The following is a 72089-nucleotide window of genomic DNA, read 5'->3' as shown; positions in this document are numbered from 1 at the left end:
AACGACTTGCTCTTTGTTTGGAAGTTTTATTTGGTGAAGATGAAGCAGTTGAACTCTCTAACCGAGTTAAAAGAACTCTCGTTCAAATGTATGGGGAATACAAATCAATTTATTCTGCAGAAGAACGAACAAGTCGAAGTGATAATTTAGAAGTTACTACTAACATAGATGAAAGTACTCCATTAGTTGGATGGGACATGTTGAGAGCACTTCGGTGTAAAAGAAAGAAGGTGAGTGATGGTAGTGACAGTAAGACAGAAGTTTATCGTTACTTAATGGAGGAGTGCGAAGATCATGATGACCCCAAAGACACTAGTTTTGACATTTTATGTTGGTGGAAGGTAAATTCTTCGAAATACAAGATTTTATCTTACATTGCACGAGATGTTTTGGCTATTCCTATTTCTACTGTAGCATCTGAGTCTGCTTTTAGTAATGGTGGTCGTGCACTTGATCAATTTCGTAGTAGTTTATCTCCTACCACGGCAGAGGCACTTATTTGTGCTCAAAATTGGTTACGAAAAAACTCAAAGCTTGATCTTCAAGAATATATAAATAGAGTGGAAGATATTGAATCAGGTAAACTTACTTTTATGTTTCATATTATATTGCTATCTTTACATTTATCTTTGTTGTGAACTTGTAATTGGTGGCATTGTGTATTGAATTATCTTTTTAATTTCGTAGAATTATGAGAATGAATACTACTTCTTAGGTTATGATGATATAGGAGGGTAGAAGTTAACAAATCAGGTACGTTAGCTTATATGTATTTTTTTTTTGTATTGGTTGTTGGTATTTTGTTTCATAATAGTCTTGTTTATATGTGGTTAGGTTCTACAGAATATACATATTAAATTTGTGGGACCATTACTTGGAGCTGGAGATTCAAACAAGATATTTTGCTACATTTTTTGGGATACATACACTTCTTTTGAAGTTTTACATACTTGTCTGAACTATGTTTATGAAGTCTTATCTTTTTAAATTTATTATGTGTCTATGAAACTATGACAGTTACAAGACAATTGAACTTGAATATATGGTTGTTGAAAGATTTTAGTAATTTTTATGCGTAGTATGTTATCTCCTGACAATTTATTGATTGGAATTACATTGTTAAAAACTATCCTTTTGTTGTAAATTGTCGATCTATTTGCTTCAATGTGTATCGATATATGCATGCAACTTAATGGAAATAAAGGAAGGGAAGAGATAGAGGTAATGAGCTATACTAAAACAAAGAGATGCTCTTGAACCAAACTATATTAGAATAATTCTTTCCAAACCTTTTCCATACACTTTCTCATCTCTCTTACAAAACTTATACAAACAATACACCAAGTGCATCTATTTATAGGGTGGGAGAAGTAATAGGAAGTTGACACATACCCTATGTATTGTCACTTGCATGGTGTGTTGTCACCACCAAGATGACACTTTGCATATGGAGTTGTAGAATGGTGACACATAACCTCATGTGTTGTCACTTGCATGATGTGTTGTCGCTACCAAGATGACACAGTGCATATGGAGCTCCCATGCAATGACACATCTCATATGGAACTACCACAAGATGACACCACATCAAGGTCGCATTATAGGAATGGTGGGCTGCAATAGATATGAGTTTGGCAAGAGGAAGATAATCTGAAAGGCACTCAAAACATATACTAAACCAATAATCTTATGGGCATCCACATCCCTTTGCACAACCAATGATTATATGGGCAACCACATACCATATAACACTCCCCCTTCGATGACCATCACTTGGAATAATTGTCTCATTAAAAACCTTGTCAGAAAAACCCAGTGGGACAAAATCTGATGAAGGAAAAGAGTACAAATAATAGATTCCGAGTGACGTTGGATACGCTAAATACTGCCTCGTTAAAACCTTGCCAGAAAAAACCATTGGGATAAAAACTGGACGAAGGAAAAAGAGTACAGAGCGTAGATAGCGATACATGAACCTGCACATGATAATAACTCCCCCTGATGAATATCATATCTTGGACCGATGTAGTCTTACATCATCAGGCTATTCAAGCGTCGCATTCCGATGCCATCTACCAGTTTTCTGAACGCTGTAGTAGGCAGAGACTTCGTAAACAAGTCAGCATAATTCTCACATGATTGTATCTTCTGGATATCAATCTCATTATTCTTCTGGAGGTGATGTGAGTAAAACAATTTAGGGGATATGTGCTTAGTTCTATCGCCTTTGATGTATCCTTCTCTGATCTGAGAGATGCAAGCTGAATTATCTTCGTGAATGACTGTGGGAGAATTGGTGATTGAATATAGACCACTTGAGCTTCTAATGTGTTCAATAATGGGTCTAAGCCATACACATTCTCTTGTTGCTTCATGGAGAGCAATAATTTCTGCATGGTTAGATGAGGTAGCGGGCATACTTTGTTTACTAGATCGCCATGAGAAAGCTGTACCTCCGCTTGTAAATACATAACCTGTCTGAGAAATCCCTTTGTGCGGATCAGAAATATAACCGGCATCTGTGTATCCTTTTACTTGAGAATCACCGGATAAGATCTTTGAATAAAACAATCCCATGTCAGTTGTTCCTCTCAGATATCTTAGAATTTGCTTTACTCCAACCCAATGCCTCTTAGTTGGTGCAGAGTTATATCTGGCCAATAGATTTACTCCAAAAGAAATGTCCGGTCTAGTGCATTGAGCTAAGTATGATAATGCACCAATAGCACTCATATATGGTACTTCTGGACCAAGGAGTGTTTCGTCCTCTTCTTTAGGTCGAAATGGATCTTTCAGAGCATCGAGAGACCTAACAATCATGGGAGTACTAAGCGGATAAGAATTCTCCATGTTAAAGCGCTTCAGGACTTTTTCTGTGTATAATGTTTGATAAACAAGTATGTCACTTATGCTTCTTTCAATTTGTAAGCCAAGACAGAATTTTGTTTTCCCGAGATCTTTCATCTCGAATTCTTTCTTCAAATATTCTGCTGCTTTAGAGAGCTCTTCTGGAGTTCCTATAAGGTTGATATCATCAACATATACTGCAAGAATAGCGAATCCAACATCTCCTTTCTTGATAAATAAACATGGGCAAACGAGATCATTAACATAACCTTCTTTGATCAGATATTCACTAAGACGATTGTACCACATTCGTCCTGCTTGTTTCAATCCGTACAAAGCTCGATTAAGCTTTAGTGAATACATGGTACGTGGGTTGCCTCCAGGCAATTTAAATCCTTCAGGGATTTTTATATAAATGTCGGTATCTAACTTTCCATATAGATACACAGTGACCACGTCCATTAAATTCATCTCGAGTTGTTCTAGAACTGCTAAACTGATCAAATATCGAAAGGTTATTCCATCCATAACTGGAGAGTATGTTTCTTCACAATCGATCCCTAGTTTCTGCAGGAAACCTTGTGCCACAAGCCTTGCTTTATAGCGAATGACTTCATTATTCTCATTCCGTTTTCTAACGAATACCCATTTGAAACCTACAGGGTTTACATCATTGGGTGTCAGGACTACAGGTCCAAAAACATTACGTTTTGACAATGAATTCAGCTCTATCTGGATTGCTTCTTTCCATTTTACCCAATCAGTCCTTTTCCGACATTCCTCAATAGAATGTGATTCATAATCATCATTTTCAGTGATAATATCAGTGGCTACTGAAAGCGCAAATATATCATCGATGATTATGTTATCTCGATTCAACACTTTACCATTACAAGCATAATTTATAGACATCTCTTCATTTGGAGATAACTCATGCTCTTCAAGAGCTTCTGCCTCTTCTGGGGCTTTACCCACTTCTAGGGGTGTATTTGTCATTTCTTCTGGAACATTACTTGCTTGTGGTTGGTTTTTCCTCTTCCGGGGAACTATATCTTTAGAACCGATTGGTCGTCCACGTTTCAGACGTGCCTTGGACGATTCATTTGCTGCAATATTTTTATCGTGTCCTTCAGGGACATCTATCCTTGCTTGAACATTTGTAGCAGCTATATGTGATTTTGTCACTCTCGCTGCGTCATTAAATGCGTCAGGCATTTTATTAGCAATCTCTTGTAGATGTATTATCCTTTGTACTTCAACTTCAGATTGATTAGTACGAGGATCAAAATGAGACAAATTTAGTGTAACCCAAGAAAGTTCCTTTTTGGTAACATTTGCTTCAGGCAAATTTACTCCCCCTAATGGTGGGAAAACTGTCTCATCAAAGTGACAATCGACGAAGCGTGCAGTGAAAGTCTCACCCGTCAGGGGTTCGAGATATCGAATAATAGATGGTGTATTAAAACCAATATATATTCCCAGTCGGCGCTGAGGCCCAAACTTTGTGCGTTGTGGGGCTGTAATAGGAACATATACAGCACATCCAAAAATACGCAAATGAGATATGTTTGGCTGCTGGCCTTGAACATATTGCAAAGGTGAGAATTGATTATTCGAAGTAGGACGTAACCTTATCAAAGTTGCAGCATGAAGAACTGCAGGTCCCCATGCAGTAACCGGTAATTAGTCCTCATCAACATTGGTCTCGCAATCAGTTAGATATGCTTAATGAATGATTCAGCTAGACCATTCTGAGTATGAACATGAGCTACAGGATGTTCAACATTAATTCCAACTTAGAGACAATAGGAATCAAAAGTACTCGATGTATATTCTCCTGCTCCATCTAGACGAATTGACTTAATCGGATAATCAGGAAAGTGAGCTCGTAAACGAATTATCTGAGTTAATAACTTTGCAAACGCCAGATTCCGCGTCGAGAGCAGATTTACATGAGACCATCTAGTTGATGCATCTATTAATACCATAAAATATTTAAATGGTCCACACTGCGGGTGTATAGGGCCACATATATCACCTAGAATCCTTTCCAAAAATTTGGGAGATTCGATATGTACTTTCGTCAGGGATGGGCGAGTAATAAACTTCCCTAGTGAGCAACCAGTGCAAGTAAAATCCCTATCTATCAGAAACTTCTGGTTCTGAAGAGGGTGTCCCTGAGAGTTTTGTATTATTCTACTCATCATGGTAGATCCTGGGTGTCCTAGTCGATCATGCCAAATTTTATAAGTATTTGGATCGTGCAACTTCGGGTTGACAACGACATATGATTCAACTGTTTTAATCTCTGTAAGATATAACCCGGAAGAAAGAGCTTCAAGTCTTTCTAGAAGACGCTTCTGGCATGATATACTCGAGGTGATATATAAATATTCTTTATCATTCTCAGACCCGGTCTCGACGTGATACCCATTCAGACGAATGTCTTTGAAACTTAATAGATTCTTCAGGGATCTAGTCGAGTACAAAGCATCCTCAATAATTATTTTCGTACCACGGGGCAATATTATAGTAGCTCTTCCGGAGCCTTCTATAATGTTTGATAAGCCAGCGATAGTAATCGCATTTGCCTCAAATAATTTTAAGGTCGAGAAATATTTTGTATTTCGAAGTATCGAATTTGTGGTTCCACTGTCTGCTAGACAGCTATCTTCATCACCTTTAGATATGTTTCTTGTGGAATCCATACCTTTCATAATATAATATAAGATTCAAACCACAACTATTTATAACAGAAACAAAACTATTACAGATACATATAATATACTATCTAATATCTAACAGACAAAAGTTATTATAATATAGCATTATAATAGATAGAAAAGTTAATACACTAAATATTTAACATATCATCAGTTTGATTTTCTCCTTCAGGGAGATAATCTCCAACACACAATGGTGGATCAAGTTCCATGTGGTTCATCTCTGGTGCAGCTTTAGATTTCAGAGATGCTTGGTATAGGTCCACCAAATGTCTCACCGTACGACAGGTGATGTGACACGAAAATGTCACATTTGGAGAGCTTAACTAAGCCTAGTTAGTTCGTTTTGAGTGTTATAAATAATATTTTATTTGTTTTCCATGTTAGGTACCCATTTTGGAGTTTAGCATGTTATTTAGAATAAAACGAAGGATTAGTCGATATCATTTCATGTGCCCAAAAGAAGAGAAAAGAATTTCAAGCAAATCAAATGACAAGTGGAGTCAAGGACGAATCCGACGGTGAAAACGGAAGTCAATTCCGAGTTAGGACGGACAAGTTATCGAAGAAAGAAGTCAAAGGGCATTTTAGTCCTTTTCAGAAAATTAGAGATTAGAGACATAATATGGAGGCACCTCTTGGTTTCTAAATGACAACCAAAGCCCAAGCCCATGACAAACGAAATAAGAAAGAAGAGAAGATGATCTTGAAGGCACCCTCTTTAATTAAGCCCAAGGGCATTTTGGTAAAGTAACTTTTTGGATAGAGAAACAAAAGAGGCCAGCCATTCTATCATCTTCTCAATCAAGTTTCTAGGGTTTTGGAGAGTGTTCTTGGTGGGAGTTAGAGAGAGAGGCAAGAAGAGGAAGGGAAGAAGAGAAGGAAGGAAGAAAGGAGAAGAAGAAAGGAGTGAGAGAGGAGCTTGGCCGACCAAGCTATAGCTTGGCCGAGCTGCTATTCGGCCAGAGCTACTGTTGACCGGACAGTAGCTTTCCGGCCAGCAGCTTGGCCGGAAACAAGCAAGCTTGGTCCGGCCAAAGCAACCCCCTTCAACCCCTTTCTTCTACCCTCCTATTCCTTTGTTTTCTTCAACTTTTCTTCATCTTTCCACCACCATTTCTTCTTGAATCTTCTTGTTTTCTTTTAGATCTAGGTTTCTAGAGTGAGAAAGGATTGAATCTAATAGTTTTGGGTTGATTTCACTTGGTTTTGATTCTAATTCTTAGAAAGAGAAAGCTTCATTTAAGCTTTCATGGAGTTACACTATTTTGGGGAAGAAGATGAAGTGGATATGGGGCAAACAAGATTTCAGCTAGGGGAGCTAATATTTCACTGCTAAGGGGACCCATATTTCTGCTATAGGGAGATCGGCTGCAACTACATGGTTTATCTTTCCATCGACCATAGCTTTTGCGATCAAATCGAAAGGGGGATTCTCAAACTCTAGCTATTTAATTCTCTTCTTTCATTTGCTTTAATGTGAAATAACTCCATGGTTAGCTAATTATTTGTTGTCGAGGCTAAAAGATGATGTATTTCGATTAAGCGATGATGTATGTATGTTTGAATGTTTGATAATAAATCGATGCTCTTTTTATTTCGATTATCGTTTCCATCGTATTTTCATGTGTTTTGTCATGCACCTCACATAGTTAATAGCTGAAGCGAAGTATTCGATATCGATAGTAGTCTAAGTCAAAATTTCATGTGTCTTGTCATGCACTTCACATAGTTAGGCGACTAGACAACACCTTCGATGACTCGGGTTTAACCGATTAGGACGTTTGTGACTGCAGGACAATATCCGAGGCATGGAACGTACTCAATGTTTTATCTATCATCTGTTCATCAGTGATAATATCTCCTCCCACTTTTAGTCTTAAAACAATTTTACAAAGGATGGAATTATAAGCAGAAATGGAAGAAAAATCTTGTAGTCGAAGATTTATAAAATCATTTCGAGCTTTTGGAAGGATGACCATCTTCAGGTGATCATATCTATCTTTTAAGATATTCCATAAATCCAAGGGATCTTCCACATACAAATACTCTGACTTCAGGTCATCATGTATGTGACGTCTCAAAAAGCTTAAAGCATGAGCCCGTAACATTTCATCTGCATTATTCCCTTCTTCAATAATGTTCATGAGATTTTTGTATTTTAGATTCAGTCTAGTTTCGACTGCCCATTCCATGTAATTCTTACCTGTTATATCTAGTGCTGCAAATTCAAGCCTAGTAAGGTTAGACATTATGAAATATAAATTAAAAATATTATACCTTTCACTAGATGGAGTAGCGGCTTAGTTTGTTCGATATGTCACCGATGTTGACTTCGGCAAATGAGTAGAGTAACGACTTCTCTCAGTTGGTTAGAGCATCGTGCTGATAACGTGTTGTAAATTGTCGATCTATTTGCTTCAATGTGTATCGATATATGCATGCAACTTAATGGAAATAAAGGAAGGGAAGAGATAGAGGTAATGAGCTATACTAAAACAAAGAGATGCTCTTGAACCAAACTATATTAGAATAATTCTTTCCAAACCTTTTCCATACACTTTCTCATCTCTCTTACAAAACCTATACAAACAATACACCAAGTGCATCTATTTATAGGGTGGGAGAAGTAATAGGAAGTTGACACATACCCTATGTGTTGTCACTTGCATGGTGTGTTGTCACCACCAAGATGACACTTTGCATATGGAGTTGTAGAAGGGTGACACATAACCTCATGTGTTGTCACTTGCATGATGTGTTGTCACTACCAAGATGATACATTGCATATGGAGCTCCCATGCAATGACACATCTCATATGGAACTACCACAAGATGACACCACATCAAGGTCGCATTATAGGAATGGTGGGCTGCAATAGATATGAGTTTGGCAAGAGGAAGATAATCTTAAAGGCACCCAAAACATATACTAAACCAATAATCTTATGGGCATCCACATCCCTTTGCACAACCAATGATTATATGGGCAACCACATACCATATAACACCTTTTTATTATTTTCATTTTTCTCACGTTTTATTTGGTTGATTTAGTTCGGCCGGACCGACCAACCGAAGTCAATCGAACCAAACCGAACCGGACCGAACGAAGTCGGCTGGCGATTTAATCGGCTCGGCTTCGGCCGATGTTTTAGCCAAACCGCCATTGATTGGTTCGGCTTCGGTCAGACTCTAAATGGTCGGCAGCCGACCGCTGCTCACCCCTAATAGAGAGGGACAGAGAGTTTAGCTAACTCATCCCCAAAATCGTTAGAGGAAGAGTTTAGAAAACTAATAAAAAAATAACTTTATAGAACTAATCATAAACCCATATAGATTGTTAGGTTTTCTTTTTTAGGGTTTCCATGTTCATAGGGCTATGATGGACCGGAACGTGATGTGCGCGAGACAGAAAGGGTTGCCATCTTCATCAGGTCACCAAGCTAGGGTTCTTACTGATTTTTTTCTCTGGCGACAATTTGGTTCGTCCACAAGTGCCCTCTTTCTTCGTATCTACATTTTAAAAGACACCCATAAATTGTTTAATAAAATACCTCAAAAACATCTTTCTCTATATGTTTTGATTGGAACTTTTATTCTCATGTGTTTTATTTCTGTATCAAATCTAGGTTAACTTCTTAACGAAATTGTAGGAGAAAGCACTGGCGGATCTAGGTTAACTTCTTAACGAAATTGTAGGAGAAAGCACTGGCGGATCTAGGATTTTTAGCCAACGTAAGCTAAAATCAAACTACTTTCTCTTCTCATTACTTTCATTAGTTTTAGGTAACATTTATTCACTCACTAGGTAAAATCATAGTTTTGTTTCATTCATACCTCTGATCGTAAGTTTTGTCCTTCTTTTTCTTTTTCTTTTTCTTTTTCTTTTTTCTCCATTCTCTCTCCATTGTTTTCTTTTTCCATTGTAGTAGATTCCCGTAACACTTTCAAGAGGTGCCTTCAGGTGTGTGTATACAGAATTAAGTTTTATCTTTTTACAATTTGGAGGTGTATCATGTTGTTATTCTGGGATTGGAAGTGCGCTGCTTGGGTTTTCATTTTAGGCCAGCGCTTTGGGAAAATCAAAATAGTTTTCGGGGTGTGAAGACTTTTTCAAAAACTGGTCAACATTAGTTGACCAGTATATTTTCTAATTGTTAGGGGGAAAACAAATTTGTTGACCATTTTTTCTCCATCCCGGCAAATTTCGCCGTAATCCGGCCACCACTATCATCACCAAAATTTGACCACCATCATCATCACCAAAGTCCGGGCACAACCATCATCACCAATATCTCTCTCTCTCTCTCTCTCTCTCTCTAGATCTCTCTGGTCTCTTTTGCTTACATTTCACTACTTGCCATGAGAGATTGAATCAACAAGTAATGTTAGGGTTTAATAATTTCATCTTCTCTCGTTATTAATTGCAGATTTGGATTAAAGATAACAGCAGTGGAAATCTAGTGAGAGAAATATGGAGTGGACAGTCGTCCATCATTTGGATCTCTGGCATGTTGACCGTGGCCTTAAGCCATTACAACCTCATGCCGCTGCATTTCATCCTAATCAGGCACTAGTTGCTGCATTCCAAACCCTAATTTTAGAATTTGGATTCTTAGTTCGTGAGCAAAACGATCATATCTCTAGTGCTAGATTGAAACTTTTCTTAAATCTATTTAACAAATTGTGAGATTAAGAGAGAAACTATTTGAGAGAGAGAGAGAGAGTGAGGAGAGGAGGAAGAAACAAAAAGAGAAAATGGTGGTGGTGTTGGCTGGAGTTGGTGGTAGGAGTTGAAGATGATGAAGAAGAAGAAGAGGAAAAAGAATGTGTTGTTTCTCCTTAAAATTTGTTTCTCCAGAAAATCTCTAAAATTTTCCATATTCTCTTTATAAATTTTCAACCCGGATACTATTTTGATTTCCCCAAAGCCTTCATTTTATTGGTAATGAAAAATCTAAAAAGGAAGTCAAAATTTAGTAAGAGGGGAATTAAACTCTAGCCACAAAGTATACCAATCCGTCCTTCTACCATTTGGAGTACTTGTGCATTATTTTATGAAAATAGATGGTTGATTATTAATATTTTTCAAGGTGGTCTAAAATTTCGGTTTTAGGCAATTGTTCGAAAGTGAGGGTAGGTTATAGCCTACTCTACCCCTATACTAGATCCGCCACTGGCAGAAAGTAATTGTTTTTTCTTGTTGAAGCTTGCTGTCAAATCTAGGTTGACATCTTTTTCCTTATCCAGAAAAAAAACATCTTTCTGTGTAACTTTCTAGTTCATGGAAGCAATCTGTGCACATGAGAGAGCGAGACAGAGATGAGAAATGGAATTTTTGCTTGAATCGGTGAGGGAGAGAGCTTAGGAGGCACAATTAGAGATAGAAAGTGTTTGAGAAAGATAGAGACGCTTGAGAGAATGGAAGTAGAGAAAGAGGGATCACGCTAATTTTGAGGGTAGGAAATCCGTTTGCTCACCTTTTTTGTAGGAAAAATATTTGAACCTAATTTCCAATCTTTTGTTCCAATAGAAAATGACTTTCTCCAGCTTGTCTACAGTGGAAAAGATCCCACATGACTTTCTCAAGTAACAAACGGACTTTACACGAAGTTACTAATTATAGAGAGATGAAAGTAATTGGAGAGAAACTTTTTTTCAAAATGTAGTAAATTTCGACAACTCATGAAAAGGTAAATCACGAAAGATAAAAGTCAATTCAATGAGAAAACAAAACGTATCGGAAAAGAAAACTAATTTGACGAAAGGTTTAAGAGAACATTTGAGAATTGACCATTTAATAATATATCAAACTCTCAAAGAGAATATATAATTTGATGACATAGAACTCACCAAGCAGGATGTTCCTTTTAACAAAAAAAAGAAATACAAATTACAAAGGTGAAAGCCACTATTTTAAGAATATACCCATAGGATCATCCACCATTTCAAAAGGGAATATGATTATATTCTTCACTAAATAGGCATCCCACTTAGGCACTTGTCCACTGTATACAGGTATTAATAATTATTCTATTTATAACTTTATTTTGGCGTACACCGTCCTTTCATGTAGTGATTGAATATCCATTCGGTAACATACAGGTTTTAGGTTTGATCTCGTAAAAGTGTAATTCCATAATTTATTGAATTTGAGAATAAATAAAGTAGATGTGCATTAGATGGGCTTTAGGCCACTAAGGTTGGTTGAGAAACAAATTCAGATAGATTTCAAAGCATTCTCGAAGTTGTATTAGGAATTTTGTTTGACATTTCAATGAATCTTAGTCTTTGGTTTTTTATGGTTCTCTTTATGGTATTGACTAAGCTAGAAATCTCTTGTGTGGGTATTGTTGTTGGTTGGATTACAACATGAATTTTGACTTTCTCTCTCTAGAAATCATAGATTATTCAACACAAATAGACCTAAGATTTTCATACATGTAATATTTTATTGTTTTAGTTTTTTTTTTTTTTTGTTGTTGAAAGGATTACATTAACATTAAAGAGTCTATTACAATATACTAAGAAGAAAAACACAAATACAATAATTAAAGTAATACAACAAAATATCAGAACTGAAGAGGTGCATAGTATAACTTCGGTTTGTAGAGCAGTCTTCATTCTGTAGCTTGCAAGGCTGGCAACTCTTCTTGAGTAAGATACTATATTTAATCTTGAGAGTCCGTCCGGTATCTATAAAGATGAAGCTCGTATCTAACTTCTTGTAACACTTAAGATGGATTAAACACACACCCAAAATTTCCAGAAGAAACGAGGGTGTCTGCAAGATGGAATCATAGGATGATTCCGGGTTATCCCGCCAGTATTCTCCATATACAGAGACCATATCCGATCGAATTCTACAATGTAGAAACAGTTCAGATACCTGGAAAATGGGATCGCCGTCATAGCCCGAGTATGAATACCCTGCTAATCCGGCAAAGGATCGCAATAAAATTGCGTAAAGGGGTGGAAGTGAACATGTTACAGAACTTGGATTCAGAGTTAAATCTATAAGATCACCAAATACACATGTACTCAACAAAAAGTGAGTTGGAACATAGGTAACATAAACTGCACGACGAAGATGGAGATTAATATACAAAGTAGAGTGCCGACCGGGGTCGAAAGGTAAGTTAATACTTATACTAAATCTCTTATAGGATAATCGGTATGAACTCATGAGCCATAAGGTTAATCGATGGATCCAACTAAACCTAATTTGATTCCAGGAGTTGAAAGATTTTTGGGTGCAGTAATAGAAGGTGGTAGGATGAGATCGAAGGTTGAAGTTATATTCAGTTGGGATCGAAGAGATGTGTGAACCTATGGTAAGTTCATCCGTTACCATGATAGGGATGAAAAAAACCACCATTTGATGAGCTCTAAGCTCATGCTCTAATGATGCAATGCTAATCACCAAAAGAGGAAATAAAATCCACATGCAAGACTGATATTAATGGGTATTTATGAGTCAAGATAGAGGTGTTAAGAGATTGTAAGAGAAAGACTGGAAATTGATAACTAGATGTGGTGTTTGGTTTCTATTGGCTAAAGTTGTTCGACAATCTGATCTGGGAACAGTGTATCTATGGTTCGTATAGATTAAGCAGAAGAAGATAGAGATTAAAAAGAACAATCAAAATTAAAAGAGTTAAGATCAGATAGACTTCCCTCCGGCTGAAATACGAGTATCTGAAGAGGGTAGCCAGGTGATTCTATTTAATGATTATTCACTGCGTCTTTCGATCTTTCCATGCTTAGCATCTTCTCTAGTTGTTAGGATTTGTCTTTGCTGATGTGTTCCTAGGGTTACTGAGAGTTTCACCTGAACCTAGTTACTAATTTTCGGTGACTGCAAATGGGAAAGAGTCAACTTACACAAAAGGTAAGATCATCAGTAACTGGATCCCCAATCTATCCCGAAGTAACCCTAAAGCTAACTAGTAGCTTGTTTGGTTGATTGAGGTGGGGAGAGAAAGTACAAATCTATTGTGGTTACTGTGATGGTTCTATTAAGGTCAGTTCTAGTAGAGAAAGGTAGTGATTTGGCTGGTTGAGAGGTTGATTTCGTGATTTGGATTTCACGTATTAGGGCTATCTTTGGGTTGCTGATTTATGGTGGTTGAGAGAGAGTAATGGATGAAAAGGTATTGATTAGTTATTTGCGCGTAGGTTAGATCAGAATATGGGATTGCATGTAGGATTGAAATGAAGGATTAGGTGGATTTGATTGATCTTGGAGTGGTTTAGGGTTTGCTTTGGGGAAAAAAGAGAGAGAAGAACCGATCTCCTGCTTACGTCATGCGGGACATTCTCTCTCTTCAAAAACCCTTGTCTTATTGTTTTAGTTATGTTCTATAAGTTATTTTAATTATTTGAAGTTAAAAACAGGACGATGATGAAAAATTACTTGAGGATGACGGTGCTTTTCGTTAGATTCACAAAGTGGAAGATGAGATTTTTCGGCATATATTGCCAAAAATTAATCGTTTTTTTCTTGCCGAAATTAATCGTTTTTGTGTTGTCATTTATTTTCCATCTTTTTCTTTGTCGTTATTTGTGACCGATTTTATTTATTTCTTTGTAGCAAAATTTCAAGCAATTTCTTGTGTGCTTTTGTCATGTAATTTGTAGGTATACATATGAGTTGTACGTGTTTCATATTCTTTCCCAAAATCTGAAATCAACTACATATAAATATTGCAAAAAGAAATGGTGGCTTGCACCGAAAATATATGTGAAAAAATTATTGGCCGAAAATTTGGGTCGTTGACAAAATTGAAGAAATTGATTTCACCCAAGAAATCTGAATTTTCTTCAGAAGGATCACATATTATTTTGCTCTCACCTCTAAAAACATGTTTTCACTCAAAATGTTGGAAATAAAAAATGGCTTAGAGAAGAAGGAGATTTAACAAAAACTAAACTTGAAGATGTACGGGTTGGACGCCCGTACAGAGCTCCTTGAAAGCACTTACTTTCACAAGTTTTCTTTTACTTATTGGTTTGTTATTTGGATAATTTCTTATATCTTATTGTTTTTTTGACCAACATCTTCATGTGTATACGTCTTCTCATTAAATGCGAACTCAAATGTCTCTCTAGACCATTAATTATGACTCTTTAGATTAGTAACGTACGACTCTCTAAATTATTAAATAATGACTAATAATTCTAATAACTCCTTACTCTCCAAATTCTCCATCACTCCAATCCATAATTATCTATAATTTAAATTAGTATTTCCAACACAAAATATTATTTTCATGAGTAAGTGATTCTTGATAGCTATTAGCTAATGATTGTTAACCTCTTCCATTAATAAGGATGCTTTGAACTTCAAACTCTTCCTACAACGAAGCTTCTTGAAATATTAAACTTCTCCATTAATGAAGTTTTATCAAGGCACTTTCCTCCATTAGTAGTGTTTGTGTTGGATGATTGTAGGAATAGTTGTTGGGGGTTGTGGTGGGTGATGATAGGGTTTGAAGATGAACAAGAATGAACTTTATTTTCAGTTTAGTCCTTGAAACTTTTCATTTTAACTCTTATTTCTTTTGTAACTACGAAAAGTATATTTGGAGATAAATAGTACAAGGTAAAACTTTTGAGCTCTGTAAAGAGCTTTTCATGCTCTCTAAATCCCAACCCCTCTTTCTCTCTCCTCAAAAACTCTCTCGAGACACCATTAAAGTTGTGTTTGATATCAGGGAAATAATTCGATGGAAATAAAAGAGTTCCATGGAAAGTCTTCCACGGAATTTTTTCCGTGGAAATAATAGTTCTTTCGTTTGATAGTCATTTATTATTTCGTAAAATTATGAACTCTGTTATTTGGTTGACAACTAACTTCTCCGAATATAATATTCAATTAAGAATTTTTATTTACTCCTTATGTAGTCAAAATGAATTTTTTTCTTTCATGTTACTAAAATTAAATTTTCGTCCTTTTGTTGTCTAAATTACATTTTTACCCTTATGTTTTCAAAATTATATTTTTACCCTTATGTTGTAAAATTATTTAACCTTGTGGCATTTCAATGTAAAAGCGTAGACATGCCATTTTTACAAGATAAAAGTAAGAATGTCATTCAGACCACATAAGGGTAAAAATGTCACTTTGATTTATACGAGGGTAAAAATGTCATTTTGACAACATAAGGATAAGATGTCAATTTGATATTATAAAAGGGCAAAAATGTAATTTTTAGCTATATGAAGCCAAAATGTCATTAACAATTTTGTAAACATGTCATTTGGTAAGAAGGGCAAAACTGTCATTTGCTCAATGTATAAGTAAAAGTTTATTTTGCTAAATTTTATGGATGAGTGTCATTTAGTACATATATGGAGATAAATATTAGGTTTCAAGTATCCGAATATATTAAAATATTTTTATTTTGAATTTTGACTTTCCATAGAAACTAATTCCTAGGGTGGAGCAAGGAATTAAAAGTGGGTTATTTCATGAAAATGGATTCCATAGGGAATTAAAGCCATGAAATTATACTTCGTACCAAACGGTGGAAATACCTAATTCCATGAAAATTCTTTTATTTACATGGAAATAGGAGTTATCAAACACACCCTAACATATAAATATAGATGGAGGGACTATTATTAAATGTTTGTTAGATTTATACCTATATTGAATACTAGTTTGACTCTAATAAAACTCTTTTTCATTCTCTGACAGCTAAAAGGGCCTCCCCTTTTAAACAACCCAGTACATGAATGAGATAGGGTTATTCCCAAATGGCCCCCAACTTTGTGACCAGCTTCCTGCCTGGCCCCCTACTTTAGCAATAATTCTCGTATGGCTCCCTTTTTCTGTTATCTTTAACATTTCGTTACTCTCTCTCTCCTCCATCTCATTTTCTCTCTCTGCCACATCATTTGAGCACGCCACATCATCGTCTTCACCGGCAGAGTCGCCGGACGGTCAAATTTCCGGCCAGCGACCTTCAAACTTTTTTTTTCTCTCTCTCTCTAATTTTTTTTTAAAAATTCTCTCCTCTCTCTCTCTCTCTCTAAACACTCCGGCGAAGGAAAACCCTTAGCCGGAGTTCGATCTGTTCTTGAACAGACTCGATCTGACCAAGAACAGACCTTCACGATCTGTTCAAGAACAGACCTTCACGATCTGTTCAAGAACAGACCTTCAGATCGAACTCCGGCGAAGGTGTCCCTTCGCCGGAGTGTTTAGAGAGAGAGAGAGAGAGGAGAGAATTTAAAATATATATTTTTTTTATAGAGAGAGAAAAAAAAAGTTTGAAGGTCGCCTGCTAGAAATTTGGCCGGTCGGCGACCCTGCCGGTGAAGACGATGATGTAGCGTGCTCAAATGATGTGGCAAAGAGAGAAAATAAAATGGAGGAGAGAGAGTAACAGAATGTTAAAGATACCGGAAAAAGGGAGCCATACGGAAATTATTGAGAAAGTAGGGGGCCAGGCAGGAAGCTGGTCACAAAGTTGGGGGTCATTTAAGGAAATAACCCAATCATATTCCCCGGATCAAGTTCCCCAATGAAAGTGGGACTCTCTCACTTCCAATAAAAAAGGCCTAAAAAAGTGGGTCTCTCTCTCTCTATATATACAAGTGGGTCTCTGACTCTATATATTTGGAACTTGGAGTTTTGTGTCTATTAAACACCAATTTCCCTCCCCTAAGAAACTAGTCGTTCGCAACTCTCTCTCTCTCTCTCTACTCTCAAACTCTGAAATACAATGAGTTGTTGCAAGAATGGGTGTAAACCCATTGCTGATGAAACACCCATACTGGCTGTTCTCTTGGATTTAGATGGAACACTTTTGAACACAGGTAGGTACCCTTTTCTTTTTCTTATTTGTTGGGTTTTTCTTTTATTTGGTTTGCTACTAACATTTACATCTCAATGATCCCTTCTTTTTTGGTGTGTATGTGTGTGTGTGGTGGCTTATGAGATTGAATCTTATTTGAAACTTGATTGTTTTTTTTTTCAATTAAAACAGAGAAAGCTACAAAGAATATCCTGAAGGATTTTCTGAAAAGTTTTGGGAAGGTTTTGGACAGGGAGAAAGAAAATAATAGGTTGGGTATGATGCATAAGGAATCAACTACCTCCATTGTTAAGGACTATGATCTCCCTATGAGTCCTGAACAGTTTTCTAAACAAATCATGCCCTTCTATTTTCAGAGGCAAGTCCCCCCTCCCTCTCTCTCTCTATACATATATATGTCTACAAGGAAATAAATGTCAAAATTTCAATTTTCATGTCTACCGAAATTTCCACGGAAACCGAAACTTACTTCAATTCTTTTTTGTATGTAATAATGTTTTTTCTCTCTTCTAGGTAGCAATATTTATATGAACATTTTTCTAGAAGTACATTTATTCTACTATTAACTAATGATAGATACCATCTCATAAAAAAAAAAACGATAAAAACCCTTATTCCTTAGCACTCCCTCTCATAGTTTAACTAAATCTTGTAATTACCTACTCAACTAGTAATTTTCATTGATTTTTACAAAACAATTGGGTTTAATATATATTTATATTCAAGAACTGGGTATGCCAAATTTAGATTACATTTTTTTTTTTGAGAAATCGACTACGATCTACGTTAGCTGTTACAAGGCATTGATACATCATGAAGATGTGATAAACACGATACCCGCCTAAGTTAAACCATTAATGAAAGAGGTCTAAATCCCAACAACATGAAAGAGGCCTAAAGTCCGACAAATTTATTACGTTATTTATACCTCTAATAACCCAAGTTCAATTCCACCTCCTTTGGGAATCAAACATGGATCTCCAGAGTTTTTAGAGTTTATGTCAACACTTTCAACCGCTTCGGCAAGCAAGTGCTGACGCCAAATTTAGATTACTAGGTCAACAAAATACCCAATATGTACGTGAAATCTTGTTCGTGGTTCGCAAAACAGGGTAGCGTATCTGGCTAAATATATGTTTTATTTGTTGTTCACCCCTAATTGCCTTTTTTAGTGTTTCCTTTCAACATTGATATTTAAACATGTCATTTGCTTTTCTCTTTATCTAATACTACTGGTTTACATTTACGATTCCGCACCAAATTTTCAGAAGTCTCTTTTGATTTAAATTTTCTAGATGGCCATTGGCGAAACCCCTTCCCGGAGTTAATCGCTTAATCAAACATCTGCATAAGCATGGGATTCCATCTGCAGTTGCTTCAAACTCTAGAACAGAAAGTATAGAGAATAAAGTTTCTCACCAAAAAGGTCTTGTTTCCCTTAACATATTGAATTACTTGTTCCAATCCATTCTCTTCACATATATTTCGCACCTACTAATAAGTCTAAAAAAGTATACAAAGTTGGGTTTGTCTCAGTTTTGGGTTTCTTAATATAGGATGGAAGGAATCATTTTCGGCAATTCTTGGAAGTGATCAGGTTAATGCTGGGAAACCTGCTCCTGATATGTAAGAAACAAAGCTCAAATTAACTTAAGACTTTAAACAATAACCTAATAGTTTATTTCTTTCATCATAATTCTTTACTGTTTCCTGTTTTGATTAGATTTCTAGAGGCAGCAAAAAGAATAGGTGTAGATGCAGCAAACTGTCTGGTGATTGAAGATTCCTTGTAAGTCGAACCAATACATAACTAGTTCCAAATAGATAACTGGGAAATGGATATCGATCCCAATTAGCTCAAGCATTTACTTTTCCATCGTACTGAGTCGGAAGTTATTGTACAATCCAACTCAAAACCAACTGGTAATGAGTGCATGAGACGCCCGAGATATCCTACTCCTGGGTCACGACCTTCTCTTTGTCTAATTGTCTATGTTGAACTATTCTCATGGTTGTTAATTGTTCTAATGTGAAAAATATATGAGCCAGGGTTGGTGTTATGGCTGGCAAGGCTGCTGGAATGAAAGTAGTGGCAGTTCCATCTCTTCCGTCTCAAGCTGACCGATATACCATAGCAGACTCTGTGCTCCATTCACTTTTAGAGTTTCGTCCTGAATCTTGGGGTCTTCCTCCATTCGAAGATTGTACTTATCTTATCCCATTTCTCATGCATATCCTGTTTTAAGATTCTCCATCTCCTCCTCCCTGGGTGCTCTAATTACTGGTTCTAATGATTGCAGGGGTGGGAAATGCATTACTAATTGAACCCTTGTATGTGAAAGGCCTAATTCAGAACGGGTTTCTTCATGAAGCTATAGGTATGTTGGATAACCTCATTTAGTTTATATTTTAAGCGATTTATACTAAACTTCTAACATATTCCGACTTACTATTTCGCCTTTTCTACCTTATTATTTACGAGGAAAAATAGAAGACGGTCCAAATGCTCTTCCTGATCAAGTTTCAGGAGTGTACTTTGGTTGGGCTAGACTGAGCACAAACGAGATTGTCAAGGTCGTTATGAACACTGGCTGGGACCATCAGTCAACAACGAGAATAATTGTGAATAGCTAACCTTGAACTACTAAGCATTACTTTAAGCTATTCTGTTTTCATTTTAAACATTACGTCTTTTATTTGAGAGAGCTTATATTTATCAATTTGAACGATGCAGCGACCACATCTAATTGGTGAATCGAGTAACTTCTTATGCGGACAACAACTGCAACTTATGCTCGTTGGATTTATACGTCAATCGGATAACAAGGTATTACTTTAGAATCTTGACAAACAAAAGAGATAATGGTAAAGGAGGATAGTTCATCTTGTGCAAAATTTCTACTTGCTAGTGTCTGTTTTTAATTACATTGCTTATGAACAGGTAAACACATCCATGGATTATGAGATACTTGAAGAAGATATATTAACTGCAAATGAAGCTTTGGATCTTCCATCTTTTCTTGTTCATAAAAACAACCTTCTCTTGTTAGAAGAATCATTCATGGAGGGAACTGCAGTTTTGAATGGAAAAGAAGAGTGAGTAACGATTATTACTCATCGGTGTTCTGACTTCTGAACAAGTTGATATTTTGACCAGCACACTAGTGTTGGGAATGAACAAGAACACTGTTAGATCTTTTATTGGATGTTGTTAGTACTTTTAATTCGACAATGATTAGAAGAATCTGATTTTGAGTTTTACTTGCTCTGAAATGGGAAGTTTTAAAGGCGCCTCCTAATACATTTATAGGGAACTCTCCGTTATTGGTGCCCCCATGTTTCAAAGACTGGTTAAAAGCGCCATCTCTCAACAGAGGCACTCCCACACTTTTTTTCAACTTAAAAATCCGTAGGCTCAAACTGATTTGACTACAAAATCGATTAAATTCCACCGATTTTTAACGATCGAGAACTAATGAAAACAACTCAAGTTGGTGGATTTAGGCCGACTTTAGCTACAAATTTCGTCTCAAGTCCACTGAATTCAACTCCAATTTCAGTTCTAGCACATTGGTGTTGAATTTAGTAAACCCTGAGCCGAGTTTTGTAACAAATTCTGTCTGAGTCTACCTATTTTAACTTCAAATATTGGAGCTGAATTTGGTGAAACGTGAGCATAAAAAAATTCGGTCTGAGGCCACTGATTTTGGGGGCATCTATAACCAAATCCAGTCAAACTAGATTTACCAAGTCAAAGGGGGTGTTAGGGCATGTCAATAACACTTACAAGAGGAGCCTTTAAAACTTCAATTCGAAATTACTAGTTACTAATTCTATCAAAGAAATCTGGTAAGCTATGTTTGATGAAAATTTGAATATATTGTACCAGTTTTCACTAGGGGTGAGCAACAGTCGGCCAAACCGACCAGACTGAACTCGGACGAACCGAATCGAATGGTTTTTAGGTCAAACTGGACAATGTTCGGCTCGACTCGATTGAGGAAACAATAAACCGGTCTTTGTTTGGTTTGACTTCGACTCTGGTTCTGAAAAATCGCCTAAACTGAACCGATCGAACAATACACAAATATGTATAATTTATGTATATATGCATTATATCATAGTATAAATTAATTATCATTACCTAGTATAGATCTTAAACTAAGAATTAAATTTTGTAGGTATCCAAATCTGTAATAGATTAAAGAGTGAAAATTGAATTTTAACTTTCATTCTTCTTGCTTAAGTTCATTTTTTCTCATGTTTGATTTGATTAATTGAATTCGGTAGGACTAACCAACCGAACTTAGTCGAGTCAAACCAAACCGGATGGAAAGAAGTCGGATCACGATTTGATCGGCTCAACTTCGGCCGATGATTTAGCTAAACCACCATTGATTGGGTTGGCCTCAGCATGACCCTAAATGGTCGATATCCGACCGTTGCTCACCTCTAGTTTACACGCAGAAGAGTTTTTTTTTTCGGGAAAGATGAATTCTTAATCTTGGCGTCTTTACCCTCTGAGTTTATATCTACGTTTCAATATTTAATATGCAGGACACTACACAAGTACAAGTACATAACATCTTTTATCCTGTACAATAAACGAATATCTATTAAGATTTTAGGTGTAAATTGTGTTGTCTTTCTTTGCTCTCATTTTGGTTTGGAGTTCACTCCTACGATTTTCGTTGTTCTTTTCTAGTTAGAAATTGGGTATCTAAGAGCGTCTCCAATGCAAGAGACTAAAAAACACATTAAAAATTGTAGGTGCCAAGTGCGAAAGGTGGAACCCTAAATGATCTATTTCCTGCATGTTTATTTAGAGATACTCTATAAGAAAACCTTCCCCAGCGCAACACTCGAAAGAAACTCTAAAACTTATATTTTGACCATAAAATTAATTGATTTGCTTAAGGATTTCTAAAATAAATCTTGACACACCAGTTTAGAGATTCATATTAAGTTTCGCATGGGAAATTGTTCTTAGGGTTAATTCCGTTTTGACCCCCGATTTGTGACCAACTCGCCGTTTTGGCCCCCAATTGTGTCCGGCAGTTCGTTTTGGCCCCAAAAAATTCTTAAATGGCCCCAAATTTTTTTCAACCTCCCAATTCTACCCCCATGGCATTTCTGTAATTTTTTTTCTTTTCCTGTGTCCACCTCATCTAACAATTACCACATCACTCTGTCCACCTCACCCTTCTTCTCCGGCGAAAGGTTGCCGGCCGGAATAAAAAATTCTGGCCTGGGCACCTTTACCAAAAAAATAAAATAAAAATTCTTTCTTTCTCTATTTTCTTCTTCCATTCTCTCTCTTCTTCTTCCTTTCTCTCTCCTCTTCCTTCTTTCTCTCTCTTTTTTTTCCCTCAATCTCTCTCTCTAAGCTCCCCTTCGCCGGCAGAAATTCCGGCGAAGGGGACAAGGATTTCCAGATCGAAAACCCTTCGTCCATGAGGGTTTCCGGTCTGGAAGCCTTACGTCTTCACAAAGGGCCTCCCGATCTGGAAGCCCTTCGTGAAGACAAACGGTTTCCTGACCGGAAACCCTCATGGGCGAAAGGTTTCCGATCTGGAAACCCTTGTCCCCTTCGCCGAAATTTCTGCCGGTGAAAAGGAGCTTAGAGAAAAAGAGAGATTGAGGGAAAAAAGAGAGAGAAAGGAGGAAGAGGAGAGAGAAAGGAAAAAGAATAGAGAGAAAGAAAGAATATTTTTTTGGTAAAGGTGGTCGGCCGGAATTTTTTATTCCGGTCGGCAACCTTTCGCCGGAGAAGAAGGGTGAGGTGGACAGAGTGATGTGGTAATTGTTAGATGAGGTGGACAAAGAAAAAGGAAAAAAAATAATTACAGAAATTTCATGGGGGTAGAATTGGGAGGTTGAAAAAAATTTAGGGCCATTTAGAAATTTTTTGGGGCCAAAACGAACTGCCGGACACAATTGGGGGCCAAAACGGCGAGGTGGTCACAAATCGGGGGCCAAAACGGAATTAACCCTTGTTTTTAACGACAAACTTCAAGAAATCCTATGTGGCACTTTAAGATTTAGAGTTTGAGTGTTGCATTGGAGATGCTCTAATATAGTTATCACAACGAAAATGTTCCTCGAACCCATGCCTAAGTTTTTTTGGGTGAATTAGACAACGAAAAATGCTACTAACCACTTTGACAACAATGGGTTGGCGGTGACTTGCAACATGGTAAGTACCTTTGTTTATCTTCTCTTCCATAACCTATGGTGATGGAGTTTTATATAAACAGGAAATGTTTGAGCTGATAGATGAGCTCACGACCGCAATACACAATAGTGTAAATTGTTGTTAAGTTTCCATATCTTATTCCTCTCATAAAAAGCAATATGTAGAGATACAATATGAAGTAGTTTATTAGTTAATATTAGGAAACTAATCCGCTAACTCAGAAATAAAAGGAAATAAAATCTTAAAACAATTCAATACTAATTAAAATGTACGAGTCACTTATTTTGAATTAACTACCCAAAGACTAGTTTAAATTGTGACTCGGCTAACTAATTCAGCACCCTGACAACTTCCTCCCTAATGAATTGCGCTTGTCCTCAAGAGGAAAATAAGGGAATTGAACCTGGATAGACTCCAATAGCTCCAATTTTGCATCAGCTAGAGACAAGTCTTGCCAATGAATTAAAACTTCCTTTTTCTTCTTGCGAACTAGCTGCACCAGAATAGCTTGTGGATGAGCTAATAACTTATCTGAATCCAAATGAACTATAGGAAGTTTAGTTTGAATTGTAACTTGGTCTCCGTCCCTCTTCTTTGGCAAAGAGACATGAAAAACTAGGTGCACCTTTGAATGAGATGGTGATTCGAGTTTGTATGCAACAATACTGATACGAGCCAAAACCATAAATAGACCATAATATTTTGGTGATAATTTGATATTTCTACGTATCACCAGTGACATTTTTTTTGGTAAGGTTGTAGTTATAAATATACTTAATCTCCCACCAAAAATTCTACTTCTTTATGATTGGCACATGTTTCATACGCTTTTGGGTTTAATCATGTTTTCTCGTAAATCCTTAAGAATCTGGTCACGGTCTTGTAGTTCATTACCCACAAACTCCACTTTTGATGTATCAGGAACATAGGTCAATAAAGTTGAAGAAGATCTACCATATCGCTTCAAGGAACGAACCAAAATTTTTGTTGGGCGGGGGTTGAATCTATTCTAGTCATAAATTAATTTGAGAAATTTTTATAGCAATTCCTTTTATAATTACCACCTAAAATATCGAGATTTTTTAATGTATCAAAATGGAACCCTTTTCTCATTCCGATCTCAAAAATCATTTATGATGAATTATGTGCTAAACTTTTGAGTAATTTCTTTTTCAATGTACAAAATCAAAGAATCTGAACAAAAATTGTCATCCATCTTGTTGCGTAGCCTTGTTTTAACTATGCGCATATATGAGAAAGATTGTTCTACTATTGCAGTGGAAACAAGAAGAGTTTGTACAAGCCTAATTAGTCGATAGACAAAGGGGTACCTTATTGATTTTCTTATCTTCACCAACCATAGGCACAAATGGGAGAGCGTTGTCAAATATTTTAAGTTTGTACATTGAACTGCATTACGTTCATAATGTTGTAGTTGTGTTCTCAAATCCATCTTCTCATGATATGTGAAATCTCGTGGATAAAACTATCTGCCATGTTACATATATCATAAATCTTGAAAGAATTTAACTCTTGCAATTGACAATCTAATGAAGCCTAAAAATATCTACGCTGTAAAATCATTCATTTCTCAGGGTTCCTAGTATATAGTGAGCTTTAACCTTTCCTTCCAACGTATCGAATGTTCATATCTAGATAATATATGTTTCGCGCCTCATAAAATGAATTTACCTTTGCAAGTAAAATATCGCATCTGACATCTCTCAAATTTTACGTTAATACTTTGGTGGAAGAAAAAAGTTGCATAGCATTCACAATACCTTGATATTTGTATTGCAAAGATTGACAAAGTAAATCAGTAATCTCCATAATTTCTCTCATTAGATGCAATATAAAGACAAATTCAAACGTGGTCATACTTTAAGCAACCTCTGCTATAGACCTTTTAGAAAAACTATTTTCATCATCTATAATACCCAATAAAACGACATATGTTACGCTAAACGTTTTTATCAAGCTTGAAACTGATTTCAAATGTGAACTCCACCTAGTATCTCAGCTCTGTTGTAAAGTAAAAATTTGGTTTAATCTTTTTCCTGTCGCAAGCTCATTAATCGAGATCAAATGTTCAATTTCAGCAGCTTGAGCATTTTTCAATTCATCACTTCTTTCACAAGAAGCACCAACAATACGGACAATAGAAAACAATTCTGTAAAAAATTATTCAACTGGTATAACTTCTTTTGAAGTTGTAACTAATGCTAGTGGCAAACAATGTGCTAGACAATGAACATAATAATCAAACAGATATCTTTCAAAATCAAAGCTTGTAACTCATTCCACTCACCTCGCATATACTTGGACCTTCATATCCTTGCCCTCGAATATTTTGGATATCAAGATTGTGATGCGATAATACCGAATATATTTATTTTTTCAATGTCAATGCCTTGTTATTGATACATGAACAAGGCCAAAAAAACATTCTACAACAAAATCACCTTTGTTCACAAATCTTAAATCTATAAATAGTTACTCCTTTTTGTATCTATGACAAGATTCATCAACTTTAATTGATTCTCCAATTTCATATCAAATAGATCGCTTAACTTTACTTGCAAAAGTGTGTAATTTTTTTTATCAATGGTAAGGTGTAAGAAGCATTTTCAATTCTTAATCAACCACAACTTCAGAGACTTTATCATTATATTCAACTAGCTAATATCTCTACCATATCAAGAAAATTGTCACGATTCAGTGATCATTGACTTTCATCGTCGCGTCTAAAAGCAAAACCTTGAACCGCTAGCTATCAGATTGCATCAATTGATGTTCTGAGCCTTAACCGGTTTTCATCGATTTGTTGAGAAGAAAAAATTTTGAGTAACTTGTTGTATGTGTTGAGAATGATTCATTAAGTTGTCTAAAGTAAAGGGTAAAATCGTAAAAGTGAGACTTCAATCAAAGATTTATATCCAAGATACAAATAAAAAAAAAACTTCTCATTTATTTCAAGATATGGATAAGCTAGAATTAGGGTTGTTTCTATATTTAGTTTATTTGTTTCATCCATTGTAATTCTCTTCTATTATAAATAAACATGGAGGTAAATGGTTTCCCTGACTCAAAACCTAAGTCTTTTATGGTTTCAGAGCTACAAAACCCTAAAGAGTACAGTTTCAATCCTATTTTGCTTCCGCTTAACTGCCAACGGTAGCCACTTCCATGGCTATTGTCTGTCAGAACTATAGTTAATTTTCTTTTTCTCCTTTATTTTCTTCTCTAATTTTTTTTAATTCGCTTAGTTCACACTTCTCAATAAATTTAGCTAAGGTTTACCGTTGATGTTTTTTTGATGTTTTTTTTATAATAATTTTCAATGATTGAGATCATTCTAGTTACCAATATTATAGTATTCGGTTGTATATTTTAAAGGTTTTTGTTATCAAAAAAGAAATTGCGTCCACGATGGCAATTCTATTATGTCTTGGCGTATATAAAAATGATGGACAAATTATTTATAACGGGAAGGGGATCCATGGATGTTTCGAGAGTTAATTGGTGTTTAAGTAAGTTCAGAGTTAATTCATTTTTGGTGCACGCTCGATATCCATATAAGACAGTTTTCGTCGAACGCTAATATCGACCGTCATTGTTTTTATTGTTTGGAGTGCAAAGTAGCTGCCTCTTCATAGGTGTTTCTGCTAGGTTTGTCTTCATAAGGCAGGCGTCTCGTGTTGTTGCCATGAGCCTCTGAACCCAGAGTGTTTTTGCTCACTAAGTGAAACCTTTTTCGTTGTTATTATGTCATGTTTGTTCGTTATTACTTTCGTAATATTTCTATCGATCTACACAAAAAATAAAAAGCTTGTTCATTAACCAGTTCCATGATTGTCTTAATGAAGAATGTGTGAAAGAATCGTCTTATCAAGTTATTTCCCAAAGTGAACATTCGGTTTGATCCTCGTTCAATTTGCAGAATAAGGGTAAAAGTGAGACTTAAATCAAAGATTCCTGCCCAAGATACAAATCAAGTGAAATCTTCTCATATATTTCCAAGATACAGATAAACTAGAATTAGGGTTGTTTCTATATTTACTTTATTTGTTTCTACCAATTGTAATTCTCTGTTATTATAACAAACATGGAGATATATGACTTTTCTCACCCAAAACCTAAATCTTTCATAAAGATCGCATAAAAACTTTATCACAAGAAAGTGTAGACATGATTAAAAAATGCACAGTTTTGTCGGTCTCTTACTTTTTCCCAATTTTTAAATCCATCAATAGTGAAAGTGTTTTGTCTAGAACTCCCAGATGACTTGTTAAATAGATAAAATAGTAGAAAAACGGCTTCATCTTTTGAAGGAGACTATTCAAACCATAACGGAAACAATTTAAACCATGTACGTTGTAATTAAGCTACTTCGATGAGCGACATATCCAGGTTTTGGGTAGATTGAGAGTAAAGGTTGGTTTTGGTTGATGTGCCCAAAAAGGGTATACCGCAAGTATACGGGCGTCAAATAATAAACCCTGTATGACTGGGGTCGATCCACAGGGATAGGCAGATATCGAGAGAGTCTAGCCCACCGGTCTAAGTGTCACTGTTTATCTTAGACTAAAACAGAAAGATAACAGTAGGGGTTTTTGATTGTTTTATAGGAAATAAAGAAACAAACAAAACTAACTAAACTATCTATGTTAGAGGTGAGAGAAATTCGGGAGACAAGTTACAAGAAGAGTCGGGTAGCAGTCGAGTGAGAGGGATACTATGGTCCACAATATTGATAGCGACAAATACTAATTATCTATTAGCATGAAAAGTTAGTTAACTTCACCCACATACATTGACAATCATAAGCATAATTTGTCAAAATAAGTATAACCGATTAAAAGTTACTAAGTATCGACTATCAAACTAAGCACACACTATCAAATGAGTTGACAATGAAAAATATGACATTACTAAGTATAATGCGTCAAACTAAGTATAACTGATCAAAACTTACTAAGCATCGACTATCAAACTAAGTGCGCACTATCCAATTATGTGTCAATAAACGATTAAGAACATGGTTTCTAACTTATAAAATTAGACGAAGTCAATTAAATTAACATGTAAACAAATCATAAGTCATTCATCACATCAAATCATGCTTCAGAAGTATCCAAGTACAAGAGTTAGTTAGACATGACGAAACAAGCAATAAACAGGAAGAAGATAAAGAAAACCACGAGTTAAGGTGAAAATCTCCCTTTTCCGATGAGGCAAGACTCTAGGATCATAAGATAACATAAGTGTTAAGGTGCAACCATTTTTCAAACCAGTCTGGCGGTCTAAGGTGTATAGGCGTTGAGCCCCGTGGATCCGAAACATAAAAAACTTATTTTTAAATTGAGTGATTAGGGGCAGCAAATCCTTGAACCCCGAGGGCCAACCTAAACGGGAATTTTTGCCACAGATGAGTGGAGTACATCAGTTGCCAAGACCCTCATGACTCGTGTCAACCCACTTCACCAATCGCAAACAACATTCAAAAATCTTCGAGTTGCTCAAAACATTGATTTCACAAATAGTTCGAACCTATTAGTTTGTAAGTCATTTTGTAAATAAACTTCATCACAAAATCACATCATCAATAAATATAATCAACAATGTAAAATTCATTGAAATCGAAGGTTAAAAACATGCATTGCCAACACGAAGACTAAATTGGTAAGGATTTTTTGACTTTACTCCCTGAACATTAATTGGTAAGTGAGTTTACCAGTGGTGTGGCTGAGATTTTAGAGGCCCGAAGCGAAGTTTTAACCGGGGCCCTAAAATATTATCATGACAAAAAAATACATTGAACAAAAGTATTAATGCATGCAATGATTACATAATAATAGTATGAACATAAGTTCTTTCAACAAAATAAAATAAAATAAGAATGTAACTATGATCTGGAAAATCCAATTCAACACGTAAAACCTATATTTTTTTCATAAAGAATTACTAAGATGACAAAGAAAAAATATGGGCACCTAGAAAAGAATATATACAACCCTATTGTATTTTAATAGCTAAGAGAGAGAGAAAAAACAAAAAGAAAAGAGAAATGATTAGAAGATCAAGGAAAAGTAGAGACAAAAATAAAGAGAGAAAGAGAGATGAAAAACATACACAAAGAGAAATAATAATACATAGGAGCAAAGAAAGGAAGAGATTAGAGAGGCCTTTATAATATCTATAACATAAAAGCATGGGCCTATGCTAAAAAAACAGAACATGGGCCTATTGGGTTGGACGCCCTTAGTATTTATCTTTTCAAAAAACATATGGAGAATAGGGTTGAACATCGGTTGGATAACCGATTTTTTAGCCCTATCTATAATCCGAACCGCACTTCTCGGTTATTTAAAAACGGAAGCCGAGCCAAATGGTCGGTTGATCGGTTCGGTTATCCAACCGAACCCTACATGAACGGTTTGGTTTGGTTGGATAACCGAACCACCTCCTGCACTTTTTTGTATATAAAATTTTTATTTCCGACTTATAAACCTGCAGCAATAATACACTTGGAACGTACTGAAATTTAGTTTTAATCACAAACCATTACGTTTCGGATTTAACATAAGTTCAACATTCGAGGAAGATAAAGAAAATGATAAACATAGAGGCGAATCAACAAAAAAATTCAAAACATAGATTTTTCAATTCTTCCGTCTTTTCCTTCCTCGTGCTAAGAACATTCCTTCCATTCTCCACGTGAGTTACTTCCTCTTCCACATTCATTAAGCTACAATATAAACAAACACAAAAGACATTATATTGCAATTCAAATATGACAAGTGCATATTAAAACACAAATACAAAAATAAACGACGAGATTCCAATATAAATATGACTAAGTGCCAAAAAAAGACAAATTTGTAAAATAAATGAGAAGATTATGAAGTTGCCTGATTATATTGACATCAATTCATAGCTCATCATCTAAATCAAGATCATCCATATTACCCAAGATACCTGCAACCCAAATAATATCAACGATTTAGAGATTAATAGGACTAAAACTTAAAAGAAAGACAAATTTGTAAAATAAAGAAAGACGATTTAGAGAACAATAGAAGTTTCTTCTTAGACGATCTTAACGAGTTCGTCAACGTCAATTACCTGATTGATATGAGTGATATAATATAAGTTTATACATACATGATACATGGAGTAAGTTCTTATCCTAAATTTTCCATCTCAATGCTATAGTGTTTGAGAATCTTATTCGGCTATCTCATATCAGCTCATTTTGGTCGCTCCAAGCTACTTTCCAAGCAAAGTAAAGTGCAACCTAACCTGCTGAGTACTCCAATTTTGGAAGAATTTGAGAAGCTAAATCCTAAGGACATAAAAGACTTCAAAGGACAGAATATCATAAATGAAAATCTAACTAAACCCATTGGAATCATCGAATTAAGACCAAACAAAATTTGAATGTCGTATCAAGAGAATAGTACTTCTTCATCTAATTGTTCATGTGTATTGTTTAAGATATCAACAATAGGCTTAGGCGACTCGTCCTTAAAAATAAGCCCGAGACAATCGATTAAGCAAATTATTTCTTCATATCTTGTCAAAACAAAAGAAGTAATCAAATCATTTATAATAGATCTAAATTTGTCAATATAAAAAAAAATATTAAATCAAACCTAGATCTAGTAATCAATATAATCACCTCAAGTTCTCAACAACAAATTTATAACATAAAGAATACATAATCAAACCCTTGGAAGTATAAACTAAATAGAATCAAGTGTAAGGATTTAAACCCTTATACTAGTGTTTATAGCGGAAATAAGACATCTAATGTCTACACTAGTATCCCCAGGATCACATGCAAAACTAGTAATTAAACTAATGGAGATAGTAGATTACCTTAATCGCTTTTCCCTCGAACTAGTTGAATTGATTGAAGAAGACCAAGAGCTTCAAGTGTAGCTCCTCTACTTGGGACACGAGCAATCAATTTGATCTCCCACCTTGTTGTATAGCTAGCACACCAATGGTGGTTGGAAAGAAGAACACCTTCTTCTTTGACTAGATTGATAGTAATGGGAATTAGTTCACTTTCTCCTCTCTACTTGATGTGGTAGAGTAAGAAAGCTTAGAGAGAAATTCCACACCTTATTCTCTGCCCTAAGAGTGTTTATATAGAACCCTAATAAGAATCCACCTCCTTTTAGGTTTCCCAAAACACCCTTTAGAATAAGATTTAGGGAAAATAGTCGAAAATAGCAACTATTGGTATTTTCTCAATTCCCTAAGGAGATGACGTCAAAACCCAGCCAAAATCGGCAGATTTAATTTTCATAACATAAGAAAACGTCCCTCCAAAAATCAGCCCAATCCGAGCCCTAGAAGTGCCCGAATCGGCTAAGGCCCAAAAACCCTGTTTTTGGCCTTTTTGTACTATCTTTGCCTAATTCCTTTTTAGGCCTATGAGATATGTTTATGGGACACTCCCATGATTATATCTCACTCCCACTAGTCATATCCTAGATCAATTTGACACTCTTATGTGTAACCCGTTGTAGGATCCGATCGAAGTTAGCCGCGAATTTCTTCGTAATTCGACGATCGTAGTTGGTCTCTAGCTACAACTCTACGATCCCTAAATCAATCGGACTTGATGATCTTCCACATCAATTGTCCTATCCGACAAATTGTTCGCATTGTCACCTTGGTCGAAGGACATCTCCTTCAACTCCTTCATCAAGAACACCAAAACCTAAACAAAAAAATAAACAAAAGTAAGGGGTAAATCTAGAGAGAGAGATAGAGAGAGTTGTCTTACCTCCTGATTTTGTAGAGAGATAGAGGTTTAATCATCTGAAATTAAAGAAAAACAAACCCTAATAAACACTTAAATGAAACTAAAGAACTTCTAAATAGAAAAACATACCCTAATAATCACCATGGAGATGGAGTTCATTATCTTAGCTTGAGAGAGTACTACTGTACTAGAGTAATAGAGTATGGCTATTTCGAATGGAAGAGAGATCATCGAGATTCGAGAGGGCGAGAGAAAATTTGGGAGGGTAGTTTACTTAGGGTTTGTTTTTTTTATTACTCTATTTCTTTATTTGTTTGATGTGTGAAACCCGGTTCGGTTGTATTGGTTATCCGGAACCCTCATCCATACATCGATCCGAAGCCCTCGGTTTTGTGAATTAAATACCCGAGCCAATCCAGACCCCCTTTGGATCGGTATCCGAACCGACCAAAACCGTTTGGATTGGTCGGTTCAGATACTGAATGTTCACCTCTAATGGAAAACATGAATGATCTTAATAACATGGGAGGAACTCGAACCCGAGACCTCTTATGCACATGAGCGGGTTCCAAACCAGTTAAGCTACCCAACGTTCTTGTTTTTTTTCTACGACTTATTTGTAAATAGAGAACAACTTAACATGAGCAAAATGGGGCCCTCGTATGGAGGGGGGCCGGTGTGACGGCACCAGTTGCACCCCCTCTCTCACGCCCCTGGAGTTTACCATCCTCTGTGATTGGTAATTGAGTTTACCCCCTTAGAATTGCTATTTTCTTATTGTTCTTTCTGCACACGGACAAAATAAGTCACCACGATCATTCTTCTTTGTTTTCACGCTCTTTCTCCATACGTCAAACATTCTCTTACTATTCTTAACAAATGTAGTAAGTCAAAGGGGGTAAAATCAATTACCGATGATCGAGGGAGTAAAATCAATTACCTATTAGTATTGAGGGGGTAAAGTGAAAAAAGCAATAGGCATTAACCCTAAATTAATCTGTCACTTAATTAATTTTGGCTCTAAAACCAGAGCCCAACCATTAATTGTTTGAAGTTTGAACAGCCCATTGCCAACCCATCAAAATTTCTCGGATTTTTCTGCATATTTGTTTTATATTTAGCTAAGTCAATAAATTATTTATTTAATGAACCTAACGTATCAAGATTGTTGATATTAGTGTAATATTTTATAGGATTTATTAGCTTCGAGATTAAGACTGATTTAGTTAAAGAAAATGTTGGAGCCATAATTAAACTTTTGGCCTAAAACCAGGCCGAAATCTAGATCCAACGTCCGAATTTCACGTTACTATCTCTTTGTCGACGAACCGCGTGAAATCAGGCCATTGGATCGGAATTTCGGCTTATTGATTTCATCCTAAAATTTGGTTGTCTACTAACATTGTTTTGTTAATCATCTCTACCCTCACCCTTATTGAACACATTTTAGTTTTTTTTAGCTTTTGGTCCAACTCATTTTATTAGTAGAAAGGTTCTTTTGGACTAACAAACTTACCACAAAATTTGGAGTATTACTAAATATATAACATTAATTTAAGGATGGATTAAGAGTAAACACTTTCAATTAACCATATAACAATCACTATATACAAAATTACTAGCAAACTGATGCAAAGAACAAACTAGGGTTCAACAAATTTCTCCAGTAGAGGTGTTGGTGCTCCGCCTCTTTGCGGGTATGACATGCCGACCGAAACCATCTCTTGAGGCAACCTGCATAGGCCACTGCTCCACCATACCTTCAAAATCGAAGTCTTTCACCTCACTAGGATAAAAAATGAACTCATCCGTCGAAAAGCCGATAGTTCCGTGACAAGATGGCTTGGTTTTCCGACGACCCGCTCCGATGGGTACATTTCTTAAGGTACCACCAGCAGTCCAATACCTTTGACAACCTTTACAAAAGTGTCTAGGTTGGTTAACGTTGTAATTGTTAAAATAACAAAACTTAGTTTCCATGCTTTTACATCTTGGACAAGGTATAGTTTTATCAGCTGGTACTCTTTTCTCTTCTGATTTATCTCTTTTTTGAACTTTCTCTTCTTCTTTTACTTGTTTGATCTCCATTAATGGAATTGTAGTACCAAAGAGCTTAAATCCCACTTTCATATCAGCCATCACAAACCCACAAAGAGAGAGAGAGAGAGAGAGAGAGAGAGAGAGAGAGAGAGAGAGAGAGAGAGAGAGAGAGAGAGAGAGAGGAGGGGTGTTAGTGTTTGAGGTTGGGAGGAAAGAGACCATAAAAAGTGATATATATCTAAGTGAGAGAGAAGAGATGAGAACCCATGTATTAGTTGCATGGTGAGGACCAACCTAGCTTGCTATTGGGTCAATAAAATAATGACCTAGATATGTCTATTAGCTAAAAAGATGTTATTGGGATTTTAGTCCACCTCATCTTGGAATAAGTGACTTGGCAAGAACATGTTTGTACTATCTCACAAGATGGTTGGTCCCTTAAAAAGCTAAATTTAAGAAAGGAGCATAAAGCCAGCCATATGAAGTTGTGATTTGAGAAAAATGAGATTCTTGTATTTGATATACTCTCTTTCTCATTCTCACCCAATTTTTTTTTCTCTCTTTCCCTTCCTCTTTTTTCTCTATATACTCTTTAGTCTATCTTTTATGTTACAACTGTAACGCTCCGTCTGACACTTATCTAGGTTGAATTCCAAATGCGATACATGTCCACATATAATATTTAGTAGCAAATAGTGTTAGTTCCCGAGAGTACTATTCCTAATTTATTGCTTTGATAAATTTAATGTGTAAAAATATGTTGGAAATATTTTATTATATAATCATTCTTTTTGGCATGGTGTAAAATCATAATTTGGTAATTACAAACTATTTCTTTTAGTAGAGTAGATAAGAAGAAAAAACTACTACGTCGTCAAGCCAACTTGAGTAGGATGGAAACATATGATGTTGTTTGTGATGTTCAGCGGGAGGTTTCGGTCATGGGTGGTGAACTACTCAGTCACCTATTAAAACTATGTGAACTATTTTGCTAGAACTCTAAAAGAGGCATATCTAGGGTTTTGAGATAGAGTTGAAACATTATTTAAAGTCCAAAGATTTCATGGATCAGATTCCTCCCTACTTATCTCATAAATTATTCCTGTTTTCCAATCTCCTATAAACTAAATTTGGATGAGAAATCTTATTCTACTGAAACAAGAAACATATCCATTTTTAACTATTCACACCCAACTTGTTCAGGAATCTATTTTGTTTAGGAACATATTATAAAGATTTTTGTTTAAAGAATAGTAAGATGATCTTGAGCTTAAGCGAAGTTAATATCTTTTTAGTGAAACAAAAAGAATATGATCCACGAAAAAGAAATCCTTAATAAATCGAGTCTCTAGACCACCTGATGGAGAAGATCTAAACAGAGCATAGGTGCAATGGGTATACAAATTTCCGCACACCACTATATTGAGATGGTTTGTAATGTTTTTTTTTTATAAAATATCTAGTTTCTGTTTTTTTTTTTTTAAATGAATTATATTATAACGAAACAATGACTGACAAAATGTCAACCAAGGCCAACAACTTGTAACCAATTAGTAGTGCGTATACTCCGCAATACGGAGGTCTCAGGTTCGATCTCATGGAAGTGCAAATCTAGGATTATTAGACTTAGGTATAAATAAAGTAGTTAGATGGACTTTATGTCAGTAATTTTGTTGGGCCAATAGTAATTTGACAGTTATCGTGCTTATCACATGGTATCGATGCATCAATATCTTTGTAATCCAAAAACATATACACAAGGCCCCTCGAATAGGTTACCAATCGGTTTTGAATAGATGTTCCCAAACTTAATATGATATCCCAGCTCTTATGAGATGTGATAGGCTCACCAAAAAAGAAATGTGTTATGTTGATGGGTCAAGGAAGGTCCCAAAAAAACCAAGGGATCCATAAGCCAAGTTTGTCTTGTTCTTTTGAGTTAAATACAAAGCTTCTTCTTTTTTTTTTTTTGAGAATTCGACTTCGGTCTACGTTAGTCGTTACAAGGCATAGATGCATCAGGGAGATGTAATGAGCACGATAACCGCCTAATTTAACATGAGAATGAAAGAGGCCTAAAGCCCCGACAACGAAGAGGCCTAGAGGCCGACAAATTATTACATTATTCATAGCCTAAATTACATAGGATAAATCTTGATGGCAACTGCTTCCACCGAGACTCGATTCCACGACCTCATAGTCTTAAGAGGGGTGTCCAACCGTTACACCAAATAGTGGTTATGGTGAGAAGAAATTTAAATTCCTAATGGGAAATTTAAGGTAATTTTTGAGTCTATAGACCAAAAATAGGGTCCTAATAGGAGATTTAATCCTCTATAATCCTAAAAAGGATTTGAAAACCTAAATAATAATCTTAATAGATATCCGGTCCTTTTAGTGTCATCTAGAGAGATTACACAAATCCATATAATATTTATTATATATGCAATACCTATATTAACCTTCGGTTAATATCTAATCGTGATTTTCCTTCTAAACCGTTTTAGATTTCTCTCCATATTTATCTCAACTTTCTCTCTCCAATCACGTTCTTTATGTAACTAACAACTCTCTCTCTATAATTCCGAAACCGAAATCCAGAAACTTTCCCATTACCTCTCTAAAAATGAAATCATCATTAAACCTTCATTAAACTCTCGCCCAGCTGTAAAAAACTCCATTGATTAGTATTCAATCAAGAGCCATCATCACAAACTCCATTGTCATTTACAGTTTTTACTCATCTTCTCTTTATTCTAGCCACAACTATTCAGGTTTAACATCTTATGTACATTTGCTTATAGTTAACGATTCATATTGAAGATTTCATAAATATCAAATGATCGTCTTTTCCATTCATCATTTACAATGAATCTGTATTGCTGTTATTTTCCATAACTAAAGTGTTATTTCATGTATTTGATATCTCTGTTTCATTTTTATTGAATCCATGTAATCTAGATCTGATGTTTTCATTCAAATATTTCGATTTCTCACAGCTAATATTATCTTCACATCAAATTGAACTGATAGTACAGGTAATGTTGGGTATTAGATTTCAGTCATTTAATCTCAGATCTGTAAAGAAAATACTTGGTATGTATTATACATTATGTATAATTTACGTTACATTATATATATTTTTTAATAATATTATGTTGTAAATAACATGTACATATATGTAATTTATCACAAAGTACGCATACTTTCTTACATAGTTGTCTATAAAATGTTGTAATAGGTATAAATTACAATTTTACATGCGACAAAGTATGCGTACTTTATTTACAAATGAATGATATTCTCATACATACAGATATAAGTACGTATTTTGTTCTTTACATTTTCAATTGTTTTCGTATCCAAACAATTTTTCTGTTTTACAATATCAATAATTATGTTTTACAGAACAGATGGAGATTCAAGCAGATTTATCATTACAAAGCAAGAAGACGATATTAAAATCTGATGGTTGGGATAAAATGTTTACAGAACCTGGTCAATTATTTCCCGGGGGTGCTAAAGCATTTCGATTTGCTCTTCGTCAATATAGTATAAATACTGGCCATGATTTTAAATTTATTAAAAATGATTCGAAGCGGGTAACAGCTGTATGTCCTGTTGAAGATTGCAAATGGAGAGTACATGGATGTGCGCCATTGAAATGCGAATCCATGTTTATTTTGAAAGACATGGAAATGAAACATGACTGTGAAGATTTCATTAAGAAGACCAAGAAACCCAAACTAAACAGTTCATTTGTTGGGAAACTTATTTTAGATGATGTTACAAGAAGCCCGGATCGTTCGACAGCAAGTCTGAAAAAAGACTTCTTGAAAGATTATGCTGTCCAACTTCCATATTACTACACTTATGAGGGGAAGAAAGTAGCAATGAATGAAGCATTTGGTCAAGAAGGAGACTCATATGCAAAACTTAGATGGTATGCTGATGCCTTTTCACGTACCAACCCAAACAGCATAGTACAACTTGAAGTTGACGATGTGTCTCGGAGATTTAAAAGAATTTTCATTGCACCACATGCTTGTATAGCTGGCTTTCAATATTGTCGACCAGTTTTATATGTGGATGGTACATTTTGCAAGACTCGTTTTAACGGTTGTATACTGGCTGCTGTGGCTAAAGACGGTAACAATGGTAATTTCTGAACATTCTTTATAAGTTTCATCCAAATTAATCTATAAAAGTATCTCATTTTTCAACATCATTTTCTATCATTTTATATAGATTATTTTACATTTACGATAAAGTATGCATAATTGTACATAATACTGTCATACTTTATTAAGGTTTCATACTTTAAAGTATGAATATTATGTAAAATTTACCATACAATATGAGGATTTTACATAAGATTGCTTGATGAATATTTAAAGTTTCATACTTTCACTTAAATATTTACAAATTACAGGTCTATTTCCGTTAGCATATTCTGTTGTTGATGTTGAGAATGACCAAAATTGGGACTGGTTTCTAAGGCATTTGCGCAATGCTCTGAATATGGAAAAGACGTATATCTTTATTTCAGACCGTCACAATGGTATAATCAACGGTGTCAAGAACATTTTCCCGACAGCACACCATTCCTTCTGTGTATGGCATCTAAGGAACAATCTGAATTTAAGATTGGCAAATGGAGCTAGAAAATCAAAATTCTTCCAAACATTAATTTTCAAGGCTGCTAGAGCTCTCCCCGAATCTGAATATCACGCAACTATTAATCAGATGATACAAATGGGTGGTTCAAAAGTTGCAGCATTTTTTAATTCCTTAGACCCTGCCTCTTGGGCAGATGCTTTCTTTCCCGGTATAAGGTACGATCTGATAAATAAGTGTATTCATTTCATTTACTATATTGATAATTTATGTTGACAGTACATATTATACCGTATACAGTTTTGACTTTAAGTAACAAATAACACGTATTTTACACCGCATATCCGATAGTTTATAGAAAAGTATGTATTCTTTTTGTTAAAAATTATCGACTTCAGGCTGAAATATTTAAAATTTATATACGTTTTATTTGATACAGATACACGGCGATATCATCTCAACTCTCAGAATCCTTTAACAATCAGATTCGACATGCTCGTGGACTACCAATTACAGCAATGTTGGAGGCAATTCGTATTCATATAATGAACAAAATGAACACAGCAAGGGAATTGTCTAAAAAATGGACGACGTTCTTGTGTCCAACCATAACTGATTTGTTGAAAGCAAAACATGATAGTGCTGCAACCTGTAATATTGCCCAGGCTGCCCCATTTATATTCGAGGTTTACTCAGAACCTTCTCATTGTGTTAATCTTCTACAGATTTCTTGTACTTGTAGAAGGTGGCAAGTTGATGGTGTTCCTTGTGAACACGCAATGTTGTGTATTAAAAGCTTGTCTGAAGACCAACAAGATTGTTTTTACGATCCTATTTGGACAACGGAGTCTTATGTGAAGACTTACCAGGAACATATAATGCCTATATCCAATGTTGATGAACCAAGGATTTTTGATGAAGCCACCAAAATTCTCCCACCGTTGATTCGTCGTAGACCAGGTCGTCCAAGAACAGTACGGATCGAGAGCTCTGGGAATATGCCAAGAAAATTAAGGATATGTGGTAGGTGTAAGCAACCTTCATACCACAATCGGAAAACATGTAGGGTAAACATCTGATGTATTTAAATATATGTTACATAACACTTGCAATCCACATAATTTTCTAATATGCAATCGTTTTTTCCTATGTTTTGTTTCACTATTCTATCTTTATTCTCTATCAGAAGTTTATTCTCTACATGAAGGTTATACTTGCCTAACATATGTGGTGTATATGTTAGCAAAACCAATTACACAAAATACAGTACAATTTATGTATTTTGGTGCAAAATTGTTAAAGTTTTTACAGAATTTAAATTTACATAACGTGTTCTGGTTAAAAGTTCTTGTTTTGTTTCATAAATTTACTGTTATTTATTCTTAAATATTCATACTTTGTCTCATGTTGTCCGTACTTTATTTCATATTTCTTACGTGTTTACTACATAACACGTTATTTATCAAAACGTTACTCATGTTTATGTAATAAATGAAAGGAAGAAACTTGATATATTTCAGACATTTTTTAACAAATATGAATTTTTAATTAAAAATTACAGTTCCAACCATCAAAATATTTTATACTTCAAACTGGCAATTGTAATTCATTACAACTATTTTAAATTTCAAAACATAAAACCATACTTTAATCTAAACTATATTAAAGATTTTTTCCACAAATCTCTGGTTTCATTCAATAGCTCGTACGTCAGTTCCGCTCTTCTACGCTGAGCTAATTCAATCCAATCTCTTGCAAGGTATTCCTCCGGTACTGCCCATTTGTAATGTTTCATAAACACTAAATCCATATGAAGCATAACAAATAGTCCACAATCCGCACTGTCAATCATTTATATAAAATTTAGTATGAAACCACAAAATAATTTATAAACTATGTAATTATCTGTATGCATTACAGTAATCATAAAAATGTGAAATTTTATGTACTTACTTTTCTCCTTGTTGATGATCATACGGCGTCTTCGAAATCTTACATTTCTTCTTAAATTCAGGACTCACATATTTTGTTTTGTGAAGCACATCTAATATGTATTGTCCATATCTTGCAGCATTTTCTTCACATTGTTTACGTAGCTTTATGTCAAAGAACAACGAGTTGTAATGGGTCCAAGACTGATCAAAGTAATCAAATACTAACAAAGTCCAATGAATACCCCTACTAACATCTGTACTCATCGCATGACACATTGGAGCCACTATATAAGATATAAGCCCTCTTTCAGCCTCCTTTAATAACCGTCCGGATAGGTGGGGGTCTATGTTAGACTGGGCTGACTTGCAATTGATCATTGTCTGTCAAATAAAAACAACATACTGTATAAAACAAAACAGGTACATTGATATAAAGTATTCATAATTTACAACAAACAAAACACTTGAACCTAATAAAGTATACATAGTTTTCTTATCATGCAAACCTTTTTATTTGACAAAACATGTAATTTATAAACATAAAAACTTTTCTATTATGAAATTATGACTTCTGTAATTAAAACTTACCCATAATTCAGATGCGAGAACGAAAACTTGTCCAGCCCCTTTTAAAACTTTTGAAGATAGATGCTTTGACCACCAATTTATAAGCTGAGCATCGGTTTCACAGTTCATCATAAGCCAATTCACCTCTCTTCCTCTAACATCACTTGTTAGATTTGATTCCCATACAATTGTTCTGCATGTTAATTGTTGTTAGTTTAACAGATGAATTTATAGCAAAATATTTATATTATATTAGATATATTAGATTATGTTTGTTACAATCATCATAATGTAACACAAACAACAAAACATTTCATAACATATTGAAAATGATTCGAAGCACTTCAAATTCATTACTTCATCTTCACTCCTTGGTTGAACTCCTCAAGCAGACCCTTCTCATTGTCTTTCACTTTCTTCCAAACCTTGCTCTTCTTCCAGTTGCTAAGTGGTTCATCATCATCAATCGAAACTCCCTTCCCCTTTTTATCTTGTTCTTCAACATTGACTACCTCCTTTTTCCCAATTTCCTTCTTTTTATCTTTCTCGGCCTTTTCTTTTGGCTCGGCCTTTTCAGTTTGTTTCCTTGTTCTCGGAGCTTGTTTGATTCTCTTAATAAGAGAATTCTGTTTAGGTGTTTCACCCCCATCAACTGTTCTGTCCGATCCACCCTTAATAGCTTTTGATTTTGTTCTCTTCTTCTTTACTGATGTTGGAGTAGTCTCGACAAAGTCATCATCTACGAGTCTTTCTGTTTCAGCATTCTCTTGATATGCTTGAGCAACTTGAACAACTTCGGTGAAGTCGGGTGCATTTGTGAAATCTATTCCCAAATCAAATTTGGGAGTTGAACTATATTGCTTCTCTTCCTCATTAGGCACCAACACAATGGCCGTGCATGGCACGTTACCATCATCAACTGAAAACAACAATCATATAAAAAAAAATGGATTCATCACGAAATTGACATATAAATATTATATCATTTATTCAGTGATATTTATATTTTATGTAAAGTATGCATACTTTACCAAAATGAGTAATAGACAAAAGTAAAAGTATGAATAAATACTGACCTTCCTGTTGTTGTTCTTCCACATTTTCATCTTCCTGTACTTTATCATCATGTTCTACTCCATCATACATCTCATCATTGACATTTTCTTTTTCCCCAACATTATCTACATCCTCATTCTGGTCCCCATTATCTTGACCCATTCCTTCATTATGATAATCATCCATAAATGAATCCTCCCTCTTTTCAGACTTTAGAAGTAACCTCAATTGTATTACTTCATTCCTCAAACTTTCAATTTCCTCATGATTTTTCTTTATTTCTTCTCTTTGATTACTTACTTCTCTACTTAGGGCTTCGATTTTCTCCACCCTATTCAACTCTTCATCAAAAGGTATATCCACAACTACCTTTTCTGTAAACTTCAACATTTCTTTCTCTTCTTCACTCACATCATCCACAACATCCTCATAAACCTGCAAGTAAACAGTTACATAAATCACAGGGTGTTCTTTATATGCATTCGAATAATTTATCATAAATTATATGTAATGTATGATAAATCACATATAATTGAAAAAGAAATACAATATATTTATAAAGAAATTAAACTTTCATTAATAAAAGTTCACATAAAAAGTTGGTTTTACCTCCTCAGGTTCAAGACCAGCTAATTCATTTTCCATTCCATTCTTGAATCCATCAACAGACCACCTCAAGAACCTTGGGGTTCTTGTTTCATTCAGTGCATTCTTCGCATACAGATTAGTATGCATGCACACCCAGAACTAAAGAAACAAAAAAAAAGTATTAAAAATTACTCATACTTTATAAGAAAGTATATGCTATTTAAATAACAAATTAATCCAAAAAAGAATACTCACAGGCAACAGTAACAAGCAACCAGATGCTTTGGTGGGGTCTTCTGAATGCTTCTCGATCGTTTCCATCATATATGAATGTATGGCTCTTGGCCATGACACCCTGTTGATTGCTCTTCTAGACTGGATGTTCTTATAAATACTAGGCAATACAGTGAAACCAGCCAAAGTAGCAAATAGGAAGCTTGCCGAAAACATCATAATTAGAAGTTGAACAAATTCTATTGCTGGTTCACTGTTCCTTACGCATTTGATTAGTGCATTCCCAACAACAGCACTTGAGAGACCCATATTTTTGTTTCTTGATGCTTCAAGTGTTTCCTTGAAGTATTTGTTCAAGAAAGCACACTTCAAAGGATCTAGGTCATTTTTCTTAGGGAATGCCTCATATTCAGAACCCTCCATTGGCATTCCCAACAACAAAGATACATCTTCGGGTTTGAATTCTAACTCTTTACCCCCAATAACAAATTTCTTTGTCGATTTTTTATATCGACAAAGAACATCCAAAATGGCAATTGTAGGACGACTAGTATAATTCTCCCTTAATATCGTACCTTCTGCCATAGCATCAAACAATTGACTGAAAGGAGTTTTGCTAATCTCCTCCTTCATTTCTTCAGTCATGTAGGTACGTATGCTATTGATTAACTCTATTGGTTTGCTGAGAGTGTATCTGAATAGTGCCGATGTTTTTTGCACCGGTACTAATTTCTGTTCACCTATTATATCAATCCACTTACTAGAGCTTCCTTTGTCCTTAATCTTCAAACTTTTTGAACTACCACCAGCCTGCAAATACGACAAAAAAACACAATTGTAAACTGTCAGCCATTAATCATCTAAAGTATGCATACTTTAACTAACATGATTGGAAATTTGTTAGACAGAATGAATAATTTAAACTTATATCCAAAATTTGTACATCAAACTAGGCATAATTTGTTAAAAGAAAAAAACATATATGTATGTAAATCATAATTTATCATTCAAAATAACAATAAATTAGAACAAATTCCAGATACTTTACCTCAGATACTGATGTTTCTTTTGTTTTCGATTTCTTCTTAACAACTACTTCTTCGACAGTGGCCTTTCTCTTCATAGGACTCCTTCTTAATGTGCTTTTTTCTTCTGTAACATTCGCTTTAGATTTCCCTTTTGGAGCCATTATCAAACTATTGCTGCAATGTAAAGGACATCTCATTAAACCCTAAACCAAGATCAAATATATCATTAAACCATTTTTAAGAAATATTGTTTAATTTTATATAAATTATCTGTTTTTTATAACACAAAGTTATCTTATTATTAAACAGAAATAAAAGTTTAAAAAGAATATTTAGGTTTTTCAAGTAAAACAAAAGATTTTAATGTCGATCCCTTCTTTGTAAACATCTAAAGATCTATTAATCATGAGACAAAATCGATTTTGTACCCCTTTTTTAAATAATAACGAACGAAAAAACCCTAAATCTGTCTTAATCTCCTTTAAAACGAAAACAAACATCATATCTAGAGAGAAATCTTTACCAAAATCAACAAAACCTCTTCAATATGAAGTTAAACTGACATGCAACAACTATTTATAACGATTTAAACTGAAAGAACAAATCGTTTCGCTTTCAATCGATTTTATAACGAAAAGGGGTTTACTTTACAACTTACCTTTTCACCTGAATCGATTCTTCAATGTAAAAGATGAATGGAGAAGATGAAATGATATAAACTTTCGGGGTTTCTAGATCTATTTAGGGTTTATCGATTCGATCTTCTGAAGAGATTTGATGAAAATAGAAATCGGGTATTTTAGAGAGAGAAAATGAATTTATGAAGGGATAGTTAACACTTTCTGTTTCAGCTTCCTTAGTACGGCCCGAAATCACGCCCGGCGGTTTTGGGAAAGTTTCCCAAAACCCTCGGAAATTCAAATATCCCGGGTTTTTTAGATTTAGGATACATTGGGTAATATCCAAAAAATTATCCATAGTTTATGCCCTTCTTGTAAAAGGACTAAAAATCCATAATCTAAGAGGAATGGTCTATAAACCTATTATCAAAATGATTTTGGTCTATATACCCATGGACTCAATTTAAGGCTCGGATTTGTCAATGGATTTGGGGTTATACTTTATTGAGAAAAGGGAATTCTTTGTCAATGAATGCAAAAGCTTTTGTCCTAAAGAAAAGGGAGATTCTGACATTCACCCCCACTATTATATCGATATTTGGACTACACCCTTTTTTTACAAAACTTTTGATTTACACCCCCAATGTGGATGGAAAGTAAAAAACGCCGTTAAATTTGAAGTGTGCGAATAGCAAATACCAATCTAGACAAAATTACCCTTCTCTACATTAATATCTCCAACTCAAGTCCATCTTCTTCTTCATCATCTCCTTCTTCATCGTCATCATAATCATCTTCCTCTTCACCATCAATCTCCGTCAACACCACCACTCCACCTTCACCACCATCAACCCATTCCTACAAAACCCATGGCCATCAATTTCATTATGATCATAAGGTTTAATTTCATCATTTTCACTTAATTAAATTGGGAGTTATATTCATTCAAACAATGTAATCGGAAGTAGATTAAGATGGAGGAGGAAATATCAGCTGGTCTTGTCTACATTTCAAAATTCGAAAATAGCGGCAGACGCCATTATTGAAGCTTGAAAATTCACTCCAAATCTAGAGAGAGAAAGAAAAGAAAAATAAAAAAAATTGAAAGCACAAACAAGGAAGGGGATGATGAGATAATGTTTGTGAAGGGGAAGATGAAGATGGTAGTGATGATGGTGCCATTGTTGTAGTAATTGGTGAATGTGGTGGTAGTAACTTGCGTGTAAATCAGTTTGGCACCAAAATACCAAACTCCCATTAATTCCTTGTAACCAAACCTATAGAAGCAAGAGGCTACTTGGTGCACTGAAACTATCTCAGACAAAAATCTTTAGTCCTCTAATTAGTCAAGCAAGAAATTCTAATCTGAGAATCAATAAACAAACTCAAAAAGAGGAATTCTCTCATCGGCTTAAATTTCTAATCAGAGCATGAGTGCAGTAGGAATCGGCAAAATGAAATTAAACAAGAAACGGGAGGCTCTGATATTTGCCGAAAAAGATCTCTCCACCTCCCTTCTCCATTAACTCTTCTTATGGTAGAAAGATTGAGACTTTGGAGTCTTTGGTTAGAGCCAATGTCAAGAAGATAAACCGCTCTAGGATACTTGAAGATGAAGAAATTCGTGTACCTTCAAATTCAGAACTAAGGCATCTGATCTCCTAATGCAACTAATTTCTTGATGGCCAAAAGGGTTTGATGGAACAAATAAAAATTAGGGTTAATTTCCATCGGTTAAATTTAATCTAAAGAAGGTATTTGTTAGATTGAAAGGGGCAAAATCGACCTGGTTGGTGTGTGTGTTTCGCAAACGCGCAACATAACTCTGAATTGACGGTTCCCATCCACGTGGGGGTGTAACTCAAAAGTTTTGAAAAAACAAGGGTATAGTCCAAATATCGATATAATAGTGGGGTGAATGTCAAAATCTCCCTAAAGAAAACACAAAAAGCATCTCTTTTCTTATATTGTTTGAAAGAAAGCATCTCTTTTTCTTATATTGTTTGAAAGAAAGCATCTCTTTTTCTTATTGTTTGAAAAAGATATATTTTTTGGGTACCTTTAAGCCTCTCTCCTTTTGAATAAAAGAAGATATAATTGTGGAAAAGAACATTTGGGTGGGTAGGAAAGAGATTAAGTAGGCATGTTGCTTGCTTTAGTGGGTTTATAACTCAAATCCTGTTTTTTATTATTAAAAAAGGGTTTATATCCCAATTTGCTCTTTTAATTAAAACTATTAGAAGTCTTCCTTTTCCTCCCCATTTGGTCTTTGTTTATTACAAGTTTTACAATCAAGTTGGAAGTTTCATCAAAATCCAACTAAATAAGTATTAATTTTTTTTTTTTGGTAAACTTCCAACCTGATGATGATTGAACTAAATAGCAATATAATGAATTAATCTTGTTTGTTAGGAAATATCTTATTTGTTTATTCAAAATTTAAAGTAACTAAAAGAGAAAAGTTTGTTGTTTGAAGATAAATTTCTCTCATGTAAACTTCCATGTTAATGATGAAGCAAAAAAATGAAAGATTGTCCCTTTTTTTTTCAGTTTTTCAGAAAACATTCATTTCTTTATAAATAATTTTTTTTGTTGAATGTTCTTTATAGTAAATAATATCAATCCAAAAATTTTACATGGCTTGATTATACACTACATTACCTAAATATTTGGACCATTACCGGCTATAATAAAACCTTTAAAACCAAAACAAGGCCCTAGGAGGTCGTAGCAACTCTTTGCGTCAACACTTGGTTGCCCAAGTAGTTGAAGGACATCCACATAAGGGGACTATAAGGTGCGGTATGGAAGTTAGTGAGTCTGGCAGACTGCAGGTTGGCGCCCGAAGACTATTCTTTCTCTGATTTTTGGTTCAGCTATGGCAACTCAATAGATGGAGGAGATCTCATATAATTTCTCTTTGATCCTAACTTAGGGATTGCCATTAAATGGCTTCCCTCCTTAATGTTTATGAAACATTGTCACTCATTGTTAATTTGGGTTTTAAAAGTAACTAGTTGTAACATTGTATTAATTGCAACAAAAAAAACATTGCGTTATAGTTACTTCTTTATATTTACGGGTAAAAGAGAAGAAAGCTTGCACACGAAGATGTCTTGAATGTCTATAAAAATATTTAATTAATGGACGAAATGTCGTCGAATATTTTAAAATGTTTTGTAAAATTCATAAATATTTTGTACATGAATGTCCGGCAATGTCTCTATCCACTACGGCCCCCTAAATATAGCTATTCGATAGCCCTCGATAGTCGATACCGACGGTAAAAAAAAACGGTAAGTCCTCTTTCCACAAAAAAAAAGTCCTATTTCAACCCTTTCAAAGAAAAAAAAAAGTCAATTTTCAAACATTATTACATGAGTTCTATTTTTTATAGTTGAGATATATTTGATGTATTAATTTTTTTATTGTTAAATACATGGCCCATAATTTGGGACCTTCAAAGTTCAAACAGTCGGATCTTTACAACATTGAACTTCCGACTTCAGCGGAGAAACGCATAACGTAGCTTTATGTACAATTTTTTTTTATCAATCGATAATTCTTTAATGTTAAAATCAATTTTAACTTTCACACTAAGTTGAACTTTTTGAAGATTAAATTCATCCTAAAGTTACCCCACTTTTTAAGCAAATATTATACTACAATTTTAGAGTTCACGTGGAAATCCATTGGGGTAAAATAATTAGTCAACCAATCCAACCTATTCTTGTGAAAGAGAAAGAAAAACAATGTGGAACCACTAAGTTCTCACATTGTGTCTTCAACAAAAAAAAAAAAAAGTTCTCACATTGTGGATTCTTCGCTTGTCGACACATTTGTTTATACATTTTTTATTTTTTATTTGTAACGGACACATAAATCAGCGATAGTTACATAAAATTTTAGTATTAAAAATATTTAGTGAGAAGGATAGCACTTTTCAAAAATTCACCTCTTTCTCTACTTTTTCTACCGATTTAAATAGCGTTTGAACTATGAACGATAAATATTTTAACAAGATTGTCATCAACCATTCAAAGGATAGTGATGCTCTAAATCCTTGACTTATATTGATGTCTAATGCGACCAAGGTGGTTGGATAAATGACATTGCTGCTAACCTAATCACTAATTATCAAAAAAATTGGTAAACATTTGAAAAATGAATTAAGGAGGTGTTAATTCCATTTACCTCCCAATTTGTGACCAACTCAAAGCTTTGGTTTCCATAAATATCGGACAGTTGGATTTGGTCCCTAAGGATATTTCTGAAAATTCTTGGTCCTTTTCAATCAGTGGAATTGCTAGACACTTACGGAGACTAAAACTACAAATTTGTTACAATTTCGGAGCTAAAGCAGAATTAACCGGCTGTGAAAAGTAAAGAGGATAATAAATGGTTTCCAAATTATAAATTGGAGTTTATATCAGTTTGAAAAGTTCATAGATGGACTGATTGAAAACCCCTCAGGAAACAAAAATCAAATAACAGAACCAAAGACTTTAAAGAGAAAACAGGAGATTCACATGTATATTATTTAAACTTTTTTTAGTTTTTAATTTCAGTAATTTTGTTTCTTGCAAGTATAGTGAAGACTAAAGGAATTGATCTTTATCTTTTTCTTCATATTCAAGTTTCAAAGTCTAACAGTAAGACTCAAGTTAGTTGAAGTGGCAGAGTTGATGGGGACTCAATGGTAAATATATTCTTTATTTATGATTTATTAATTTATATTTGTCTATTTGGGTTGAATGAAGAATTTTAATAAGATGATTACTATAACAATGAAGATAAGTTAGGGTATTAAAGGATCTATTATCTTAACAAATTTTGATGTTAACCCAAAAGAGATTTTTTTTCTTTTGATTCTTAATTTGCCTAGAAGTCCGACTTATATGAGTCGTTTGAGTTTCACTTGTTTGTGTCATAGATACAATAGTCATTTCACGTTATTCCAAACAACAAGATTTCAATTCAAATCTATATATATTTTATGCCCAACTCAAATAGACATAAAATCAGCCTCCATAAAAATCAAAACGAATCAGACATACAAGTCAGATAAAAAACAATCTGAAAAATAACTCGAGCAAATCTAAGTATTCAGTCAGATCTTATATCTAACACTAACAAAAAGTTACCACCTTAACCTACTTTGAAGCTCATCGGAGGAGAGCAGCTAAAGGCACCAATGAAAATTGCTCTTCGCATCCCTCTCTTCACACCCTGTACGATTCTGCGAAACATGACGTGCATCCCCTCTCTCATCTTTTTCTCTCGATTTCTCTCTCTTCAAAAATCGTTCTCTTCCTCTCAAATTTGCTTTAGATATCTATCTCAATTAAAGATCCTTGAATCAAGATTACACCTTGAAAGACCAATCTTGCTTATGAAATATTCGATCAAGCTTACCCAACTCTTCTTCTCAGATCTCCAAAAACCCTAAAAGATCTCAAGATCGATGTTCCTCTCAACTTTCTCTCTTTCGATCATTTCATCAGATTAATCCAAACATTTCATCATATTTTAAAGTCAAACATAAAGAACAAAACTTTCTCAGGTAATGAAGACAAGTCTCGGCCTAGGGTACCTTATTGGAGTGGTCAGTTCGTGACCTCTCTTTGGCTCTCGGTCTGGTCAGTCCGAGACCTCTCTTTGGCTCTCGGACTGGTCAGTTAGTGACCTCTCTTTGCCTCTCAGAGTGACCAGTCCGAGACTTCTCTTCATCTCCCGGACTGACCAGGTCGAGACCTCTATTTGGCTCTCAGACTGGTCAGTCCGAAAAGGGTGCCTATATATGTTAGAAGTCAAACCAGATCGACTAGTCATTCTCTTTTCGAAGGCACGAAGAACAATTTTGAAGGGTTTTAAGCCCTAACATTGAAGTTCAATATTCTTAACCCATTTAATCATCGTGTTAACTAGAAAGTCTCGACTAACACCTTCCTGGGGTTTTTTGACCCAAGTAAAAACGCTGAGCTAACTCAACCTGATTATTCTTTACAGCTTTACATCTACCTGACTAATAGTACCAACAATGATCAATAAGACAATAATGGAACATTACTAAAACAAAGTTCATTGATTAATAGAATGCAGACTTACAGTAACAATAGCAGATACACATAAGTCTCATTCTTTCTTGAAACATGAAGTTCTTCACTTGAAACAGAAAATAAAAACATAAAGTTCGGAACTAGGGTTTTGGTGTAAACATCTCGTAAACATAGTCAATTCATATAAGTTATAGTATTCCGATATATTCGATCTATTTCAGAGACACATACTAACCAGTATTCTGCATACCGGCAGCGATACCTTTCATGGTCAAGATGAGAGTATCCTCAAGGCCAGGGGCATACTCGCTCTCTGGGTTCAGCGTCACCAACTCAGCTGCAGGCTTAGTGGACTCTAGAATATCTTTCAACATGATCTCCTTAGAGAGATGAGGCCTCAATTTGACATGAAAACTTGGATCTCGAATTCGTTTCAGTGTATAAGCTTGACACACATTGAGGGTTGTGATGTATGAATGGCGAAGGCGAAGTCTCTGTTTCAAGTGTGGGTCACCTTCCAGGAGATCCTTGTGGTTGGCAATCTGCAGTAAAACAACGACAAAATTATTATTTTGTTTTTTTCAAAGAATCAAAACAATAGAAGTTCAACAAACTTAAAGCGTATATTCAGATCAAATCATCATTCGATTAGATAGTTTGTATTATATATATAGTTCAGGGGTTTGAATGTTTTTCGCGAATTTATTGTTAAGAGTTTCTAAAGGTACAGTGTTTTAATCGAAATGCCTTAGTTTAATCTTTAAATGTCTTGAATTTACCTGGAGGAGAAGGCCCTTGGTTTCTTCATAGTTGGTTCTCAATCGCTCTCCGAAGGACCATAGATCTTCGGACACTAGGAGCTTGTCATATAAAGCAGCAATGCCTGGGTCTCCCTTGGCGAACACCATTTCAACCAAATCGATTGTGACTCTGAAGAATGGCCACTCATTGTACATCTCCTGCAACATATGAAGATTCCTCACGTCTTTTTGAATGACATGTTTGAACGCAGCTCCGAAACCCAGCCAAACTGGAAGATGAAACCTTGTCTGGGTCCATGCAAAGATCCATGGGATTGCACGGAGTGATTCGATTCCACCACTGGGCTTTCTTTTTGATGGTCGACTCCCAATGTTCATTCGACCATATTCCAACTCAGGTGTTGCCTACATCAAAATATGGAAAAAACGATTAGCTTGAACCTCATGTAAAGGATAAATATTTTGAGGATTTCGTATCTCTCCAGAATCATATTAGTTTGTGAGTAGAATTCACGAACGGGTCATGACGGCTCCGCACGAGATTTAGGGGGCTGGCACCACCAGCCTGCCTAGTCAAGGGCCACTTCAACAGGAAAAGTGGCCAGCCCAGCCCAGATAGCTGTATGAGATCCAAATTTACAACATGTACTTTTTTCTTAATGAATTGTGGATATTAGATAAACAGAAGGCATGGATCCATAAAGCACTTACACTGCGGAAATATTCGACAAATCGAGATTCTTGAAAAACGACTGAACGATATTCTTCTGTAGCAACAACGGCCATTTCATCCATAAGTTCCCTCCATTCGGGCTTTGGTGAGATAGGGGGCCTCATTCCATGCTCAAGTGTAGCAGCGGTGAAACGCTGAAGAGTTCTGAAACACAAATGCTCTTCACCAAATGACTGTTCAATGACTTCACCTTGAACTGTAACACGGAGCGAACCATGAACCGTCTCTGGTGGCTGAGACAATATAGCAAGATGGGTTGGACCACCTCCTCTCCCAACAGTTCCACCTCGTCCATGGAACATAGTTAGCTTGATACCAAATTCCTTAGCAACTTGTATAAGCTCCTCTTGAGCCTTGTATAATTGCCAAGCTGCAGAGAAACGACCGGCATCCTTTCCAGAATCCGAATATCCAATCATAACTTCTTGCTTTCCATCAATCCTGTTTCTGTACCAATCGATCGAGAAAAGGCGAGCTAAAGCAGAAGGAGCAGCTTCTAAATCTGCAAGTTTCTCAAACAATGGAACAACCCTCAAGGGTTTCTTCACATGGCATTCACGTTGAAGAAGCTCAACTGCAAGAACATCAGAAGCAGCAGTTGCCATGGAGATAACATAAGCAGCAAAGTTATCGGCAGGCAATTCTGAAATGACGTGGAAAGTGTCTAACACGTCAGCTACTTCTTCGGTTCTAGGAAGATCGGGACCAAATAGTGGTCGTTTTCCACTTAGTTCAGATAAAAGCCATTCTTGTCTCTGTTCTTCGGACCATTCACGGTAAGATCCGATACCGAGGTGAGTTGTGATGGCGTCAAGGACATCAGAGTGTCTCTCTGATTCTTGCCTTATGTCGATCCTAACAAGAGATAGACCAAAGGTAGAAACTTGACGCAGGAAATCAAGAAGGCTTCCATCGGCAATTGGCCTATCACCACAAGCACAAAGTGATCTGTAGCAAAGCTCGAGAGGCTCCAAGAACTGCAGAGTAGAATTGAGAGACAAGTTAATTAGTATTCAGTTTGGTTAATAAAAAGGAAATGGACAATTACAGTCACAATCTCTTAACTAGTAATTTCGGTGTATGCTGATGGACTAAAATATAGGTCATGTCAATACCTCTATTCGTATCTAAAAAGTAGAATTTAATTATTCAAGACATTATACTCGACCTTCTCAGAAACATCGTATTGAAGTTCTCTCTAATTTCACTTCTATCGAATGACATAAAAGTTAAGAAGATGAAGATACCTGTTCAATGTTAGTATAGGTTGCCTCCTCAGGAATGTCCGACATTGTGTTTGTTAACAAGTGGCGAGAACGCTCACGTGTTTGATACAGCTTATCCCTCACTTCACCAAGAATAACACGGTAGGGTTCATTTGGAGGAACTTGTTTCCAGAATTCTGCACAGAGGAAAAAGATCAGAAATTTATTTATTGTTTAAGAAAAACAGAGAAATTCTGAAGTGGATATGGGGATTGATGATGATAATGTGTACTGTTATAATTACTTCTTCCTCTTAATGTAAATTTTCTTTATGAAACTACAGTATAAAATGAGAATAACAGTGTGAGACAATACCAATGTAGTGTTTTGAATCTCTCCGTAGGGTCCGGTGAAGTTCATCTGCACGTGCACGGAGCTCATCAGTGCAGCGCCACATAGACAACTGCAAAGAAAACAGAGAAGTGATTAGTGGAAACTGTGGCGGCAAGTATTTTGAAATTCAGCGAAAAATGAGATAAAATTTCTCGTCAAAGACAAACAATAGGGAAACTCGATATGAGAACTTCTTTGTACCTCGAACATAAGCTCCTCAATCTGAGAATAATACAAGTTAGCCGCCATTAATCTAGCCAATAAACATACATCTCTTGTAACCTCAGGAGTAACCCTTGGATTTCCTACATTTCACATAAAATAAATGTCAAGCAAAGGATCTATTGACATATTTGAAGCAACGATACAATAACAACAAAATACAAATAATACACAACTTTCGCCAGACAAACATCCATCTTCAGGGGCAAACACACTTCCACAAAAGCGTAAAGACACATGTGAAAAATTGAACAATATGATTCTAACATCGAGTAAGAATGGTATTCACTATGAACTAATAATATAAATTGGATACTAGAAGTACAAGGTAGGATATGTTGTATCAATCAACATCTGAGGATAAGTAAGAGAGAAGAGTTAATTTATTAAAAAGGAGGCTCGTTTTGTTGCCCGACGGATGTTAAATTGTTCAGAGAAATTTCATATCCTGAAAGTAGACAAAACCTTTTGGAGGTTATGACCTCATGCGGGTTTGGGAACAAGTTGAGTTTTAATGGAGAAACGGTTTTGAAAGTGCTAAGGTGGCAATACTCACTTCGGTATGTTTTTGGGCTAAGAAAATTTAAACGTTCGGTCTCGTTTAGAGATTTTAAGAATAAAAGAGAGGCTGCTTTTGCAACAATGCAATTCGTGTTTTATCTTCGTTTGGTTTTCCGAATCAGTTTTGGTTCAAAGTTCAAACACTTGTAGAGTTTAAACATACTAAATAAATTCTTTAACTTGCGCAACAAACTTTATGCACTAAGGAAGATACTTACCATCACGGTCACCACCCATCCAAGAAGAGAACTGGATCAGAGGGGCATTGTAAGGAACACGCTCATTTATGCCAATGTTTTTCAAAGCTGTATCAAGACGTCGTAAAAATTTTGGAACTCCCTTCCAGATAGTCTCATGGAAGTAGCTCATCCCTGCTCTCATCTCATCTTGTGGAGTTGGAGGAGTTCTACGGATTTCGTCTGTCCGGAAAGCAGCTTGAATCTGCAGACAAAGGAAATAAACATTCACCTTCATTGTCGCTGAATACAGAATTTCTTTAAAGTATACATAACACTGTAAAAAGTTTCTAACTCAAACTAAACAAATGAGACTTCATATTTACCTCTCTCTGAAGAGCCTCATCAAGCTCTTGCTTGTCATCAGGAGTAATATCCTTCGCATACAACTGGGTCAAACAATTACGAATTCTGAGAAAAAGGAGAAAACAGAATTAGTAATGGAATTGATTCAAGAAAAAGCGAACACTCAACTAAATGAAATAAAAAGCAGAATGGAAAAATAACATGTGAACTAGAGGAAGAGAAAACTAACCTTCCATGCTTCTGAAGTAAAGATCTACGGACAGATTGAGTAGGATGAGCCGTAAAGACTAGATCTATAGTCTGGTTCTTCAAAGCATCAAAAACTTCTTCAGGAGACTTTTTCATCTCAACCACGAGTCTCTTGATAGTTTCTTCAATATCTGATTCAGTTGTTGCTGAGTTCTCATCAGCGAAAACCCCCTTCTTGAGCTTGTTCCTGCGACGGTGAGCAATCTGAACTTCCTCAGCCAAATTGGCTAAGTTAAGCATGTGAGAGAAGGACTTAGCAACAACTATAGAGTCCCCAGGATCCAAACTCGTCAATACATTTCCGAGTTCTTCAAGCTTTCGCGGATCTCGTTTACCCTCATACTCAGCTGAAAGTTCATAGCACTCTTGAACCTGAATTACATTGAACAGGATAATGAGAACATGTATAATCATACCTTCTCTATATGAAATCCAAAATTTATCAACGGTTTCGGGTTCATTTTCTTATACAAAATGTAACAAAGAAGAAGAAGATCATCATGTTCTGGCTGATGATCTGATCAAATAAATGCCGTTAATTTCGACTATTATTTTCTAATACTTCAAAACATTCAAACTCAACATATCATTTGGGTAAAATCTCAAACTTATAAAATCATCACACTAATTCAATATTCACACAATCTCAGATCTAAAAGTACTGATTGATACTACTATGAAATTCAAACCATTCTGCATTATTGGGTATCTTAATCAACCAAATTAGAGAGTCTAAACAGTAAGATCCCATAAAACCCACAAAATAAAATAGTATATAAACTTGTATTCATTTCCTCTTTGTTTGATCATCTCTATTAGTAACATAATAATGACCCATTCAGATTCAGAATGAATTAAACCTAAAAAAACCTAGTTTTTGAATCAATAGTATAAGTAAACATACCGTTTCCTTGATCTCATCACCATGCAAGTCTTGAAGGATGTCAAGGAACCGATCCAAAAGCAGAGCATCGTACTCAACTAGTTTATCATCCTCAGATACCTTCCCAGGAACAAGAAGTCTTAACTGAGCGTCAATGGACGCCATCTTCTCCAAATTCCTAGCCATCTCTCTCTCTCTCTCTTCTTTCTATCACTAGAATCGAAGTGAGAGAAATACTAAAGATCGTCCTTTACCCAAATTCAAAATCCGTAAAAGGGTAGAATCAAAATATAATTTCTGCAAGAAAAATCATCATAAAATATAGAATTAGATTAAAAAGTTGAATCAATTTTAGAAATGAAAGAAGGTCAAAGGAGTCAAATCAAACAAATAAGGAACAAATAAGTAGGAGAGTGAGACTGAGAAACTGTCAAGAACAGAGAAAACTTTTTATGGGTCCCAGAGAGATTTTTAAGATATGGGTATGAGAGTTTATGCTAACCTGATGAATGATCTTTATATATATTTGAAGGAGAAGAAGAAGAAGATGAAGAAGATGGAGATAGATCAGAACTGAGATGAAAGAAATATGCAGATCAAAGAAATGCTATTGGTTTGATCCATAAAGCACGGTTGTGGGTCACTATTTATAGACGTAGAAAGAGTACTTCTGTATTTTATTAATAAAATTAATCACTCAAAAGTATTGATTTTTGTACCTCTCTATTTGGAAGTGTGTTTGTATGGTGAGAATATCCTTGGAGGATCTACAACTAAATGAGATACAACAATTTACTTTCACTTGTTTCAGAATACACAAACTCAAGTACTCAACCAATAGACTATGTCTATCCTCTGAACTCTCAACTTAGTATTTTAATTCTTTCAACAAAAAAAAAAAAAAAAACTTAGTATTTTAATTAATTTCATTGCATGTATGTCAACATAGCAACCATATTCCTTAATTTTCAGATACGAAGCAAAAATCTGCAGGCAAACCAAGACGATAAACCAATATAGACGCTTACAAAATCAGGTAACTTCTCGGTCAAATCTATGTATAACTTTCCGAGAACAGGTAGTGCTAAACAAATGCAAGATCACAACTATTGGTTTTTTATTTGGAACATGAACACGATTCCTCGCATAAAATTATTCCTATGGAAATGTTGTACGAACAGTCTACCAGTTAAAGACAAAATCGGCAAGTATATTGGTAACTCTTACTCCTGTATCAACTGTAATGAAAACGAAACTTTAGACCACGTGATGCTACATTGTACCTTCGTGAAAGCAATTTGGTTTAATTTTCAGGTCCGAACGGATCAATTAACCACAGTGAACCAATGGATATACCAATGGAAAAATCTTAATGAAGATACTACAAATTTATATGCCAAAATACTATGATTTATTTGGAAAGCAAGGTGCGAAAACTGCTTTTCCACAAATAAACAAACTCCTATTCAAATTATCACACGTATCAATACTACCTCGACCACTCCTAAAGTTGAATCTATTGTTACTAACAATTGACTAAGCAACAAACATGGAGACCTCCATCGACACCATTCCTAAAGTTAAACGTCGACGCTTCTTTCTCCAAAATCACCGAACCGGCGGGATAGGATGCATAATTCGAGATGAAAAGGCAAACTTTATCATAGCAGCAGCGGACTCAGTGCGCTGCCAGAACGCGGAAGAATGTGAAAGTCTGGCTATTCTCTCTAGCCTGTTATGGGCCACAAAATTGAGCGTCACCCACGTGCAAGTAGAAAGTGACAATCAAGCGTTAATCCAGTTCATAAACAATAACTGTGTAGGACTGCATTGGCAATCCAAAAGTATCATGCAACAAGTTATGGACCTTAAAGACAAGTTCAAGCATCATCTTCACTTTTGTTCCTAGAGAATGCAATTTTCAGGCGGATGCTCTCGCGAAATGGAGTCGTCGTTATGGCCAAAGAAAAATTTGGAATGTTGTACCTTCTTTTATTTCCGCTTTACATTAAAGACCTTGTATGCACTTTTGTTGTTTAACGCAAGTACCTTTCATCAAAAAAAAAAAGATACAAAGCAAAAAAGAATATATCTTAACATAAATGGTTGAAGCGGTCTAATAGTGTTGTCTCATAGTAGTTAACAAAGGACCAAGTTGAATGAGAGGCTTTATTTCAAGCTACATGACAACTGATCGACTAAAACAAACATACGACTAGTCTAAACAGAAGGTGGCGCAATGGCATCACTCTTTGTGAACCTTACAGAACTCTATAAATTTATATGGCATTAAATTATTTCACATTTATTCTAGTAATTTATAATATATTAGAGTATACCCCGTGGCCTAGTATACGAACAGTTGTATCAATTAAATTTTTCACGAAATTTTAACCCCTTATAGTATTGTTTAAGCCGATCTCTTAAACATGTCACCCGACTTTCCATATGTATTGTTGTTATATTCTAGATACCGTAACTTTTCGGTATTCTACCTAATGTTTCTTTTTTTTTTGTTTCTTAAGTTAGTTATTTTATTAAGAGAGAGACAGAGATTTCAAATTTTTTTTTAACCTTTGCAATTTCTTTTTGTTCCCTTTTTTCTTAAATATTTTAACCCCCCCCCCCCCATAGTATTGTTCTAGGTGCTCTCCCAGACATGCCACGCCACTTTCCATATTTGTAGTTGCTATATTCTCGATACCGTAACTTTTCTGTATTGTACTTATTGTTTCTTTTCTTTTCTTTTGTTTCTTAAATTAGTTATTTTATTAAAAGAGAGATATCAATTTCTTTTTGTTTCCCTTTTTCTTAAATATTTTAACCTCCCCATAGTATTGTTTTAGGTGCTCTCCTAGACATGCCCCCCACTTTCCATATTTGTAGTTGCTATATTCTGGATACCGTAACTTTTCTGTATTCTACTTATTGTTTCTTTTCTTTTGTTTCTTAAATTAGTTATTTTATTAAGAGAGAGATTTCAATTTCTTTTTGTTTCATTTTTCTTAAATATTTTAACCTCCTCATAGTATTGTTCTAGGTGTTTTCCCAGACATGCCACCCCACTTTCCATATTTGTAGTTGCTATATTCTGGATACCGTAACTTTTCTGTATTCTAGTTATTGTTTCTTTTCTTTTGTTTCTTAAATTAGTTATTTTATTAAGAGAGAGATTTCAATTTCTTTTTGTTTCATTTTTTCTTAAATATTTTAACCTCCTCATAGTATTGTTCTAGGTGCTTTCCCAAACATGCCACCCCACTTTCCATATTTATAGTTGCTATATTCTGGATACCGTAACTTTTCGGTATTCTACTTATTGATTCTTAAATTAGTTATTTTATTAAGAGAGAGAGCGATTCCAATTTATTTTGTTTCTTTTTTTTCTTAAATATTTTAACCTCCCCATAGTATTGTTTTAGGTGCTCTCCCAGATATGCCACCCCACTTTCCATATTTATTGCTGTTATATTCTGGATACCGTAACTTTTAGGTATTCTACTTATTGTTTCTTAAATTAGTTATTTTATTAAGAGAGAGAGATTTTAATTTTCTTTTTTTAATCCATGCAATTTCTTTTTATTTTCTTGTTCTTAAATATTTTAACCCCCCATAGTATTGTTCTAGGTGCTCTCCCAAACATGTCACCCGACTTTCCATATTTATTGTTGCTATATTCTGGATACCGTAACTTTTTGGTATTCTACTTATTGTTTCTATACTTTTGTTTCTTAAATTAGTTATTTTATAAAGAGAGAGAGGGAGATTTCAATTTACTTTTTTAACCCTTCCAATTTATTTTTGTTTCTTTTTTTCTTAAATTTTTTATTTACTTCTAAGAGTGATACGGTTATTTTTTTTAATAAGTTATTTCATTTCTAAAAAGGGCTATATTTTAAATTTTGGGAAGGACTTTTAGACAATATCTTTTATTAAAAAATGATGATTGTCCAAGTCAATGATTTTTTCTTCTGTTTTTATGATTGTTTTGATTTGGGTTATTTCCCAAATAACCCCAAATTTTATGACCAACTTCCTGCCTGCCCCCTACTTTATCAAAAATACCCAGATGTCCTCCTTTTCAGTTACCGTTATAAGTCCGTTAACTAATCATCACCTCTCTCTCCTCCATCTCATCACCTCTCTCTGCCACCTCATCGTCTTCACTGGCGAAGGTCGCCGGCGACCTTCAAACATAAAAAAAATCTCTCTCTTCTTCTTCCTATCTTTTCTCACTAATCTCTCTCTCTCTAACTAATATCTTTCTTTAACTATGTCTCTCTCTTGAACTAATCTCTCTCTCTCTCTCTCTCTCTAGTCTTCTTCTTCCATCATTAATTGTTGCTACCTCTTCAAGTGATTGGGATGTTGTCGCTTATTCTTACTCTAATATGGTAGACCCTCTATCTCTAACTTTCTATATCTAACACTCTCACCTTTTCTTCATAGATCACTGTCTTCATTAATAAATCTAATTTGGATCTGAGTTGACTTATTCTCTTTCATTTCGGCTCAGACATTTTAGCTTGTTGCTTATTTACCAGAACCCTAATTCATCTATTCCCTTCTTTCTGTTGTTTCAAAAGGTCTTAATTATTTTTTCACTCTGGTTTGTTAAAATAGGGGTTTTGTTCTTCAATATCAAAAGATGGAGGATCTAATAGAAAAAGTTCATCTTCAAGGAGTTTGTCACCATCATTATCGTCAGAGAAGGAGAAATTTATTCCAAGATTTGATGGTTTGAGATTCATTGAAACCCTATTGACTGCACACAGATAAATAAAAGTTTCATTACCACTCACTCTTTCCAGATTTCATCATTTTATTGATTTGGGGAGGGGTTGGGAAGTTCTAGACGTTGAATGTGTAAAAGAGAGAGAGAGAAATCGGTTATTGTGGTTGAAGAAGGTCCATAACATGCTTTAGGGTTTCGAATTTACCAATATTGAACTACTGTGTCTTATTATAACAAAACTATATTTTATTTGGTGATTGCTTCAACTAAAATTATAGAGAAAGATTAGAGAGAGGAAGAATAAGAAGAGAGAGATTTTTTTTATGTTTAAAGGTCGTCGGTCGAAAAAATAGTCGGTCGGCGACCTTCGCCGGTAAAGATGATGAGGTGGCGAGAAGACGAGGTAGCAGGGAGAGGTGATGAGATAGAGGAGAGAGAGGTGATGACTAGTTAACAGACTTATAACGGTAACTGAAGAAGGGGACCATCTAGGTATTTTCGATAACGTATAGGGCTAGGCAGGAAGCTAATCATAAAGTTGGGGGCTATTTGGGAAATAACCCTTTTGATTTTCTTCACTATATTGTATGGTTTAAATAAAAAAATGGAGTATATCAATCCTCCCAAATGGCCAATAGAACCAAACCTAAACATGCCATAACAACAACCTAAACAAATGTAAAACTGGTCTTAATAATGAGGGTGATCGAGCTTTTCATGATATTGAGTGTAACCCCAAGCCTTAGCAGTTGCAAATACTGTCCCCGTTTTCGACACTCGCACCCAAGTTTGTTCTTAACGGGTACGATATTTTGTTCTTGACGAAGCTCTATGAACTCACCTAATAGGCCTCGATACTTACTAACCTAGAGCTTTCACCTAGAGCTTAGGCTCCGGACCCTATCCAAAGCAATGTAGGGCCACCACAATCGCAAAACATCGGTAACGAGTCGTCCTCGATTTTGATACCATTTGTAACGCCACAAGACTAGATGTTATTGATATTGTCAGCATTTATGTCCGGAGGCGGAGCCACTAGTGGACTGGGTCGGGCTGCAACCCTGGTCTAGTTAAGAATATTTAAAATAAGTGGTATTTTCATTCATGGAAAGCCTTATAGGTGAGTGGTAAAAGATGAGAAGTAATTGCTTTGTACCAAGGGATTGGGGGGTTTGAAACTGGCTCCTTTTACATGTTTTGCAATTGAATTTTCAAGGCAATGACATGTTTCGTTAGACATAATGTTTTGTGCCAAAAACCTTCAAAGAATAGTCCCTTTGTGGTTTTTCTATTTTCCCAGTTTCGCTATATCTTCAATTTTTTTTTCATTTTATACTACAATTCTTAATAGTCATAACTACAAATCTTATATACATAATTTTAATAGAAAAGAAGATCATGACCTAATTTAACATCAGTAAAACCTAGAGAGCATATATAGCTATAACTTTTTTTTAGTATTTGACTAAAATTGGGGACTCGACCCTTTAATCTTCTGGTTGTAAGTTGATATATCATATAAACGGAGGTAGGATTTACTTTATAAATAGGTTTATTTATTTTAAAATAAGTAGATAAATTTATAGATAACAAATTAAAATTTATAAGATATGCAAGAGTAAAAAAATTTATGCACAATTCATAAATGAAACTATATTTTCATTAGTTCCAGTTTCAGCCCGTCTCTTAGTTAATTTTTGGCTTTGCCTTGTTTGTGTCAACCGAGCCAAATACAACGGGTACGATCAATAAGCAGAAGGAAAATATGATGAAGATCATTAAATTCAGCCGCTTCAGCGGTTGTAAACTTTAGCTTGAAACCAACTACGATATGTGGTTCAATTGGTTGATATACATGTAACTGCGAGTGAATCCTACAACGGGCTGAACACTAAGAGCATTGAACTTAAGCAGAAGAATCGAGTAGAATGACAAAGAGATATAAGGCATAGTAAACGACCAGGGTTTTGGGAAAGGCTCATTCTCGACAATAGAACAAGATGAGGTCGACCCGACCAAAAAGTTCAATGGGATGGAACTCCACCCGACTCGGGCAAGGAGTCCCATTCAATGAGACTACAATCGGGCTTCATCGAGTGTCCCATGGGATGGTACTCAACTTAGACAAGGAGTCCCATCTCATGGAACTCCAACCAGCTAAGAGTCTCCTTCCATGAAACTGTGGGCGGTTATCCTTATCTCAATCCAATTTAATTTTTTGTCTAGGTTTCACAAAAGCCTAGACCAAAATCGATAATGCATGGAAAATTTTGATTTTATCTCCTTATGCTACTCTAATAGAAAAGACTAACCTGCACAGGTTGAGAAATTTTTTATTTTATCTCCTTTAATTAGTAAAATTATTATTTCATCGATATTACAATGAAATCACTAACCTGCACAGGTTGAGAAGTTGAGACATGAGTTATTTTATCCCTTAGCATTTTTTCATTCTACTTAGGGCTGGGAGGACTTGTGCTGAGCAAAATATTACTAGTTTTGACCAGTTAAGCAGTCTAGAGTTTGACCAGGTCGGTGTGTGCTGGATCTTCACATTACGCATGAGCGAACCTTTGATAGGGCCAACAGAGAGGTGGATACGAAAAACTCTACCACATCAGTCCTAGATTAGGGAGGTCGGCATGAGTTTTTTAGGCACGTAGAACTTTGACATTGTATGGGCCAAAATACGTCACCAGGAACGCCCCCAGAAATCCATTATTAATGGGCTTACACGGTGACCAAGCCCATGAATTAATGGCTAATGGGCCCGACCCCTTTATCTCCGAGAACCCCGAAGTAACGCCAAAGTACAGAAACACATCCAGTCCTGGCTAAAGAGGCCCGCCCTCACCTCCTCAGCAGACCAAAAATACGGAAGATTATCCAACTCAGGATAAAGAGGTCTGCCCTCTCCTCCTCAGCGGACCTGCCACTATGTATCCGTAGGGAAGACATTACAATCATTCAAGATCCCGAATATACCCGTTAAGGGGTTACAGTATCCGTGTTAATGGTGACAGCTCCATGCGTTACCACATTGAAGACGACAGCTCGCCGCTAGGTGATAGTCGACCACCAACACTATAAAATGACCGAGAAGAAGCTGATACAGATCATCCGATAATCGCCAAACACATCGAGTACTGGCTTAACGACATCCAGCTTCCAACTAAAACACTCGATCATCTGGTTCTTCACGAATACAGCCAACCATCGAATACAACTTACTTTGTCTCTCATAGAGTCTTGCTCTATGATAGAGTGTCGCTCCATCACATAGTGTCCGGCTTCCTTCCTCTCACCTAAGTACGATTACGGTCTTAGACCCAGGTACATGACATTATCATGTGTTGTTCACAGAGGATACAAGACCTTATCATCCGCCGAGGTACTAGGTCTTACCAAATAAGAGATACAGGGTCTTATATCAGGAACAAAACTCTTCCAAGTACAGGACGTTATTAAGGGTGCAGGACCTTTGCCAGGTGCAAGACCCTTGCCAGGTGCAGGACCTTATCAAGTACATAACCTTGAGGAAGCAAGCATCCATTTTCTCTCTCTCCACGGCATCCAGACGACCGTTCTATCAAGTAAGGGCGACCTACCTTTCTCTCTCCTGACGATCAAAGTAGGCAAGCTACTTTATCTCTCCTGGAGGCCAGACCTTCCTTACTTCACCCACGTGATTATCTACGAGGTCAGACCCTTAAAGCTTTTCACCTTATTTAAGGTACATGCCCCCGAACAAGGCAAACCTCACCAGGGCTGCCTTAGTCAAGGACATACCTCACAGGCTGTCATATTATCTCCCCAACCAAGTCAGTCTACCCGCAGAGATCAAGCTCTGACCACTCTGCGACCGGTGCCTAAACTCCGACCATTCTTTTTAAAAGTAACATTCTAGGGATATCACTCACGTGTCTATTACTTCTCTTGTAAGCTTACTGACTTGACCATCAGGGCCCCCTTAGGCCGACACCATCCCGGTGTCCCAGAGATCTTACGGTCACGTGTGTTTTATCTCTTGTCACAGGTTAAGCTCAAAGACATCGTCGGTGCCCGCAAACAAATATTAACAGGTGAAGGTCCGACTTCTGGTCAACGCCCTGGTCCTCTTGACTTCTTGACCCACGATTTCAACTCCTCACAACCATCACAAGAAGGCAATAAGAGAAGTGGATCTGAGTAACCCTACCACCTGAGCCTTTGACGAGGGTGGTCTGCAGATGAAAGCTTGACACTTTGAGCTCTGCTCTGTCTGAATGAAATAACACTTAAGCATTAGACCAAAAGCGCAAAATACTCGTTTTCCAAAACTGAAGATACGGTCATGATTACAAAAATTCTATTAACGGCCAAGTCACATGGCTATTATTATGACGGTGTCTAACCATCGCAAAATCATAAGTGGTGAGTGACCACAACCATGCGAACCTATATAAGCGTCAAAGATTTGCCCCGAAAAGGGAGCAGATCTTTATTCCTTGATTCATTAAACTGTAAAGTTGCATAATAAACTAGTTTGAGCGTGAAAATGTCTTTGCAGGTACACTCCCCTCCAACCCCTCCAATGAAGTCTCCATTGAGAGCAAGCATGAACAACATAATCAAAGGCGAAATTTGTAGGCATATCTGGGAAGTTCCAGGATCCACTTGGTTTACAAGAAGTGGAGAGGCCACAAAAAATTCTTTGTGGGGGGCACTTTTAGTTGTACATGTCAAGCAATTGTAAAATTATCCAAAAAATCTTGATGTGTTGTCCAAACGAGCGATTTGTATATCATACGATGATATTCTCAACCAATTTGGCTTTTGCTGACTTTTGAGTTAGGTTAACTGTAGTCTCAAATATAAATAATTAGTCTTACACATTCAAAATATAATTTATAAAATTTAGGGTTATTTTCCAAATAGCCCCCAGCTTTGTGACCAGCTTACTGCCTCGCCGCCTACTTTATCAAAATACCATGATGGCCCCCCTTTTTTATTTTTCGTTATAACTCCGTTAACCAGTCATCATTTCTCTCTCCTCCATCTCATCACCTCTCTCTGCCACCTCATCTTCTCGCCACCTCATCGTCTTCACCGAAGAAGGTCATCGACCGACCAATTTGCCGGCCGACGACCATCAAACCTAAAAAAAAAATTATTTTTTCTCTTCTTCCTCTCTCTCCTGTTTTCTCTCTCTTCTTCCTCTCTCATGTTTTCTCTCTCTTGTTTTTTCTTTCTTTTTTCTCTCTCTTGTTTTCTTTTTCTTCTCACTCTTTCTCTATACTGGTCGGCGAATTTTTTCCCCCTTCGCCGACCAATATATATATATAAATATATATATATATATATATATATATGGAGAGAGAGTGAGTGAGAAGAGTGAGAAAACAGGAGAGAGATGAAGAAGAAGAAGAGAAAAAAAAAAATTTAGGCTTGAAGGTCGCCAGCCGGCGACCTTCGCCGGTGAAGACGATGAGGTGGCAGAGAGAGGTAATGAGAAATTGAGAATCAAATAGGTTAATTTTCCTATTTAGTGGATATATGACTAATTACTTCTTAGTTGTGGATGCAAGACCAAACAAATCTTCCTATTTAGTAAACTTTGTATTAACGGTGATACTTGTTCGGCTTCTCACTAGAAATTTTCCTACTCCTGATAGTTATTCACTTGTCTTTATGATTTATCAGCTTCAGGTCTACGGTTAATATTTTTTTTTTTCTAAATATCTATTGTTGATATTTTGATTTAACAATGACTTCATATTCATCCAGTTTTTTACCTTCATGTCCGTTAGATGTCACATTTAGGCAAATGCTAATAAGGATCTACCTGACTTAGTAACTAAGAGCATCTCCAACCCCAGTCTGTCTTAGGCCGAAAAAACTACATTTTCACCAAATTTTCAGCTCCAACCCCAACTTCTCTTAAGGCGGAAAATTTGAATTTTAAATTTCCCAATTTACTTATAAGTTTAATTAAAAAACATTGATTACAACTAATAATTGATTAAACATTTAAAACTACTTAAGTACGACTAAACAACAATAGAAAAATTTGAAAGAGATTAAGGAGAGAAAGAAATTGAAAGAGTAGAGAGATAGAAAGATGAAAGTGATGAGATGAATGGGTTCAACCCCTATTTATAGGGGTTGAACCTATTTCTAGCAGTTGGATTTGCTCCAACGGCTTGGAAGCACCCCCAAAGGTCATGTTGGAGACACTTCAGTCGCTCCTAATGTTAGGGGCGACTGAAGTGGTCGGTTGGGGCGGAGACGAACTTAGACTGGATTTGCTCTAATGGTTTCGGTATTTATACTATTAATTTATTGGTTAACTTTTTGTGTTTACTTCCACGGAAATGGTAAGAATCAAATAGTAGTCTCTTTGGTGGAGAGAGTGACATGTGAATAAAATCTATTTTTACATCCAAATTCTAACCTAATAAGAGATTGCAATGATTTTATAATAGTTCATTTGTAATATATACTTCTTCCATCCCAACTCTTCAACTCAAACAAATATAGGTGATAGATCCAAACTCAAAAACAGAATTAGATCCATCAAGATTAATATGTCATCCCTTCAACAAAAAAAAAAAAAGATTATATGTCATTCAATATAATGACAAGGGCGGTCCAGGCCAAAAGCAACCAAAGCGACTGCTTTGGGCCCCAACCTACCTAAGGGCCTCTCTCATGGAGTTTATGATGTGGTAGTTTGTTTGTAATAAATAAAATTATAACTAAAATGTTGTCAAGAGGTGAGCAATGGCCTAGTGGTTAGAAGTTTGGTTATAAGGTAAAGGTAAGTGTTCGATCCCTCCCATAGACATTATAAAGAATTTTTTTGTTCATTTTTTTGCTTTAATAAAGGGGTCTCATTTCTTGATTAGGCTTTAGGCCTCAATAATGATTGGGCCGGCCCTGTATAATGATTTTTGGAGTCCAATCTCAAGAAAATAAATAACAGAATTAGATCTTAAGATTGAAATAAGTGGCATCCCATTAAAGTAGCGGACATGTAATTAAAAACATCATCCTATATATGTTATTGATGAGAAATCAAGATCATTTAAATAATGTCAATAACATGGATGAAACTTGTCATTTTTGTAGAAAATTGTTCAATGATTATTAGCTTCCAACTTCTATCACTATCAATATATATATATATGTATTTTGTTGAAAGCCACTATCAATATATATATTTAACTCTAAAATAAACTATTGTTTGAATTTGAAAATCAACTCTTATTATTGTAGTACTTCTAAGATACCTTGATAAGTCACCTCCATTATATTTTTTTTTTTTTTTTTGTTGAAATAGTGACCTCCATTATACAGGCATGAGGAGTTTAAATGTTTAATATCACAAATTAATTAGGTAAAGGCGCATGAGATGTTGCATCACATCTTCTAATATAGTAATAATGCCCTGGCTCATGAGGGAACCGACCAAGATGAGGAGTTGGGCTATAAGGATGCAAAATAGGCCAATAAGGGTAGACGAATCATCCAAATTGACACCCAAAGTTGAATATGTAGAAAAGAAATGATTATATTAAACAGGGCTATGGAATAAAATTAGAAAAACAAATTCTCTTAACCCAACTTTATTGATTGATCATCTAACTAAAGATTAAAACTTTTCTGAGAAGAGAGCAACATGGGTAGACGAACCATCCAAATTGACATTAAAAGATCTGCTACATTCATTAGTAAAGGGAAAAAGAAAAAGAGATGGTGGATTGATTCCAAATTGTTTCATATATGCATAGATTTTGTAGATACAAAATATTACATTTATTATAGCTACACAAAAGATACAAGCTAAATAAGCAACAATTAATCAAGGGGTTCGAGTCAACATTCAAATCCATCTGTCACTGTATTGTCAGGACGAACGCTTCATTTAACCTGAGTTTTGACTCAAAACTGATATCTAATTCTTTTTTTGTTACCCCATACTTTCTGTTGGGAAAACAAGGTGTGGTTAGCAAAAGTCATTGACCAACGGTAAAACGAAATTGTTAGTCTATAAAACTTAAATAAGCTCGATTGAGTACAGGACACTGTGATAGAGAGTGCGGAATGTGCGCCTGCATTGGTCCCCACCACAATTAAGGGATCTTTTTTCTCGGGAATAGGTCGTATATAGTTTTAGTCAGACTACGAAGGTTAAAGCAGTTGGAAAGTACAACGGTAACAACCCTTGGTACAAGTTGTTTGAATCAGACGTCTAAGGTGTCAAATTCGAGGCCCATCATAAGCACTTTCACTAAGCCGAAACTGGATTTTATACGAGTTCAGAGCCGTGGCAGACAATTGGAGGGTCCTGGACGAAATTTGTTTAAGGTCTTTCATACAATTAAAACGTTACGAGTAAAATGATGTAAGAAAATACAATTTCTTTGTAGAAAGTGTAGTTTAGGTCTAAGTGATTTTTCGAATATGTATCTTTTGCATGGCTATTTTCACATATGTGTTTTTAAAATACACTTACATTTTTATTTCTTAAAAACACCTCAAAAGATGCACCAAAATAACAAAATTATAAAGAAAAAGTGTAATTGAGCAAGAACAAAGATTTATTTAGCAAGTGAACTCCTAGTTTAAAAAATGGCAAAAAAAATCAAACCAAAATAACAAAATTATAAAGAAAAAGTATAATTGAGAAAGAACAAAGATTTATTTAGAAAGTGAACTCCCAGTATTTTTTTTTTGTTAAGGGTGAACCAACCCCAGTACTTCAAAAAAAAAAGGGTGAACTCCCTAGGGGTGGGAATCGGGCGGGCGCGGACGGGCTACAAAGTGTCGGGCTCGGGCGGATCGGGCTCGGATAAGCAGAGCCCGAGGTAAGGAGTCGGGCGGATCGGGCCGGACGAAACACGCCATCTAAGTGCCCGTAGCCCGTCTGAGCCCGGCTGCCCGAGCGGGTTCCAACGGGCTCGGACCGGACGGGCTCGGGTTTTTGAGAATTAAAAAAGATTAAAAAATAATTATTTAATAAAAAACAATAATTAATTAAAATGCCAACCATTTTATATATGATTATCACCAAAAGAGAAAACAAATTTGTTTTTAGAAAAGATAACAGAGAGAGAAATTAGATTTGTTTAAAAAAAAACAGAGATTTTGTTTTTGAAACAAATAGAAAAAAAAAAGACAACCGCGTTGAGGAATCTAGGATCAATTTTAAGTGAGTTTTTGTATACCAAATTAAGATAATTCTTTTAGAAAATTAATATATTTAAAATTGGTAAGTATTGGTTCTTATTAAGAGCAGTAACTAACTTAATCACCAAAAATTATATTCAATACCCAAAAAAGCAATCAAACTTGGTAAGTAAAAATACGTTACTCTCTCTTCACCTCTTCTTCCTACCATCCTCTCCCCAAAACAAGCAATCTGTTTCTTATTAACATTCAACACAAACAAACAAAAATCATTTTGAATTGAATCCTCATTTCCCCTTTTCAAAATCTTTCATTGATCTTCAAACAGAGATAGAAAGGGAGAGAATTGATGTTACACAAACAAAATATACAAAACCCATTTCGAAATCAAACTTCATTTCCCTTTTATACCTATCAAAAGCCTGTGAGAAAAATATTCACAGATCTCAAATCAGGGAAGAGAGAGAGAGAGAGAGAGAGAGAGAGAGAGAGAGAGAGAGAGAGTTGATCTTAGACCAAGACTTATATAACCTCTTTCTGTAGTATGGGAAGAAGAATACCATTGACTACTATTTCTTCGATAAATCCAACCACATTTAGATCAACCGCATAAAAAAAATTACAACATTTGGATCAGACCTCTCTCTGATCTATTTGATCAAACAGACCAAAGATTTACATTTGTGATATGTCTGATCAAACAGATCTGACTCGTTAGAGTCGAGATCTTTACAAACAACAACCATTAATGGATTATACAACCTTTAACATGAAAACCAAATACAAATTATTACATATAACCACAAATAATAACAACTAAAAATAGTGGAGTACTATAAAGAAGATAATGAAGTATTTAGGTTTAGGGTTAGTATTTGTGGAAAAGAGAGAGAGAGAGGCGGAAAGAGAGAGAGTTGGAGGCGGAAAGAGAGAGAGTTGGAGGCGGAAAGAGAGAAAAAGAGTGGTGGTAGTGTTTAGGTTTAGGGTTTACTCTGAAAAAAAAGGGGGTATTTATAGCTTGGTTGGATTTAATCCAACGGTTGAGATATTATTCAATCTCAGCCGTTGGATTAAATAGAAACACGCGGATCTGTTCGGGCTTGATGTCGGGCTCTATTTCGGGCTACCTATCGGGCTCTTCTATCGGACTCATCTATCGGGCTCGGACGGGCTTTTCGGGCCGGGACTCGGATTTGAGAACCTGTCCGAGTCCCGACCCTATAAGCCCGAGCCATCGGGCCGGGTAAGCCCGGCTCGGGTTGAGTTCGGTCATCGGTCTCTCACGGTTCGGGCCGAGCGGGCTGGATCGCGGGGTTTCAGACCGTTTTCCCAGCCCTAGAACTCCCAGTTTAAAAAACGGCAAAAGATATAAGACAATGGGATTTGAACCCGCGTTAATTATACGGACACTCATTGCTCTAACCAGTTGAGCAACAAGCTTTGACGTAATGTTCTAAGTAAGTTATTTTTATTATCTAGTTAAAGACCTTAGAAGCAAGCGGGTCCATTTATGGTGGG

The 72089-nt window shown here is 35.6% G+C and overlaps 5 protein-coding genes across 7 annotated transcripts; 2 read left to right on the top strand and 3 right to left on the bottom strand.

The window, feature by feature from the left end:
- Positions 1–17089: 17089 nt before the first annotated feature.
- Positions 17090–21375, top strand: LOC147548563 (bifunctional riboflavin kinase/FMN phosphatase-like). 2 transcript variants are annotated; one of them, XM_086671087.1, is made up of 11 exons: positions 17170–17399; positions 17570–17756; positions 18694–18824; positions 18955–19024; positions 19122–19187; positions 19448–19602; positions 19699–19776; positions 19890–20020; positions 20133–20225; positions 20340–20494; positions 21288–21375. In XM_086671087.1, the coding sequence occupies exons 1-11, from the start codon at positions 17306–17308 to the stop codon at positions 21295–21297; spliced, it is 1170 nt and encodes a 389-aa protein (XP_086527213.1). In that variant the 5' UTR covers positions 17170–17305; the 3' UTR covers positions 21298–21375. The 2 variants fall into 2 exon arrangements, with proteins under 2 accessions (XP_086527214.1, XP_086527213.1); XM_086671088.1 differs by lacking the exon at positions 21288–21375 and having other exon boundaries at positions 17090–17399; positions 20340–20659.
- A 2553-nt stretch (positions 21376–23928) lies between these two features.
- On the bottom strand, positions 23929–24336 carry LOC147548562 (uncharacterized). The gene has a single exon (XM_086668074.1). It carries the CDS (start codon positions 24334–24336, stop codon positions 23929–23931), a length of 408 nt encoding a protein of 135 aa, XP_086524200.1.
- Positions 24337–37826: 13490 nt separating this feature from the next.
- On the top strand, positions 37827–40159 carry LOC147548561 (uncharacterized). Its single transcript, XM_086671012.1, has 3 exons — positions 37827–38571; positions 38846–39248; positions 39470–40159. The coding sequence occupies exons 1-3, from the start codon at positions 37827–37829 to the stop codon at positions 40107–40109; spliced, it is 1788 nt and encodes a 595-aa protein (XP_086527138.1). The 3' UTR covers positions 40110–40159.
- Positions 40160–41801: 1642 nt separating this feature from the next.
- LOC147548560 (uncharacterized) lies at positions 41802–44607 on the bottom strand. The gene is made up of 5 exons (XM_086670580.1): positions 44458–44607; positions 43431–44219; positions 43197–43334; positions 42608–43022; positions 41802–42450 (listed from the first exon to the last, which is right to left on the bottom strand). Exons 1-5 carry the CDS (start codon positions 44596–44598, stop codon positions 41885–41887), a joined length of 2049 nt encoding a protein of 682 aa, XP_086526706.1. The 5' UTR covers positions 44599–44607; the 3' UTR covers positions 41802–41884.
- Positions 44608–51123: 6516 nt separating this feature from the next.
- On the bottom strand, positions 51124–57827 carry LOC147548559 (phosphoenolpyruvate carboxylase, housekeeping isozyme-like). Of its 2 annotated transcripts, none has more exons than XM_086667541.1 (11): positions 57385–57827; positions 56687–56962; positions 55763–56154; positions 55554–55638; positions 55210–55432; positions 54410–54513; positions 54191–54278; positions 53858–54012; positions 52589–53587; positions 51896–52282; positions 51124–51658 (listed from the first exon to the last, which is right to left on the bottom strand). In XM_086667541.1, exons 2-11 carry the CDS (start codon positions 56849–56851, stop codon positions 51347–51349), a joined length of 2910 nt encoding a protein of 969 aa, XP_086523667.1. In that variant the 5' UTR covers positions 56852–56962; positions 57385–57827; the 3' UTR covers positions 51124–51346. The 2 variants fall into 2 exon arrangements, with proteins under 2 accessions (XP_086523667.1, XP_086523666.1); XM_086667540.1 differs by lacking the exon at positions 57385–57827 and adding an exon at positions 57168–57282.
- Positions 57828–72089: the final 14262 nt, after the last annotated feature.

Source organism: Eschscholzia californica, unplaced genomic scaffold, assembly GCF_041429995.1.
Source record: "Eschscholzia californica isolate CP2 unplaced genomic scaffold, dmEscCali1.0.p SCAF_3, whole genome shotgun sequence".
In the NCBI taxonomy this organism is placed as follows: Eukaryota; Viridiplantae; Streptophyta; class Magnoliopsida; order Ranunculales; family Papaveraceae; genus Eschscholzia; species Eschscholzia californica.
The sequence above is the reverse complement of the archived record's forward strand: the minus strand, read 5'-3'. Positions and strand labels throughout refer to the sequence as shown.

Coding starts and splice junctions, on each gene's coding strand:
- LOC147548562 (XM_086668074.1), bottom strand. CDS start 24,336: ATGTCACTGGTGATACGTAGAAATATCAAATTATCACCAAAATATTAT.
- LOC147548561 (XM_086671012.1), top strand. CDS start 37,827: ATGGAGATTCAAGCAGATTTATCATTACAAAGCAAGAAGACGATATTA. Junction 38,572..38,845: donor GGCTAAAGACGGTAACAATG/GTAATTTCTGAA, acceptor TACAAATTACAG/GTCTATTTCCGTTAGCATAT. Junction 39,249..39,469: donor GCTTTCTTTCCCGGTATAAG/GTACGATCTGAT, acceptor TATTTGATACAG/ATACACGGCGATATCATCTC.
- LOC147548563 (XM_086671087.1), top strand. CDS start 17,306: ATGAGTTGTTGCAAGAATGGGTGTAAACCCATTGCTGATGAAACACCC. Junction 18,825..18,954: donor TAAAGTTTCTCACCAAAAAG/GTCTTGTTTCCC, acceptor TTCTTAATATAG/GATGGAAGGAATCATTTTCG. Junction 20,226..20,339: donor TACGTCAATCGGATAACAAG/GTATTACTTTAG, acceptor GCTTATGAACAG/GTAAACACATCCATGGATTA.
- LOC147548560 (XM_086670580.1), bottom strand. CDS start 44,598: ATGGCTCCAAAAGGGAAATCTAAAGCGAATGTTACAGAAGAAAAAAGC. Junction 43,023..43,196: donor CTGGTCTTGAACCTGAGGAG/GTAAAACCAACT, acceptor GTTTACTTGCAG/GTTTATGAGGATGTTGTGGA. Junction 42,451..42,607: donor GGAAGAACAACAACAGGAAG/GTCAGTATTTAT, acceptor TGTTGTTTTCAG/TTGATGATGGTAACGTGCCA.
- LOC147548559 (XM_086667541.1), bottom strand. CDS start 56,851: ATGGCTAGGAATTTGGAGAAGATGGCGTCCATTGACGCTCAGTTAAGA. Junction 54,514..55,209: donor GATGGGTGGTGACCGTGATG/GTAAGTATCTTC, acceptor TGTGAAATGTAG/GAAATCCAAGGGTTACTCCT. Junction 53,588..53,857: donor CCTATACTAACATTGAACAG/GTATCTTCATCT, acceptor TCTACTCTGCAG/TTCTTGGAGCCTCTCGAGCT.